The sequence below is a fragment of the Poecilia reticulata genome, chromosome 9 (genome assembly GCF_904066995.2).
Source record: "Poecilia reticulata chromosome 9, P_reticulata-male-v2, whole genome shotgun sequence".
NCBI lineage: Eukaryota > Metazoa > Chordata > Actinopteri > Cyprinodontiformes > Poeciliidae > Poecilia > Poecilia reticulata.
The window spans coordinates 34,656,622-34,707,683 of record NC_088838.1 but is presented as its reverse complement, the minus strand read 5'-3'; the positions used below and the strand labels follow the sequence as shown (position 1 = coordinate 34,707,683).

Genomic DNA, 51,062 nt, shown 5'->3' with positions numbered 1-51,062 from the left:
GGCTGTATCCATCATGGATGTCCACAGTTTTTCCAACCCTCAGAAACATGTCCTTTGAGAAAGTACCATTCGAACAAATTCATGCAGCCACGATTGAAAAATCTAGGATTCAGCAAACCGTTTATGGTGTTCGAGTTGAGATTCTGTGGGAACATGATTGGAATGAGATGAAGAAGTCTCATCCTGGGGTGATCAGATTCCTGAAAAAATTTGTAGCCCCAGAACCTTTGTCCCCTCGAAAAGCTCTGTATGGTGTCCGAACATGTGCTGTCAAGCTGAGGTACACAGCAGGGCCGGGTGAGTCTGTGCATTATGTGGATTTCACGTCTCTCTACCCATATGTAAATTCAGCATTTGAATATCCGCTAGGCCACCCGACCATCATTTACAAAGATTTTGATGATCCCAACACAACTACTTTGGGTTAATCAGAGCCACCGTTTATCCCCCGCGGGGTTTGTTTTTTCCTGTTCTGCCCTTCAAGACATCTCAGAGTAAGCTAGTTTTCACTCTTTGTCACACATTTGCAGAAACTAACAACCAAACAGGTTCCTGCACCCATGAGGACGAGGAGCGGGCTCTGACAGGTGTTTGGGTGAGTGTGGAGTTTCAAAAGGCATTGCAGTGTGGGTATCGTGTTGGAAAAATCCCTGCGGTCTGGCATTTTGAGAGAAGCAGTAACACAATCTTCAAAGGTTACATTCACACCTTTCTGAAGGGGAAACAGGAAGCCAGCGGGTATCCATCTGAAGCGGTGGATCAGGAGAGCAAGTTGAAATATGTGAGAGATTATGAACTCAATCAAGGTATCCGACTGGATTTAAACAAAATTGAGGTGAATCCTGCTAAAAGACAAGTAGCTAAATTATGTCTTAACAGCTTCTGGGGCAAGTTCGCACAAAGAAATGATCTCTCGCAGACCACATTTGTGAGTGATCCTGATGAGTTCTTTAAGTTCTTATTCTCAGGTAAATACGAAGTGAAGTACTTCCACTTTCTCAGTCCTGAAACCTGTCTGATGCAGTGGATTTACTGCAAACGCTGCATCACTCCTCCCAACAAGCTAAATAATGTTTTCATAGCTTTGTTTACGACAGCTTACACTCGTTTAAAAGTTTTCAACTGTCTGGAGCGAGTGCAGCAAAAAATTCTCTACATAGATACGGACAGTTTGATCAATGTGGTGAAAGATGGTGAGAATACTCTAGAACTCGGGAATTACCTCGGAGATTTAACTGATGAGCTGGGGGAGACACAATTCAGGAATTTGTGACAGCAGGACCCAAAAGCTATGCGTATCTAACAAAGCAACTAAATTAAGTAGTGATCCGAGTGAAAGGGATTACTTAAACGCACGATTGCAGTGAGAGAGTCAATTTTGACAAAATCAGAGAACTGGTGGGAGGGTACTTAAATGGTTTCCGAGACGGTGTTATTGAGGTACCTCAGCGCACCATCAAACGTGATAAAAAGGGGTTCTTCTTAAAAAATGCGACATTTCTGAAAAGGTTTAAGGTTGTATATGACAAAAGAAGGCGTTTTTCAGATGGTTCAACTCTACCTATTATTATTATTACAGTTTAAGATAAAAAATGTCTTATTCAGGTGATGTTCAGGAAATTTATTTTGATCCTAGATTCAAATTACCTTTCTCATGTATGATTGTAGGAGCGAGCGGATGTGGAAAATCATACTTTGTAGGAAAAATGTTGCAAAATATTGATCATGTCATGAATGCTGTACCTGACAATATTATCTGGATTTTTACTTCTTTTGAACCATTGTATGGTGAATTGCAAAAACTGAATAAAAATATTAAATTTGTGGAAGGACTGCCTGATTCTTTCGAGGATGAAGATTTGTTTCCATCGAATCAAAGTCACTTGGTCATTTTGGACGATGTCATTTTCCAGGCTTCTAACCACCCTGAAGTAGCCAAATTGTTCACGCAATATTGGCATCATAGAAATATGTCTGTTCTATATCTCACACAGAATGTATTTCAGCAGGGAAAATACAGTCTCACCATTAGTCTAAACAGTAATTATTTGGTGCTCTTTAAGAACCCTAGAGATAAATTACAGGTGGATATATTAGCACGTCAAATCTTCCCATCAGCAAAAGCAAGTTTCCTGGAGAGTTTTGAAGATGCAACTAAAGAAGCTCATGGGTATTTAATCGTAGATCTTACTCCTAGCTGCCCAGAACCTTACAGATTGAGAACGGGATTACTACCTCACGAATGGCCGACTGTCTATGTACCTAAAACAAAGTAAGTCAGAATGTTTGCGCAGATAAAAAGGAATGCTCCCTTACTCAGAGCTCTTTACCAAGCCACTCCTCAGAAGCGTAAAGATATTTTAGCACATTGCTCACCAGATTTTCTTAAAACTTTATGTGAGATAGCTTTGAACATTCTGAAAGGAAATATTAAACTAACACCTTCTCAACACCAGAAATTGAAAAAGCAGCGAAAAATCATCAGACTGTTGGCCGATAAAAGAACCGGATTAAAACGTAAACAGTTGGCTCTCAAAAGTCAAGGAGGAGGGTTTATTCTACCCATCCTAGCTGCTCTTACTCCCCTGATTGGGAACTTGGTGGGTGGAATCTTGACCAGATAAAAAAAAGCAATGGCTCTTAGAACATCTCAGAAGATGTTTCTCATCTCACCTCATCAGTTTAAGCGTCTGAACCCCTCAGAGACTAACATCAGAGAAACTGTCGAGGAGGATCTGGATTCTCGAATGAGAGCAATATTGAATGAAACAGGGTTGACTTCATATGAGAAAATTAAGAGATATGATGCTTTGCTACAGAGATATCTATCTTTAATCAAGCAAGGTCAGTTAGAAGAGCCTCAGTTATCTGTAACTGTGCAGCATGCTAAGGACGATCCTGTGCTGGTGCCTGAACCCAGAAACCATGAAGATGATTCTGTTCATAAACCAACTGAATTGGAAGAAACTGCAAATGAAGTTTTGAAAGCATTTTCTGAAAAAGATTGAAAAAATGCTGAATACATTTTGAAAAAGTTGTCCAAGAGTAACAGTGGATGGACACCCAGAGCAGAATTTGTTTATAAAGGAAATGTCACCAAGGGATCCCATTTGACTGATTTACTCAAAAACCTTCTGGTATCATTTAAAAGAAAAGCTCACATTTAAAAGAAAAGCTCAAAGCCTCCAGCCTGCAGGATGGACTGATTTCATCACTACTCTACATGAACTAAATATTCCAGTATCTTCTCTGAATAACCCACAAGCCCGTGAGCAGTATCTGCTTATCAAGATGGAGGGTGTGAAAATCCCTTCAAGAAAAGTAAAAAGGCATGTTGTGTTGTCCCCTAAATTCGATTTCGAAGATGAGATCAAAAACAGACAAAGTACGTGTAAAAGAATAAAACCATCACGCTGGATTACTTATACTCCATAAACTTTGACAACAAATCCTTTTTTTGCAATAAAATGTTTTATTTAAGAATTTTTCAGGTGTACAGTCTCTTTTTTGAATACATAAATAACAATAGAAAATCACAATTTGTAGCAATCTTTAAACATTTGCATAGAACATGTTCCGTGGTTAAAAGAACAATACTTTCGTTTTTTTACACAACGTTGATATTTTTTCACAAAATCTGAAACCATCACATCATTTTTTATCACATCACCGGGGTATGAATCAAGTACTTCTTGCAATGATAAACCGCAAGCTCTTTTACACAGGTAATACACACAATGATGACCGCAAACAACAGACAGTGTCTCTAAGTTGATTATTATGATACATTATTTTTGAAGACCTGTCTTTCAAAAACTTTACGATGCTCTCTTTCAAAATCTGGGGGTAATCCGTACGAGTCGAAAAATGTCCTTCCAAAGTCAGAGCCAACCAGTGTTCTCCGGGCATGTGAGCGGGATGCATGTTCACAATAAAATATGCGGGTCCTGTGTACTTATATGAGAGTAAAGACAGTTCATCGCATGCCCAGACTCGGCAAAATAGTTTTCCCCATCAGATGATGTAGGAGACTCTCCAGTTGATGATTATTCATAATTAATAATAATCCACCAAGACCTGCCTTTTTGAATTGATCTCTAGGATGGAGTCGTAGCAGGCATAGACAATGAGCGTAGTTGTGTGCGGTAATGGGACTCTGAACCGGATCTCCAACCTTAAATTACCATTAGAAATGGGTGATAAAGCATCTGTGTCCTCACTTGGATTCAGGTTAAACACAAACAATAAGTATTCGTTATTAAATTCACTACGGTCGAAGCTTAGAAGATGGTCTTTTAAATGACGGCCTGTTGCAGAGAATATGTTGTAAAATTCTCTGACCGATGTACCCTTGTTGAATTGGGGCTGGAAAGCTTTGCCGGGAATTTGTCTACCCTCCTGGCACAATGCTAGGTATTCTGCATTCATGTGTTTAAAATTGAAAGGTGATAGGTCTCTTCTTCCTGTGAAGGCTTCATGGTGAACCATTCCTAAAACTATATACTTTGGTATAGCACCCAAAAATAGGTTTTCCTGAGTATATATCCTCGAGTTTTCTGGCATAGAATATGTTTTAACGTTAACTCTGGAAAGTGGGTACAAGGCATTTTCCCGCATTAAAGCAGAAGCATGACCTAAACGAACCGCGGGAGAAACTGAGACTTTTAATAAAAAGAGAAGCGCCTAAAATTGTCAGTTGAAAGGCTGAGTCACGGGCTCCCATCAGGCAAAATGCATCACTGGCTTGTGTTAATTTAATTCTCAAATCCACTGAATTAAGCAGCGCTCTCTCACAGAAAAATAAATCAGCATGAAGTGCCCCTAACAGGTGAACTTCTCCGGATTTGGCGGTGATTGAAAGCGGCCCTTTTATTTGATCCCGCGTTTGGACTATCGATTATGACAGTAGAGTCTATGGCACCCGCTGTGTCTTTGTAAAAAAGACCTGCGGTAAATTGACTGTTTAGCGTATCTTCAGAAAAGTTTAGTAGAATTTCAATCATTGCCCTGTAAGGGTGGGTGGAGCTTGATTGAGATATCAATCGATCTCCCAGTGTGATGTCACATTGTGAAAATATTGTGTTACGTGGATAATTAATATAGCCCACAGCCGCGTCATTAGCCAGGTTACTACCATCTGCATTGGTGATCTTGATGCGTAGATGAAGCAGAGTGTCATTTAAGTCCAGATATTTCTCACCTCCGGGGATCACAAACTCAATAGGCCCGCCTCTAGTAAGAGCCGACACCGGTAAAATTTCAGTGTAAACCTTATCCTCTATAGATAGCTGGGTCATAGGGGCTGAAAACAAATCCAACTCCACTAGGGTGCATTCGGACGATTTGTGGTGCAAAAAAGCCATGTTTTTCAGTGAATTAGCTTTTAGTGAAATATATCCTTGCTAGGAGCAGACTTCCTTCCCTTAGCCTTGCTTCTCCCGTTTTATTTCTTTAGCTTTAGAGTCCTACGTATTTGTGAGTTCCGCACCCGCACCCGCTCCCCCGGTGGGTCCTTCCTTGCCCTTCTTGATAGAACCATAATTCCTGATCCTTCCTGGCTGGAACCAGATATTTTATTCATTGCTCTACCAATGACATCCATGGCAATATTGGTGGCTGCTTTTTTTAAGTGAGGTTTAGCCAGGGAAAACCCTGATTTTAGTAGAGGTGACACAATCCGGAATAATCTTGAAAATATTGACCCGATTCCACGATCATACATGGTCGCAGATCCATAAAAAGCAGGTAAGGCCCCGCCTACTTGGTTACGATAATAATGAATGAACCAGTGAGGATCATCTCTCGGATTTATCAGAGTCATGTTACCGTAGTTTTATACAGTTCTACTGAGGTAAAAATAGTCTCTTCCACACTACAGCGGTGAGCTCATATGAATAATAACCTTGTCATCAACCGATTTTATACAGATGTATATGTCCAGAGTTCATTCAGCTATCATCTCAGGCTTCGTTGTGACCTCACAGGTCGAAAATGCAATTTCACAATTGTCTTTCCATAGGTAAATTTTACTGGAACGTTCTGGTCTGATTTCAGTTCGATTTGAATAGATTTGATATGTTTCAGAGGCACAGGAAGATAGTCGGGAGGATTAAAATTCTGAGTGATTATGTCTCCGAATTTACCTTCTACTTCGACCATACGCAGCAGGGGGGCATAAGCATCTCCCACTATTTGCTGCTCGACCACATCGCTGTAACAATAAATGTGGTAGAATCCTGCCAACTGCATAAGGAGGGTTGTCATGTTTATAAAAAGTAGTCCATTCCCCTGGTTCCATGCCAAAAATGTAAGCAATCGGAGCGTGAAAATGCAATTGATATTCAGAATCTGCTTCTGTAAAGAATAATCTATTTTCGATAAGATGCATATGAAAAGAAATACAGATTCTTATCGCACTAGGATGAGACTCAATCTTGTTTTTTAGCTGTATTATTGTCTCATAGTGTCTCATAGGATGTGACATTCCGTTAATTAATTTTTTCTTTCCCGATCTTCCTCCATTCAAAGAATGCGAAATCTTTTGGAACATTATGCCAAGTGTGTGGATAAGAAATCTCTGTTAAAGCAACCTGCCATGCTCCTTCTAAATTAATATGCTGTGCTAAATTAACCCAAAAACTCGAAATTGTATTATCTTTGAAAACGCTTAGACCAGCGTTTGATGGTAAGGTAATGTAGAACCCTTCATCCTCTACCGTGCGCTCCATGGTGCTGTTTTGTGTAAGATGTATTGCTGGCTCCCTTTATATATCTCAAAGGTCATCCTCTCTAACCCAGCTGTTAAATTTCTCAGGCCAATTTTTCCAGTGCACAAAGACCTGTTTAACCCCTCTAACGGTGCGACGACCTAATATTTTTTCCACTTGGTACATTTTATATTTACACAATTTCACTTTCTGAAGCTCCTCTTCATAGAAAGAGCCCTGTATAGGTTCATCATCCAAGTCTTTGAGTCTGTATACAGGAGGAGATCGAAGTATGGTTTCAACCACGGTAAAAACTTCATCCGTAAAACTCTATTCATATTTTTGATCAAAAACGCTGCGTAATTACATATACGAACCAGATGCCCGGTCATAAGTTTAGGTTTGGAATTTTTGCGATGTGTGCTTGAGGATGTACCGTACAGGTTCTGAAAGATTTGAAAGGCATTTTTTGAATTCACTTCCATAGGGCTAGTTTTGATACTTGTATGATACCCATAGTTGTAACTTTTCCCCAAGTCTTGCACAACATCAATGTAACGACGGGTGTTATTAGCTGTGAAATATCGCCACATTCTTGTTTTTAACGTGCGGTTAAACCTCTCAATGACAGATGCTTTTGATTTGCTCGCAGTGGAAAAATGCTCAATACCGTGCTTCTTCATTAAAGCTTTAAATTTTTGTTAAAAATTTCTTTACCCGCATCTGTTTGCAATTTTTTAGGAATCTGACTGTCTTTGAAAATTGATTCAAAGGCTTTTACCACCTGGTCAGCAGTCTTCCTCTTTAAAACTCGTACGTACGCTCTTTTAGAAAATATGTCAATGACTGTCAATAAGTAATTATAACCGTCATTTTCCTTGACCAAGGCTTGCATATCACAAAGGTCTGCTTGAAACTGTTTTAGAGGCCCCGTGACAAAAACTCTGTTTCTCGGAAAATTTACGCGTGCAGGTTTATGCAGAGTATAGGTGTCTCGTTCTGATAAAAAAAATCTTGTACTTTTTCCACCTTAACCTTCTTTCCTGATTCATCCTGCAGAGCTCTTTTCAGCCTAGCTATTCCTCCTAAACTACCGGGGTGTGATGGAGTGTAGTAAACCTTTTTCATTAACCTTCTCTCTGCCATCCTTCTGTCACCTGCTTTGGTGATCGGTTGTTAAATAATGAGAAAACATGATTGTGGTACAAAGATTTTATTCCTCCTCTAATAGTAAGAAATCACAATCAGTACATTTATTTACTAGAAATGACAATTAAATGTTAACCACTAATACGTATATGAAGATATATTTAACTAACTAATCACACAAATAATATTGTAACTAAAACTTTTTTTTAATAGTTAAAAAAACAATTCAAACAGTAAAGGGTAATTATTAAAATGCTTAAACATGCAAAATAAGATGATTCGAGTCAACACAGAAGGGAGATTACTTTTCATTCATAGCGTAACACTCTGAAACAGAACGAAGTTGAATGAGGTTTTCATCACAGTTCATGTCCTGATACATGTCAGTAATTGCGGTCTGGATTCCGTATGTTGATTTCAGTTCGTGTAAAACAGTCTCTGCAATCATCTTCACTTTTGCTTCCTCAGCCTGTATGCGACGCAGCCTCAGGAGATTCTGGACAGCAGGTATGAATCGTGGAGTCAGGAGACGCTGTGTGATGCGATGAAAGTTGAGATGGTAATAATCTTCCTCCGGTATTTCCAGGCATTGATGCTGCCTCTGGCTTGGGTGATCTGTTATGCAGCCGTAGCAGGTTTCCTTGACATACTTGATGCAAATTAAGCTGAATAGATGCAGTAAGGCTGTTTTTACTGTAGCAATTAGGGTACTTGGTATCCATCCGTCAATTTCATCTTCTTGCAGGGAGTTGGTAGGAGCAGGATCTCCAGGGTCCTTTACAGTCAGAGGTTGGGGATCCTGCTACCAGGAGCTGGTAGCAGGATCCCCAGAGTCCTCAGCAGCCAGAGGTTGGGAGTAGCTGGTAGCAGGATCTCCAGAGTCCTCTGCAGCTGGTGCTGGAGGTTGGGAGTAGCTAGGAGCAGGATCTCCAGAGTCCTCTGCTGCTGCTGTTGGAGGGATACCCTCTTCAGCTAGGGTACTTGGTATCAGAAAACTTGAAGGAGAGAGTGCTGGAGACGATTCCGATGAGGAGTAGTGTAAAAGAGAAGAAGGCGGATGATACGGATCCGTGTAGTAGTAGCTTCCAGGAGACGGAGGACAGAAGAGGCTCTCTGTCGAATAACTGGGCTCGCCCCAGTAGGGCCCCCATACTCCATAGCTTCTTGCTTCTTCCATTCTAAAGGTTTGGTGTCAGAGTCCCTGCAACTCTCGCATTATATAGGGTAGTGGGCGGGGTCTCTGGAAAAGGATCCGCCTTACAGGCTGGACAGGAAATGTCAGAGTTTTTTTCACTGACAAAATATCAAGCCAGCAGCGAGATTTTTGTAACAGTTCGGAAATTCGATCCCCGACTTCCACCATTTTTTCAGACCAAGCATCAAATGGGACAGCCAGCATAGTTCTGAATACACCACAATCTAGATTAAATGCCTCCAGCACAAACAGGTCTGGGGAATTCATGCTGTCTCCCTTCTGTCTGCTTGCCCGTAAGGACCAACGGCCAGACTCAGTAGTTTTCGATTCCCACACTGCACTGAAGAGAATCTCTCCCCTTCCAATTTCAGTATCGGTCGGAAAACACCGCTTTCTGGTTTTCTTTGCAGATCGAGGGTCGAGCTAATCTTCTCTTGTATTTTGCTTCAAGGCCGATTCAATGTTTTCATTGGTCGCGAAGAATTGCTAGCCTATTGCTAGCACTGCCCAGTCATTATAGGTGAGGCTGCATGTATTTGTTATTGGTGCAAGCTCCTCATCCTTGTCCAGCTGGTACAGGTAAAGTTCTCCGGACTCATAACGGAAAACATAACCACATGAGCCCCAAAGACCCTGAGGTTTTAAACATCAGTCTTCCTTGAAGGACTGGAGCACCGGCATCTGCACACGAGTTAGAAAAAATGTTGATCTTTTGGGGGCACCCGCTCCAAGACTTGAGTTGTCGTAGATGGAAATTGGTGTCTCGCATAAAAGAGAGGTCCCGCTTCTCAATATTTCTCTTTTATCCACAGTTTCTGAGGTAGATGGATCAGGCGATGAAGGCGAGCTTGCCGGTGTGTCCATCACCGGACCCAAATCCGGTCTCACTGCTATCGGGATCTCATATACAATTGTAGGTTCTTCTTCATCAAGCAGGTGTTTATTTGTTAACGGGGTTGACGCCATCATCTTAGCAAATGTTCTCGGGCTAGGTAACTCCGAATCCGCATCAGATGTTGCAGAGGAGACAGGTTCTTTATTCTCAACAGCAGGATGAACTCGTTTAGCTCCATACATTCATTGTAAAGTTCTTGAACAACTCTTAGCAGTAGAGTGCTTGATTTTTTCAACAGTATTTATAACAGAAACCCCTAAAAAGACCAAACCCTCTGTCTCTGATTCTATTGGGTAATTCAAAGAGTTTGGGAGGAGATAATGATGAACAGATGGTCACAGAGAGGTCAAGAGGTCACAAACGTCCCATCATATGATATTTATGACATATGCTGTGGGGGGGGTCAAGAGGTCACAAAGTTCCCATTATATGATATATATGACATATGTTTGGGGGGGTATCAGGTTACCGGATGTGGGGGGGGGGCAGGGGTTGATATCAATTAATCCATCAAACTCAGATTAAAATTTGACAGAAGGGTGTCTATATATCTCTCTGCTGCCAATATGAAGCAAACTATCTTAAAATCTAGATATTATCCATAAGTATATGTTCATCCTTTATGTTGCCAGACTGTAGTGGAAACAAACAAACAAACAAAACATAAAGGATCAGGGTCCTTACAGTCCAATCAGGAAGTTTAAAAAGGGAATCTTGTGTTATTTGCAAAAAATTTTTAGAAAATCTTTATCTGTGCATGTTTAATATATATATATATATATATATATATATATATATATATATATATATATATATATATATATATATATATATATATATTTTTTTTTTTTTAAACTAACTCATGATTGGTTGTCTGATCATCCTTCACAGGCTGCATGTTGTGTTTTATTGCTCTAAATATAATTTTGAAACCATGTTGTCAATGTTTACAGAAGAACTAAAAAATGATAAAAGGCGCCTTCAACACCAGCAATTCAACAGGAAGGAGGAGAGAAACAGATTAAAGTAAAAACAAAAACAGTTATTTGCTAATACAAACAGAGCCAATGCTCCAGTACTGTAAATCTAGTCAGACGTTTCTCATAGTATAAATCTAAGTGTAGTGAAGTTGTTTTGTTATTTTGTATTTGTCAACACTAGATTACTCATGAAGTCAAACTCTAATAATTATCTCTGCTTGTTGTCTTATCAGTTCAATCAACACGTAGAAAAAGATAATAAATTTAAATATTCAGATATTTTCATTTTCCACCACCAGAGGGCGCTGTTGCTTTAGATTTATTCGTCACGGCATTAAAACATTCAGCTAGTGACGCATTAAACATGATCAATATTATTATTATTCAGAAGAGTAACACCCATCTGTCAAACTGTGAGGTTTAACTTTTTATTTATGTTTTTATTTATTTTCAGCTTGTTGCTCCATCTTGAGATGTAGATTCAAATTCTGGTCGTAATGTTGGAAAGATGAACATCCTTTTACTCATCTGATGACTTTTTCATGAATGGACCTGATTTAAAATAATTCAGGTTTTTATTCATAGTTAATGTCTAAATTTATTTTATTTTATTAAGAACTGATAATGACTGAATGATTTTATGATCCAGCTTGGTACAAATAAAGCTGACATTTTGTTTCTCTGCTGTTTCCTCATCAGAAACTGATCAGATGATCCAGGAACTTTAAATATTTAAAAAAATCAAGTTTCACCAGAGATTCTACTTCAGAGAGGATCAAAAAGATTCTTCATTAGGGACCAATCATCTGATAATCATGTGGCAGGAAATAAAACCTTTAAAAAACTGATTATTTTGTCAGTTTCTGGATGTTCATTGATGCATTATTGAATTAAAATGATTTAACAGCAGCTCTGCTCCTCTAATAATTCTCCCTCTGACTGAAAACAAGCCAGTTGTTCTGGTTACATCCAGTGTTTCCATCTCTGAATATTTTACTGTTTTTTATCAACCGTCTGAAAATATTAACAGGAAGAGATGAAGGTTTCAGTCACTGCACTGTAAAACGTGTTTGAGTTAAAACAAAACAATTTCCTTGCTGACTTTAGTTGCATTTTATGGCAGCAGGTTTAATATTCAAGTTGAACCACCTTCAAATGTTTTACAGTGTAGCAGAGTTTACTTTATCTTAACAGTAAACGTCTACAGCAGCTTTTCTTCCATCATCAATAAAGAATTAAAACCCCAACATGAATCTCTTCCTGTTCTAATCTTCATCCACATCAGACCTGCTGAGTCTGACAGTCAGAGACTCTCAGGGTTTAATTTAAATGAAATCTGGTCTGCAATGATTTCACTGAACACTGAGTATGATTTTAACATGAGGTTTGATTGTAAATACATTTTTAATTGTGTGTTTATGAAAGCACTAAACGTTTCCATGTGTTTGATCTGCATCCTGTTCATGTTGGTTCAGTTTTATGCCTGCAGCTTCTCTGATGAAGGGAAACTTTGTTTCTGCAGGAATGAGGAAGATCATGTCAGAAACACCCAGAGCAGGAATTTTACTGGAACATCCTGCAGTCGAACTTCAGCAGAGGAGCAGAAACAGTCAGAGAGGAAGGAGAAGATTTTATTTAGCTAGACTTAGATTTTAAGACACTTTAGTAGAATCAATATAAGCTTTACTTTTACTTTATTCCTGAAACTGCAGTCCAACATCAACAGGTGAGTCAAGAAAAATGTTTTTTTCTCAAAATATATATGGTTCTAGAAGTTCTTGAGAGCATGATCTATTTTATTTAAATGTATTTTAAATCATTTTAAAAGTCACTTCCTTTATTAAAATAGTTTCCAGAGTTATGAGAGTCACTCCGACAGACGCAGCTCTAGAAAAACAACATAGAAGTTTTCAGCTCTGTTACATTTACTGATTTATTCTTGTTAGAAGTTTTCTTTGTTTTTCTGGTTAAAATTTTCCTTTTTATGAATTATTTATCTTTCTGGTTTTGGATGCTGTTTATCTGTTTTCTTACTTTCAGGCAGTTATAGTGATGCATAACCAGAGGTTGGTGTTACATTTACTAGAGGAGCTTTTGGAAAATAACTAGCAGTGGTTTTATCAAACTGTAGTTTTTACATGAGTTCAATATATCTGATTAGACCTGAACTGGATTCATGTGAATCACAGAATCCTGATCAGGTTGAAGTTATTTTCTCTTTCTGATGATTTAACCCAGAGTTTCTCCCCCCTGGTCCTCAGCCCCCCTGCTCTGCATGTTCTAGATGAGCCTCTGTTCCAGAACATCTGATTCAAATGATTTCATGACCATCAGGAGCTGCAGACGCCTGTTAATCACCCAGAGATACAATCCAGGTGTGTAGCAGAAAGGAAACACCTAAAACATGCAGGACAGGGAGCCTGAGGACCAAAGAGGAGAAACTCTGATTTAAAACCTGTTGACAGGTTTAGTTTCTCATGCAGTTGAAGCTCTGGTTGTTTTTCTTCCTTAAAGTTCCTGTTGATCTGGTTTCTGAACCAACTGACATTTAATCTTCATCTCTAAATATGAAGCCAAACGTCTTTCAGAGCCAACTGGTTCCTGCCAGCTGAACATTGTGGAGGAGCTGGTTGAACCATTCTTAGATGGTTTAACTCAAAGCTGTTGACAGGTTTAGTTTCTCATGCAGTTGAAGCTCTGGTTGATTTTCTAACGTTTCTTCCTTAAAGTTCCTGTTGATCTGGTTTCTGAACCAACTGACATTTAATCTTCATCTCTAAACATGAAGCCAAACGTCTTTCAGAGCAGAGCTAACTAAGATGAAGTTGAGGAAAAAATACGGCACATTTAAAAATAGGTAAAAGTAGGTCTGATGCTACATTGTGAAAAATAAAAAGGACTAATGGAAGTAAAATCTTCTTTTTAAAAGAACCTATGAATGTTGTGACTTTATAGACCAAAAATGTTACAAGAAATTCATCAGGAACTCTGACATCAGTTTTCTTTCCCTCTAGTCTGGGAAGAAAACGTTTGTTTAAAAATCATATCTAAAGAAAAATAATAACCAAATATCTTTCTATTCCACTCCCACAAAAAACTGGATATTAATTTCATAACATGAAGTTTTACCTGTAATAAGTTTCTACAAAAGAAATTCAAAATAAATATCAATTCCTCTGCGTTTTGTACTGAGATTTAAGACGATACTTTGTTTTCAGCTGCAGCTTCATTAGAAAGATCTTCAAAACTGGATATTGTCCAAGAAATGTTTAATACAGTTAGTGACTAATCTTTATTTCTTTATTTCATCTCAGTTTATCACATACATTTTTTTGTTACTAATGTGTGAATTGTCACACTACTGAACTGAATTGTGGGTAATATGCTTTGTCAAAGTGTTTGTCAACATGGTCCACAGTTCGACATGAGCTGTTTTGGATTCTGACACCTGGATTGCCGATTGGCAACAAACTGTTAGTAGCATTACCGCCACTTACTGGTACGGAGTGTGGTTCGAGCAAAACCCACGTCTTAGGGAAACTGACAAACCTATCTTAGAATTTGACTAAAGTGTTTAATTAACATTGTATTTTTAACATAGATTACCAGTGTTGGTGTTATAACATTTTTGATTATTCTCTGTAGATTTTGATTAATTCCCTAAAAGATTTATTATGGAAAGTATTTTTCCTTTCAGTTTATATTGTCTTAAATGTTGGTTCTCTAAGATGCAAATACAAGTAAAATCTCTTGCCTAGGAAAAAAACTCTATTGTACAATAATTTTACGGTATTTTACTGCCAGTCGTCAGTCTAGATTGTGACAACAGAAGAAGACATCAGTTTAACAATATTCTACTGTATTTTCTATGTTACTGCTGGAATCCTGCTGTAAATTTACAGCCATTTCTAAAAGTGTGGATTAGACGTTGGTATTTCAGTCACTAGTAACCAATCTGGTCAACATTGGTTACTTGACTAGAACTGGATGATTGATTGATGGTTGAACATTTCTCAACAACCACCATCAGTGTGTGTAATGTGACCAGCAGGTGGAGATATTTCTAAAAAAGTAACAAGACACACCAGAACACAGATTTAACAGTGTACAATACTTTATTAAACAATTATCTAAAAGTTCTTTTTAAAACACTTCTTTTAAAATCCAAGGCATCGGGCTCACTACTTGGTCGCCGGAACCAAAGAAAAAGGGAACACACAAGATGAGGTTGTTCCAAGAAAACAAGCAAACCATGCAAATGCAACAAAATAAAGCAAGAAAAAAAGAACATGCAACACAAAAGAATGATGGAACAAGTTGTCGTCGTCTCTCCAAGTGCCCTTCTATGGGGGCCAGAGGAGTAATGCCCCGCCCACCAGCCTGCCCAATCCACAACAGGCTCAGCGGAGAGCGGCCAGAACAAACAGTGATAAGACAAAGCAGCAGAGCGTCCAAAGCACTGCAGCTCCCAACACTCAGTTGCCCAGGGATGGAGACACAGCCTACACCAGGAGGGAGCAGATCAGCAGGCGAGGACTAGGCAGAAGCCACACACCACCACAACCTCCAGCCGCGGCCGGCAACGCCAGCAGAGCCGCAGATATCAGACGAGCAAATCAAACACCGCCAACATGTAGCCGCCAATTGTGCAGACAGTGGAGGAAACAAGGGCACACACACACACCTCGCAGCGACTTACCCAGCTTTAAAGGCATCTGCCCCGCCCACCAATCAGTGGCGCGCCTCTCGCCACACCCGACGCAAAGCGTGGGGGAGGGTGAAACACCATCCCACCACAGTAAGAATGGATGAAGGGCTGGTTACAGAGTAAAGTGTTTTTCTAGTCCTCTGACTTGATAAAGTGTTATACAAGTACAGGTTGTTTACCATTTTGAAAGCCAAAAAGGTTTTTTTCTCTCTAATTTTTTACCGTCTCTCCTCTGACAGGGAGCTGATTTTCTGGTCCAGTTTCTGGTCGGGTCGGTCCCACGAGACAGAGACGCATCATGGCTGCTGCAAAACCTGGTGAGTTTAATTAAACCTCATGAATTATTAGGCTGCTGTTTGAAGCAAGGCTAAATATGGATTTATATTTATCGTGTTCATGTAGACACATTTTTATTACTGTGGGCTGATGCAGACCAGACATTATTTAAAAGTTCCTGTTTAGCAGGAAAATATTTCATTTTATTTTAGTTACAGACAGGAAAGTGTTGGAAGACCTAAACTTATTTTCAATGACCTTCACTTGTTTCGTCTTTTTTCCAAAAATATGCAAATCAAGTACAGCAGACAATAATAACAAAAATCTTCTATACACATCAGGATGGAGGTGTGAGAAAAACTATCTTAACAGGTAAGAACAGGGGACAGAAAACTGACAATCATCAGAGCGGAGGGTGGGGGTGGTTGTTGCAACATAATTACTCTAATAACGGAAATTTACAAGAAAATAATAGTACAGGAGCATGCTGGGACTGAGATCCCAGCCAAACCAGGAGACTGACAGGTATGTATTCTCCATAGCAAATTCAGTTAAAGATAGTTTTTTCAATGAAAGCCCAGTGGTTGCATCATTGCTTGAAATGCGGTAGCATAAACTACAAAACCAAAGGAAACATGGCGTCTCTTACAGAGCTAACAGATACCTGACAATTGATACCAGGCTGATAACCTGGCCTGGGATCTAATCACAGCAGAAGTTGTAAAGAAAGAGACTATTTCTCGAGGATCTTCAGGAAGAACAATATTTCTCAAAAGCTGCTGGTGTCCTTCTGTCGGTGTTCTGTTGAAAGCATCACCTGCCATTGTTTCTGCGTGTCGTTCTCCAGCTGCACAGCAGCACAGAGGAAAACTCTGCAGAGAATTACAACATCTGCCCAGAAGACCATTGGCTGCTCTCTGCCTTCTCTTGAAGATGTTCACAGGTCCTGCTGCCTCAGGAAAGCCAAGAACATTTTAGAAGACTCCTCACACCCTGGTCACAATTTGTTCCAACTTCTTCCATCTGGCTAAAGATACAGGAGCATTAAAGCAAAGACAAACAGACTGAAGAACAGTTTATACCTGTTGCCATAAGAGCATGAAATACCCTCTAGTGCTATTATTACTCAACTCAACTATAATGACAAGGCATATAATTATAATTATAAAATAAAATATTTTGGACCTCCATACTTGAAGGAATTATTATATGAATTATTCCCACAATGCTCTGCATTAATCTACTATGAGTTTCTTCTAAATATTCAATTTTCCCTCATTTTAAAAAGATCCACTACAAGTGCTCTTCTGGGTATCTAAATATTTTTTCAAAAAAAAGAAAGAAATGTGTATATATATATATATATATATATATATATATATATATATATATATATATATATATATATATATATATATACAGTGGGGCAAAAAAGTATTTAGTCAGCCACCAATTGTGCAAGTTCTCCCACTTAAAAAGGTGAGAGGCCTGTAATTTTCATCATATTTGTACCTCAACTATGAGACAAAGGGAGAAAAAAAATCCAGAAAATCACATTTTCTGATTTTTAAAGAATTTATTGGCAAAATATGGTGGAAAACAAGTATTTGGTCAATAACAAAAGTTCATCTCAATACTTTGCTATATACCCTTTGTTGGCAATGATGGAGATCGAACGTTTTCTGTAAGTCTTCACAAGGTTCTCCTTTAAATAAAAACATTAAAAAATAAACTGTTAGTCAACTGTTTTTAGAACAGTTTTCATTACTCGATTGTTTGAAAATCTTAAATTTCCACTGTTTTAAACCTGATTATTTGGGAGCATCCTGCAAGTTTTATGTATTTGGATAAACAAATAATGTGCGTCGGCTCGCAGCGCGCAACCGGGAAGGAGACCCACACCGTTAATCTGTGCAGCGGGACAATTGAATTGATGGTTTGACATAATTAAAAAATGATCTAAAAGAAGTAAACGGCCATCGGAGTTTGCCCCAGCGCCACGGTTTTGGGTTTTTGGATCACTTTACACCCAGGAAACGCCGCCCGGAGCAGGAGGACGTCACCGGGAAGGAAGAAGGACGCCCCAGAGATCCAGACTTTTTCTTTCATGGATTTTTGGTGGTACCACTAATTTTTTTCCTAATCCTTTTTGAGGGATTTCGACATTTTGGATTTTTCCTTTTTGATCAGGACTTTGGAATTAAATGGGGACATACTTTTGGAACTTAGTTTTTTGGAGGATAAGGAATTTTTTTTGTCGACAATATTTTGTTTGAAAGGAAACGGAAATTTAATTGTTTTTCGTCACAAACTTGGTGATTTATGTCTATACTATAAACACGTCATTACCATATAATTTTATTTAATCAGCAACATAGAATCATGATGTCATGTTTTTAGAAATACTCCGAACCCACATGCAGCAAAACACTCAGGAGAAAACTGAAGATCAAGGGAAAACTATGAACTGGAGGCTGGGCAGAAACGTCGGGGCTGGGGGGCAGGAGCCAGAATGATGTCAGTTCGGGGAGCTGAGGGAGAGAGAGACCGACTCGATGGTGCTCGTCGGGGAAACCCGGATCCAGCTGAGGGGCTTGGTTGGTCCTGGACTCGATCCGGCTCTCAGACTTGATCGAACCGCGAAGGTCAACACTCTGGCGAGGAAGTGTTGTTAGGCGGCTCCTCTTAAGCTCCTGGTAATGATCGGATGACCTGCAGGTGCGTGGTGACACACCCGCGGGGTGGGGCGTCAGAAGGGAGCTGGGGAAACCCCCTCTGGTGGTAGCTGGCGGTGGCGCAGGGACCGAGGACAACAACACATGGCGTAAATCATCATACACGTAGTATATGACTCGTAGTAAAATGACTGTATTCTTGTATTTGAAAATAAGAATCTCTTATCCTGGCCACTGATCTCTGCTGTCGTTTATCTTTTCACTGTCAAACTTCTCCATCTCTCCTCTAGATAGATATATTTCAAAACATCCACACTTGTATCCTTTGGTTAATTTTTTTGTTGTTTTTTTCTTCTGCTACATTTACAACAGTGCTGTGGCTATTTCTACTGGCTTCAACAGGCAGGCTGTTGATTAGTTTGAACACTGCTGCCACCTAGTGACCGGAGGTTTGTTTATCAGTTAACATGAACAAAGACAATTATAAAGTCCTGCTTCTCGCGGCCCCCTGACACTTCGCCACGCGCCAAACTATTTGAGAAGTTCTGCTTTAATGGCATCTGAGCCTGGACATGTCCATCATGTCCAAACACACGGTGTCCAAAAGCTTAAGAGCCAAAACTGTGTCAGGTAGTCCCATGATGTATTTTTTCATGCACTGGAAAAGCTGCTTGACATTAATTATACAGTCCGCCATCAACATGTTAACTTCTTTCTACACAGACTAAAATAAACATTTGGCCTTGATTTAAATGAGACACAAAGTGATTTGTGATCAGTTTGTTATGAGTTTTTCCAGCATGTTGTTCATCTGCTTCTCTGTAAGATTGTTTCAACATTTGATTTTTCTCTCTATTGTGTGCAGATCACATTAAGATTCTAATACTTGGAGAAAGCACAAAGAAAAAGACTGATCTTGTTAAACAGGTGATCGGAGATCAAGAGTTTCACACCCAGAAACCTTTCTCCCAATGTGCAACCTTCCTTGGAAAGTGGAAAGGAAAGCCAGTAACAATGGTGACATCCCCTGACCTTTACGATATGACCGACAAAAGAATGAGAGCAGTGGAAACGAGATCTAGGGATCTCTGTTCTCCTGGACCAAATGTTCTGCTGCTGCTGGTGAATCCTTCAAATTTCCCTGATGAGCGAAGAAAGAAACTGGATTCCATGTTGGAGCTGTTTGATTTTGATGCTCTCAAACGCTCAGTGGTCATCAAAACTCAAGAGAGTCGACAGTATTATCCCGTCACTGAACAGCTTATTAGTGACTGTGAAGGAAGATGCTATGAGATGTTTACAGCTGACAATAAAAAGTTAATGAATAAAGTAGAGAATATTATGAAGAAAAACTCATCAGAACCGCCAGGGGCAAAGGGAGAAAGTTTCTCTGAAGGTAAGAATGAAAGTTTTTATAAAGCTAAATCATTAGTATGTGAACACATGAAGCAAAGATAATACTCAGGTAAACACAACCGTTACAAATTCTAAATAAATCTGTTCTACATTCTAACAGATTCTAATTTTTCACACTTCTGATGATCAAGCGTGTTGAATAATTGAGATACAAGAAAATGTTTCTGATTATTTCTTTTTTCAGTGATCCGTACGAATCACCATCTGACTGCAAAACATGATTAAAACATAATTAGCTTAAAGTTTAGTTTCAACAAAACAAAATAAGACAACATTTACAGCTCAAAATGTTAAATCTTAATTGCTTTGCTAAACTAAGTATTATATTTGGAGTGTTACAAGCAAAGTGAAAAAGATGACATATTCTCTTGCTGGGTTAGAATATAATTATAATTTATTCTTAGGATAGAAAACATTTAGACATCATTTAGACATGTGTTTCTATGAATTTCTATTAATTTTTTGTAATTATTCTCGTAATAGAGGGAAAAAATCTTCTCGCCCTTTAACACAGAAATGGTTCAACTACAGAGAAAACTTCAGACTTTAATTTTATCATTCTGTCCCAGAGCTGAACTAAATGTCCGGTTCGCTTCAGGCAGTATGAGTCGGTCCCACTGAGTCGGTACCACCTGGTACCACCTGCTCTCTGTTTGCTTTGCTTCTCCTTAATGTTTCTACCAGGCGGGTTAAAGCCGCTGCTGATGGGATCTGGGCTGGAGGTGAGCGGCTGTAAATAGAAGTTACTGCAGAACCTCAAGTGTTAAAGGAAGATTCGGCCCATTTGGAGCTCACAGAATATCACATAAACATCAGTGAAAAATACTGTATCAACAATTTGAACTGCAGCAAAAACCAAACATGCCACAATTAAATAAATCAAAATGTCCTAAAAGCATCGGAGGAATAGCATAGAGGCTACTGGGGGATTCCAAGTCGATTCCAGGTAGATTCCAGGTAGATTCCAGGTAGATTCCAGCAGAGATGCAGCAGTTATTCATACAGGGCCGTCCCAAGTTAGAATAGGGCCTTCGACAGAACCAAAGACCCCTGGGCCCTCCTATAAGAACCTCAGCATCATTAACATGTTTAAATGTAGATTTAGAGAAGTCCATGTGACATGGAGACCAGGTTAACTGACTGAGTTTAAAATCAATCACTGATTATTGGTTATTATATACTGTGATGTATTTGTGAACAAACCAGCTCAAACACAAAGACTACACCATATTGTAGCCATGGTAACACAACAATGAAACTATAAAGATGATTCTTTAAACTTTAACAAAATAGACTTAATACCTCAATCCTAAATGTACTATTTATGTATTTATTTATGTATTTATTTTTCTCTGCTGAATGCGTTAAATAAAATTTTATTCTCTATAAATTAATGCTACAAGTTTAGATTTATGGTCTGTGTTATAATTAAATCATTTATAGGGGCCCCTGAATGTTTGGAGGCCCCTGAATGTCTGGAGGGCCCCTGACTGTGGATAAAACTGGTTGTGTTCAATATGATGACATTGTTCTGACTTATCCATATATACTGATCAGATAATTGATTAGTCTCCCCGTCGGAGAAATTTGTCTTGGAAGCAGGACAAGCCTGCAAAACAACAATAAGAGCAATACATCAAAAAACACAATAGCCATAAATGAATAAAAGTAAAAATACATAAAAACACAAATGTCAGATCGGCATAACCATCTCCTTTCCATTCACATGAATTACGTCATCTATATGCTGTTCTTCATCCTCTGGGCCTCCTTTTACTCTGGTAATCAGAGACATGACCACCTAAAGAAAACATCCAGGTCTGATGAAAGTCTCACCAAACTCTGTAGGAGAATCTGTTCTGGTTTTTAAAATGTAATTAACTTTTCAACATGAATCCAAACTGGATGGCAGCATCATACTCAAGTTAAATATGAAGAAGGATTTCATTGATCATTATCTCTGAGTCCACCCAAACATCAACAAAAGCTGAATCCCTCAGAATGAGCAGAGAAAACCAGAGTCCAGACTAAAGTCCTAGAGAAAACGATCAAATACAGAGAATGGAAAACAAAAGATGGAGAAAAAAGGAGTTTGGGATTTTTAACCTGGTAAAGATGCTGACAGACTCCAACCAAATAAGATTGAATGTTGAATCAGAATCAAAAGTCGACAAAGTTGAGAAGTTTGGACATCATTTATTAACCAGATAAACCAGAAACATAAGAGGAAGTGGAAAAACCTGCTGGGATGTTTGGTCAGTTCTTGATGTTCTGGTTGATTAAGATATAAAAATCTAAACATGAAACACATTTTCAAAACGTCAAAGCAATAAAATATAAATAGTAAACTTGTTTACTGTCCCTTCAGGACATATCAGAACTGTTCTCAGCTTCTCGTTAGAAAAATTAATGACTTTATGAGACAAATGTTATAACTTATTTAAACTTGGTTCATTTTTAATCCAATCAAATAATCCATCCATCCATCCATTTTCTTTACACCTTGTCCCTCAGTGGGGTCAGGAGCTGCTGCTGCCTCTCCAGCTAACGTACCGGGTGAGAGGCGGGGTCACCTGGACAGGTCGCCAGTCTGTTGCAGGGCAACACGGAGACACACAACCACACACAACCACTCACACCTAGGGACAATTTAGACAGACCAAATGACCTGACAGTCATGTTTTTGGACTGTGGGAGGAAACCGGAGTACCTGGAGAAAACCCACTTTTGGTTACAGTGTTTGCAAGTGATGCTTTTAACACAGTTCTTGCTTAAATGTCCTGTATTCAAGCAACCAAAACACAAATCTTTGTCTTTTAGAAAGTAGTTTTTCCCTGTGTGACCTCTTTCCTAATTGTTGACATTGTTCCAATACATGACCATCCTGTGTACAATACAGACAGTGCAGCCTGTATTGTACACAGGATATTGTACACAACTGTGCAGCCCTCAATCAAATAATCATATTATTAAATGGTTCTCTGTGTATAATTATTATCTTTGATGTAATTTCTCAGATCGTCTCCGGATGGTTCTGATTGGGAAAACTGGTGCTGGGAAGAGCGCATCAGGAAACACCATCCTGGGAAGAAAAGCGTTTAAATCTGAAGCTTCTCCTCAGTCAGTCACTAAAACCTGTCAGAAAGCTGACAGTGAGGTAGACGGTCGCCATGTTGCTGTTGTTGACACTCCTGGTCTGTTTGACACCAACATGACCTCAGATCAGGTCAATGAAGAGTTAAAGTCATGTCTCAGTCTGGTGGATCCAGGTCCTCATGTCTTCCTGCTGGTTTTACCGATCGGCAGATTAACTGAAGGAGACAGAGAGACACTGAGAATGATTGAGAAGGTTTTGGGAAACAATTATAAAAAGTTTACGGTTGTGCTTTTTTCTAGAGGAGACGCACTGGAATATGATGAGGCGTCCATTGAAGATTATACTGAAGATGAATGTGATGAAGCCTGTAAGGATCTGATCAGAGACTGTGGAGGAAGAATCCATGTGTTTAATAACTATAAAATAAAGAATCGTTCACAGGTCACTGAGCTGATCGAAATGATCGACATCATGGTGAAGGAGAATGAAGGCTGCTACACCAGGGAGATGTTACCTGTAACCTGAAACCAAAATAAAATCTGGTTTCAAGCTTTTCTGTTTGTGCAGAAAAATTTGACCAATAAAGTTTATCCTGAATGTGATTAAAGCGTTAAAATTAGGAGAGGAAACGACTGTTGAGAACAAAAGAGGCTCTGAGACAAAAGAAACTCTGAATCCCAGAATGCAAAGCGATGACCCAATAAATTGTTCCTGAAAAATGAATATTAATCCTGACCTATGATGTTCCTGCATCATATTTTTGTAGTTATGGGTTTTCACTTCTATTCTTGTTTGCTCTCTTATTTTTAATCTTTAAATGATTTATTTTCCTAAATGTTTTCATCTTTACTTTGTAGTTCAGTTGAACTTTACGGACCTATTTAGTTTAAAACAGAGAGCATCACTTTTACGCAAGATAAAAACAAATCAATGATAATACTATTATTATTGATTTGATTTGATAATATTAATACTATGTTCCAGTATTTGTCAAGAACTTTTCTTTCTGAGGTTCTATAAAAACAGCAGGTTCACATTCACAACTGCTGAGCAGCGAATTCATCAGATGAGGATTCAGAAATTTATAGATGAATTATTAAAGGATTTTTGTTAGTTGATGATCTTGTGTATTCTTTGTTTTTTGTTTCATTTTTTTACGGCTTGCAGCATGAAATGATGTTTAAAACAGAAATTATAACCTGGTACCGTCTTTAAATCCATCATAAACTCTGAACTTTTGATCTTTACAATATAAACAGCAGAGATTTAAACTGGAATCAGGAATATTTTCTTGTTTAGTTTCATAGTTTTAATGTACTTGGTGTTTTGGTTTATTATTTGAAAAATAAAGTTCTTTTCTCTATTAGTGTTCAAGTGTTTTGTATTTGACTCTGATAACATGAAGTGTATTTATAGTTTTTTAATCTCCCTAACAATAAGAAGTATTTTTAATAACAGAGTTTAGACAAATGTTTCTGCTTGGAAGCATGAATAATAATGAAAAACAAAAAATCAAACCAGGCTCAGAGCTGCTGGTTTCTGTCAAACTTAAACAAAAACACAAAATGTTTGCATTTTATTTATCTGTACATGATAAGAGAAATTGAGCCTGGTAAACAATTATTTATGTTTTACTCAATCAAGTGTCAGACTTTATCCTCTTTATTGTTATAACCTTTCCAGTAAAGCAAAGTGAACAATAAATTTGCATAACTGCAAATGTATTTGCAAACCTAAAAGTTTGGAAGAAAACTTTTAGTTTGCCAATAACTGTGAAGCAGACTATAATAAAATATGATTATGATGCAGAACTTAATTTATTATCATCCTTTGTACAGCCAGACTGGAAACAAACTACAACAAACCATGAAGCATAAGGGACCACACAGTCCAAGCAGGAAGTTAAAAAATGGATTCTTGTGTTATTTGGAAAAAAGGTCAATATATATTAGAAAATCTTTATTTGTGCATGTTTAATAAATAATATTTCTCAAAAAACTGACTCTTGCTTAGTTGTCTAATCATCCTTCACAGGCTGCATGTTGATTGTGCCTTATTGCTCTAAATGTTATTTCAAATCAATGCTTATTATCAATGTTTACAAAATATCTAAAAAATTACAAAAGGGACCATGGACTAAGTGTGAGGCATTAAACTAAAAAACATCTCATAACTAATAGCTAATCAGGGCCTGTCAGTGTCAAAGCACTGTCAGACATTCGTCACATAGTAGAAATCTAAATATAATAAAGTTTATTTACTATATTTGTCAACACTAAATTGTCCAATTAGAAAACTGACAACTGTCTTGTTGTCTTACAAATATGTAGAAAAAGAAAAAATAAATTCAAATACTCAGTTGGTTATTTCCTCTCCTTCGGCTGCCACCTTATCGTGGTGGAGGGGTTTGAGTGTCCCAATGATCCTAGGAGCTATGCTGTCTGGGGCTTTATGCCCCTGGTAGGGTCACCCAAGGCAGACAGGTCCTAGGCGAGGAACCAGACAAAGTGCAGCCTGAAGACCCCTTATGATGCACAACAACCTTGGATCTGGTGTTCCCTCGCCCGGACGCGGGTCACCGGGGCCCCACTCTGGAGCCAGGCCTGGAGATGGGGCACGATGGCGAGCGCCTGGTGGCCGGGCTTTTACCCACGGAGCATGGCTGGGCTCAGCCCGAAAAGGAGGCGTGGGTCCCCCTTCCAATGGGCTCACCACCTGTGGGAGGGGCCAAAGGGGTCGGGTGCATTGTGCTATGGGTTGCAGCCGAGGGAGGGGACCCTGGCGGTCTGATCCTCGGCTGCAGAAGCTGGCTCTTGGGACGTGGAACGTTACCTCTCTGGTGGGGAAGGAACCGGAGCTAGTGTGCGAGGCTGGGAGGCCTCACCTCGACACATGGCTCTGGTTCTGGAACCAGTCTCCTTGAGAGGGGCTGGACGTACTTCCACTCTGGAGTTGCCCACGGTGAGAGGCGCCGGGCTGGAGTGGGCATATTTGTTGGACTTCTGTGCTCATCACGGATTGTCCATCGCGAACACCATGTTGAGGCATAAGGGCGTCCATATGTGCACTTGGCACCAGGACGCCCTAGGCCGCAGTTCGATGATTGGCTTTGTCATCGTCTCATCAGATTTGCGGCCGTATGTCTTGGACACTCGGGTGAAGAGAGGTGCGGAGCTGTCCACTGACCACTACCTGGTGACGAGTTGGCTCCGGTGGTGGGGAGGAAGCCGGTCAGACCTGGCAGGCCCAAACGTGTAGTGAGGGTCTGCTGGGAACGTCTGGCGGAGTCCCTGTGAGACGGGGCTTCAACTCTCATCTCCGGCAGAACTTCGAACACGTTCTGGGGGATGTGGGGAACATTGAGTCTGAGTGGACCATGTTCCGTACCTCCATTGCCGAGGCGGCCTATCGGAGCTGCGGCCGCAAGGTTGTTGGTGCCTGTCGCAGCGGCAACCCTCGAACCCGTTGGTGGACACCTTCGGTGAGGGATGCTGTCAAGCTGAAGAAGGAGTCCTATCAGGCCATTTTGGCCTGTGGGACTCCAGAAGCAGCTGCTGGGTACCGGCGGGCGAAGCGGCATGCGGTTCGGGTGGTCGCTGAGGCAAAAACTCGGGCGTGGGAGGAGTTTGGAGAGGCCATGGAGAAAGACTTCCGCACGGCTTCGAGATGATTCTGGTCCACCATCTGGCATCTCAGGAGGGGGAAGCAGTGCAGGATCAACACTGTTTATAGTGGGGATGGTGTGCTGCTGACCTCAACTCGGGACGTTGTGGGCGGAATACTTCGAAGACCTCCTCAATCCCACCAACATGCCTTCTGTTGAGGAAGCTGAGCCTGGGGACTCTGGGTTGGGCTCTGCAGTCTCTGGGGACCAGGTCGCCGAGGTGGTCAAAAAGCTCCTCGGTGGCAGGGCCCCGGGGGTGGATGAGATCCGCCCGGAGTTCCTTAAGGCTCTGGATGTTGTAGGGTTGTGTTGGCTCACACGACTCTGCAATATCGCATGGACATCGGGGGCAGTTCCCCTGGATTGGCAGACTGGGGTGGTGGTCCCCCTGTTTAAAAAGGGGGACCGGAGGGTGTGCTCCAATTACAGGGGGGTCACACTCTTAAGCCTCCCTGGTAAGGTCTATTCAGGGGTCCTGGAGAGGAGGGTCCGTCGGATAGTCGAACCTCGGATTCAGGAAGAGCAGTGTGGTTCTGGTTCTGGTCGTGGAACACTGGACCAGCTCTACACCCTCAGCAGGTTCTGGGAGTTCGCCCAACCAGTCTACATGTGTTTTGTGGACTTCCAGAAGGCGTTCGACCGTGTCCCTCAGGGGATCCTCAGGGGGGTACTCCAGGAGTATGGGGTACCAGGCCCTTTGATATGGGCTGTCAGGTCCCTGTATGACCGGTGTCAGAGTCTGGTCCGCATTGCCGGCAGTAAGTCGGGCTCGTTTCTGGTGAGAGTTGGACTCCGCCAAGGCTGCCCTTTGTCACCGATTCTGTTCATTACTTTTATGCACAGAATTTCTAGGCGCAGCCGAGGTATTGAGGGGATCCGTTTTGGTGGCCTTAGGATCGCATCTCTGCTTTTTGCGGATGATGTGGTCCTGTTGGCTTCATCGGAACGTGATCTGCAGCTCTCACTGGAGCGGTTCGCAGCCGAGTGTGAAGCGGCCGGGATGAGGTTCAGTGCCTCCAAATCCGAGGCCATGGTCTTCAGCTGGAAAAGGGTAGAGTGCCTTCTCCGGGTCAGGGGGGTCGTCCTGCCTCAAGTCTGGGCCTCCCTTCTGAAGCTGCTGCCCCCGCGACCCGACCCCGGATAAGATGAATGGATGGATGGATGGGTGGATGGATGGATGGATGGATGGATGGATGGATGGAGTTGGTTAGTTTTCATTTCCACCACAAGAGGCGCTGTTGTGTTAGATTTATTTAAGGCCACTGCAATAAAACATTCAGTTCAAGACATTAAACATGAGCAACATTAATTACACTTCAGAGCAGTAACACCCAATCTGTCAAACTATGAGGGGTTTAACTTTTAATGTGTGCTTTTTTAAATTTATCTTCAACATGAGGTTCCATCTGAGATGAAGATTCAGATTCTAGTTGCAATGTTGGAAAGTTTCTCCACAGAATCACTGTAAATATTAACCTATAATGTGTTACTGAAATGTCTTATGAACATCTTAATATACATCTGATGACTTTTACTTGAATGGACCAGTCTTAAAATAAATGATTTTATTAAAGTCTGCAGTTTTTCAGGTACTGAGTGATTTTCTGATCCAAGTTGTCACAAATAAAGCTGACCTTTGACCTTCTGCCTCTCTGCTGTTTCCTCATCAGAAACTGATCAGACTATTTATTTTGGACACGTCAGTTTGTTACAGCCGAGCTTCAGATTCAGTCTCACACATAGCAGCACCAGGAGCTTTTAATATTTTTAAAATATCAAATTTAATCAGAGATTTTACTTCAGAGAAAATTAAAAAGTTCTTTATAGGGACCAATCATCTGATCACCATGTGGAAGAAAATAAAACCTTTTTAAAAACTGATATCCTGTTTCTGGATGTTTACTGATGAATCATTAAATTAAATTGATTTAACAGCAGCTCTGCTCCTTTGCTAAGCTGAGCTCACAGTAATTCCTCTGAAAAGAAAAGAACCAGTTGTTCTGGTTGCATTCAGTGTTTCCATCTCTGGATATTTTACTGTCATCTTTCAACTGTCTGAAAATAGTTGAACAGGAAGAGATGAAGGCTTTCAGTCACTGCACTGTAAAACATTTGAGCTGCATTTAGTTGTGTTTACTTTCTTCTAATCTTTAAGTCAAATAAATTTTGTCAGTTTTAGATAAACAGATCCGCAACTGAACTTATGTAGTGCAGCTGTAACAAAATGCTATATAAGGCTTTGTTTACATGGGTGGATGCTACCTAGCCATGCTAACCTTTACCTTCCCGCCAGCAAACTAAAGGATAGTGATGGGCCAGTCGACAGAAACCTCGGCACATGCGCCGAGCAAACAAGATGAAGCCCCGTGTCGATGCGCGTATCACTTTAAGGAAAACCATGTGACCCATACAGTTTGGATGTGACTGTGACAAATTGTACTGATGAGGGACAAACTGTGTCGACACGTTTGTGGGTATTGTTGGGTGGAGAAACTTTGTGTTCTTTTCTTTGAGTTGTTTTTTGGCTGGTATTTAAAAAACGGCATGGATCAACAGAGGAAGAGGAAGTTTTCTCCATGTGGGATCATTTTGTATGGAGAGCCATTTCAGCCAAAATTAAAATAAATAATTGGATTTATTTATTTTTCAGATGATCAATTTCTCTTTTCATTTATCTATTTTCATTATCTATTTTCATTTATCCCTTCATCTATTTACCCATCTTCATTAATCTATTTTTAATTTAACAATTTTCAATTTCCTTTTTCCATTAACCTGATTTTCTATTTCCCAGTTTCATTAATCAATTTCTCATGTATCCCTTTTTTATTTACCTATTTTTCTTTTATCTATTTTAATTTAACATTTGTTTGAACAATTGTTAATTTTCCCATTTTCCAATTTCCCTTATTCATTTAGTATTTCCTTATTTTATTATTTATCACATTCTATTTCCCCGCAAAACTTAGAAAAAATAAATGCAAATGAGGAGAGGCACGTCATCAGGCTACAACTTCCCCAATTGTTTGGTTAGCGTCACACCCATACTTTGCTTCAAGAAAGATGGCGACCTACTAACGGGTTATCAATAAACTGAAGCTCATTAACTTCATTAGAAAATAGTGTTATTACTCCTGACTTTAGTTTTCGTGTGACCGCTCAGACAGAACGTGTTTCAGTTGGCGGCTCTCATGGACTCAGAGCTTCACCGTCGGGAGTTTTTATAGTTTGAACGAAGCGGCCGCTGAAGTTGGCTTACGATTGAAGGTTCAGGACACCTTCGTAGCTACCAGCTGTGATCCAACTATAAGGAGCAACTCTACTGTACATCGTAAGTGAACTGCAATATCCAGTGGCAGCTCTACGGAGCATCGAGCTGAAAGAATGAGAGTGGAGAGTCTTGGAGATCTGCATCAGAGGCCATCTTTCAGACATGCACCGCTGCTGTCCGTCCAGGATCCTCCGGTTGCCCAGACGTTGCACGGTAAGCTACCGCTGATGTTTGTTTTACAACTAGTCATATTTAATCAATAGGGCTCAATTACGATAGTGGAAGGTTTTGAGTTGATCTCGGCAGTAGGTGACAAACTAAACGCCTCCAGGATGTTGAGACCAGCACGTCCTCTGATCCAATACATCTTATTAAGGATAACATCAACAAAACGTGTTCAAATTAATAGCCCAACAAAATTAATAATCGCAGTAATTATTGTTTAAACAAGGTGTGTGCATTTCTGTGCATTTCGGTACCATTACAAAAATAAAAAGGGACTCAAAGACCCTGATGATCAGATCCACATATCTGGGGTCGGGTCGCGGGGGCAGCAGCTTCAGAAGGGAGGCCCAGACTTCCCTCTCCCCAGCCACTTCTTCCAGCTCCTCCGGGGGAATCCCAAGGCGTTCCCAGGCCAGCCGAGAGACGTAATCCTTCCAGCGTGTCCTGGGTCTTCCCCGAGGCCTCCTCCTGGTGGGACGTGCCCGGGACACCTCACCAGGGAGGCGTCCAGGAGGCATCCTTACCAGATGCCCGAGCCACCTCAATTGGCTCCTCTCGACGTGGAGGAGCAGCGGCTCTACTCTGAGTCCCTCCCGGATGACCCAGCTTCTCACCCCATCTTTAAGGGAGAGCCCAGCCACCCTGCGGAGGAAGCCCATTTCGGCCGCTTGTACCCGTGATCTCGTTCTTTCGGTCATGACCCAAAGCTCATGACCATAGATGAGGGTGGGAACGTAGATCGACCGGTAAATCGAGAGCTTCGCTTTTTGGCTCAGCTCTCTCTTCACCACAATGGACCGGTACAGCACCCGCTTCACAGTAGATGCTGCCCCAATCCGCCTGTCGATCTCCGGCTCCCTTCTTCCCTCATTCGTGAACAAGATCCCCAGATACTTAAACTCCTCCACTTGAGGCAGGACGACCCCTCTAACCCGGAGAAGGCACTCTACCATTTTCCGGCTCAAGACCATGGCCTCGGATTTGGAGGCACTGAGTCTCATCTCGGCTGCGAACCGCTCCAGTGAGAGCTGCAGATCACGTTCCGATGAACCCAACAGGATCACATCACCTGCAAAAAGCAGAGATGCGATCCTAAGGCCACCAAAACGGATCCCCTCAACACCTCGGCTGCGCCTAGAAATTCTGTCCATAAAAGTAATGAACAGAATCGGTGACAAAGGGCAGCCTTGGCAGAGTCCAACTCTCACCGGAAACGAGCCCGACTTACTGCCGGCAATGCGGACCAGACTCTGACACCGGTCATACAGGGACCTGACAGCCCGTATCAACGGGCCCGGTACCGCATACTCCTGGAATACCCCCCACATGGCCCCCGAGGGACACGGTCGAACGCCTTCTCCAAGTCCACAAAACACATGTAGACTGGTTGGGCGAACTCCCATGCACCCTCCAGGACCCTGCTGAGGGTGTAGAGCTGGTCCAGTGTTCCACGACCAGGACGAAAACCACACTGCTCTTCCTGAATCCGAGGTTCGACTATCCGACGGACTCTCCTCTCCAGTACCCCTGAATAGACCTAACCAGGGAGGCTTAAGAGTGTGACCCCCCTGTAATTGGAGCACACCCTCCGGTCCCCTGATAGGGATTTTTTGGTATTATCATTTTGTTGTTACTTTAGTTCATATTCAGTTTAAAGTGTTCTCTTCTTTAAACTGTATGTGTGAACTGACCTGGAGGTCACAGCTGCCTGTTATCTTCATGTGAAACAGTTTGACCGAGATTTGAACCGGGCTCAGATCATGGGCCAGATGTTAAATAGTTTTACGACCTTTGCTAGTTGTTTAGGTAAATTGTTTTACGACCTTTGCTGTGTTTAGGTAAAATGTTTTACGACCTTTGCTGTTTTTCCTCTGCTGTCTATCTCGCCTATCCTACCTCTTTGAATTTTGAAAATAAAAGACAAGCTCTACCCAAAGATTTTCAGAATGCTCTGTGAACGGCTCGGAGGAGCTGACAGAGTTTTTTCTCCTTCTGCAGAAGCTTTGTCATGAAATTCATATACGTTGTCTGTGGTTCTTTTATGTAGGTTCTAGGAAAATACCTATCATTTTGGTGCCGAAACCCGGGATCTCTCATACCGACCGCTGTCAGGCAGAGGAAGACGCGCTGAATCCGTGCACGGCCAGAGTCAACTGGACCTGGAAAGAAAGACCCAGGAAGCAAAATTCTTCGCTGGGCCGGCGACACATGTCCGACTTTGTCTGCCAACGGCGGAGTGACGAGATCCAACCGGACATTGCGAAAACTACAGAAACGTAAGTGAATTTTAAAATGTTTCAAACGAATGATACTAAAATAAAGTCGACATAAATAAAGGGTTGGAGTCCCAGTTGCAACTAAAATGCTAAGAATTGAGGTTTGGAATCCCAGTTGCAACTAAATGCTATTAAATTGAGGGTTGGAGTCCCAGTTGACATTGGCACTTGATTCAACTAAATGCTATTAAATTGAGGGTTGGAGTCCCAGTTGACATTGGCACTTGATTCAACTAAATGCTACTAAATTGAGGGTTGGAGTCCCAGTTGACATTGGCACTTGATTCAACTAAATGCTATTAAATTGAGGGTTGGAGTCCCAGTTGACATTGGCACTTGATTCAACTAAATGCTTTTGGGTTGAAGTCCCTGTTGACGTCGTTTCAACTAAACAAAGGAAAGGCTCTTGGAGCCTCCTGTTTTTGGGAGACCCCTTAAGGGTAAGTCCTCAGGCGGATAGGAAGCTTGTCATTGCTGTGTGGTTTTGATTTTTTGATGGGTAAATAAAATGACTGGTGCTGAGTTTTCTGAAAGTACAACTTACAAGGCAAAAACAGATAATGTTGCGCTAAATCATGGAGTCATTGCTGATATTGCTGGTTTGCTACTGCTGTTTTGATGTGTGTGTGTGCATGAAAGGGTAGTGTGAGTGATTGGAGGTTTAAATACCGCTCTGTATTTTACCTCATATAAAACAGTGGAATTAAGCAGCAAACCTCTTGTGGATGCAATAGGCAAGATTCTCCCACTCGAAAGAGTCGAAGCGGGGAATACCACAACAAGGTATTTTAATTGCTGGCCCACTGAAAAGATCTCCAGTTCATAGGACTCCCTAGGAGTCAACGAACCTGGACCAAATTTAAATAAATTCAAATAAATAATATTTTCAAGCTGAAATTGCAAGTGTTTTACATGTGGAAACAAACATTCTTGTAATTCCTCACTTATTGAGGGCCCCGATGGGGATGAAAAGTACATGCTGTCCAGGTTTCCTGGTAGCACTGTACACATGAAAAAATGGAGAAAGAAATACAAAATAGATGGAAAGCTAAAAATTGATCAATGGCAAATAATTGTGGGAATTTTGGAGAGTAGTGTAGAAAGAAAAATAGGAAAAAAAAAGGAGAATGAGCTGAGGTGTGCTAAATTATGGTTAAATGAATCTAAAAACTTAATTATAGAGAAGGAAGAAAATAAAGTAATTCCAAGCACACGGAATGCTGTAGCGATGCAGGGAGTGCAAGCTCCTGCAGCCACCTCTCCCCTTGCTGCTTCAGCAGCTCCGTCTGCTCCAGTATCAGCCGCTGCTGTCCCAGCAGCACGACTGTATCCCTCCCTAGAGGAAGGGACACAAAACTTATATATCTTTAGACCCTGTACCTTAGAAGAGGTCAGGAAAGCTGTGAAAGGATCAGATGTTTTTCACCTGGATAAATTTGGAGGTTTATATACCTCTGCCTTTTCCAACGACCGGACAAAAGGCCGTGGAAGAGACAGAGGCAGAGGAGGTCACGATAGGCGACGACCCCAAAATAACACCCCACAAAATCCACGGTATTCAAAAGGCTGCTGGATTTGTGGCAATATTGGTCACTGGGCAAGAAACTGCCCTTCAAAGAATGTTGCACGGGGCGACAAGAGGGGTGGTGGAGTGAGGAGACCACAAATAGGAGAAATCCTCAGCATAATCAGACTCTACCACACCCCAAAAACACAAACCCCCAGTCCAAATTGATGAAATGCTAGAGACATGTGCATGCAGTTTGGGACACGTTAGGTAAAACCATAAAAGAAATTGAATTCCTGCAAGAAATCAGTGTATGCAAAATAATTTTTAATGTTACTACAAAATTTGGTTTAAACCTCACAAGTGAGAAATAATTTGTTTTAAGAAATACTGGTGTTTGTTTTGTTTTTCTTTTTTGAGCATTCCTACACCTTTAAAGAAAAACCAGTAAAGAGAGGTCTCACTGAAATAAAACATGGGAACAACTTCTTTGTATGCTAAAAGTGTAATCATGACTTTCCTGAAGGAGGAGAAGCAGGAAAAATAAAACTAAATAATAAAATTCTCATCAGAGAACAATGTTTAATGTATAGCGTAATTAGATTATAAAACCAACTTGGTGAAACGATCCTCTGGCTTCTATCTGGAGGGGTCAGCGGTCAGAGTAAGGTACCGACCTGGACATTGTCCAGCCTCGTAACTCTTAGGCCTTGAGAGGAGGGCTGCCCGCTGACTTCACAGTCTGCAGCACTGAGATCAACAAATTTAGAGAAATCCATTGTTCTCTGGTGAGACGTGTCTTAGATGAAGTTAACTTAAACTTACATTCTACATTTTACAAGTTAATGGTGAACATGATGAAAGAGGCTACAGCTTTTAACATGTTTCATGTTTATATGTGTTTGAATAAGGAAATGGTTTATGACTTCTTAAAAAGTTGGATAATAAGTGGCTAAAAGCTATACGATGAAAAGAAAAGAAAGTTATAATTGACTCTTATTTGCTTCTTTCCTTTTCCTCTGTCTGAGCCTCGCTGCGCTGCGTCTGACCTCTGACCTCAGCTCAGATCTGTCCTGCCAATCAGATGACTCCCTCCTTTATCACCAGCTAGTTGATAAAGAAGCGAAAAAGGACAGGACGATTTCTACCAACTGGACACTGAAGGCAATAAAGTGTCCACTGGTCCTAATTCCTTGACATCTGGGAACTGCCATGCAGCAAAACTACTGTATGGAGTCCTGCTAGACGTTTGGAAAAAGAAAGCAAACTGAACTGTTTGCCGCTTGTTTCATTGGTGGACAAAGGGACGGTCTGGACAACTTATAAATAATCCAACATCGGCAAGTTGGACTGACAGGGAGCAGGAGAAGGGGCAGAGGGAGGACCAGCTGCAGTGACGCTAGCAGCAGGAGGGGGAAGCGAGAAGCAAGACAGAAAGGAGAAATGCAGATAAGTTATACACACACCGCTGTGATAAGAGAATGTGCTTACTAATCCTGTTTGCATATAGGAATTGTCAAAAGAACATTTTGAAGGTTTTAAGGTACAATGTTAGATAAAAATCTTTCATTTTGTTCCCATTAACTCAGTCCTTAACAGAAGGACCAATGATTTTCTTAGGGCCCACGAGCCATAGGTTGGGAAACTGTGAAGGAAAAAACTGTAATGGTTAAAAGTTAAGAAATAAAAAAAAAACTGAGTGTGATACGGCTAAATTACACCAACTAAAATTATTAGATTCAAAACTAATAATGATTTGCAAGTGTTTTATTTTCTTTGAAATATATACAAGTTTGGAACTAAATTAAACATCTCTAAGTGTTGAAATTAATTGATATTGCAGTGTTGAAATACTATGAAGTATTTCTTTGCATTTAACTGAAACACTTAACTTAGAGTTTAATTATATAAAGAATCTATAAATTGATTGGGATTGTGTTTGTGTGTTTTATATTGGGATGAATGACAATTATTTTGAGAAGAGAGAAATTTTACTGCTAAATTGAGTAACGGATAAAATTATTGACCATTTAATTTTTTATATAAAAAACTTACATTGTTAACTTGTCTGAAATGCGAGGTTAAGGGAAAGTCTGAGACTTTAAGCAACCTTGTAAACGGCTACTAAAAACTGATGATTGTGATTAAAAGCAACATTTTCTAGACTTCAGTCTAGAACATTTTAATCCAGATTTGATTGATAGTCAATAAATTCAAAAAGAAATGGAAAATTAGAGGATTTGAGGTTTTGGTTTAATTTCAGGATGGTCATTTTTATTTAGGAAGAGTTATGCTTTGATGAATTTGATAACATCTACAGGGAAACCAGTCACCCATGCATCCTTGCTTAAGAATCTTTTGCAGGCCATATATTTACCAGCTGAACTAGCAGTTTGTAAGTGTGCAGCGCACACCACGGAACAGGATGAGGTTTCAAGTGGCAATAGATTAGCTGATAAAGTAGCAAAGGAAGCTGCAGCTGGGAAGCATGGGGGAGACAATTTCTCAATACAGACAGAAGATCCTCAAGTGATAGACAAAGCTGTGTTAAAAGACATGCAAGATAATGCTCCAAACGCAGAAAAACAAATGTGGATAACTAAAGGGGCGACACTGAATGATGATAACATTTTTTCAGTAAATAGAAGCCGGTCCTTCCAAACTCTCTATTTAGAGCGGCAGCGATTTTGACACATGGACATTGTCATGTGTCAACAGGGGGGATGATCTCTATGCTACAACAGCATTTTACCACATATGGATTAAATTCTTACTTAAAAAATTTTTGTACTGCATGTCCAGTTTGTGTCAGAAACAATCCTCAAGGAAACATTAGACCAAGAAGAGGAAGTTTCCCAAAACCCTCATCCATTTCAAACAATGCATATGGACTTTATTGAACTCACACAAAGTGGACCACATAAATATTGTTTGGTGATGATTGATGCTTTTTCTAAATGGGTTGAAATAGTTCCAGGAGAGCATGCAGATGCTTTGACAGTAGCTAAAGCTATATGTAAAACTATTATTCCAACACATGGCATCCCACAAACTATTTATAGTGACAATGGGCCACATTTTGTAAACCAAGTAGTACAAAACATGGCTACTCACTTAGGAATGACATTAAAGAATCACTGTGCCTATCACCCACAGAGTGCAGGGCTTGTGGAAGGAACCAATGGTACTGTGAAAAGCAGATTGAAGAAATGCATGGAAACTACTGGCAAGCCAAGGCCAGACTGTTTAGATTTGGTAAAACTATATATGAGAATTACACCCACACAGGAAGGGTTAACACCATTTGAAATAATTCATGGAAGATCATATAGATTACCTATATTTCCTTCAGATTTACAGAAAGCAGATAAGGAGCAAACTTTGGTAGATTATATGATCAGAATCCTGAAACAGAAAGAGGTGTTAAATGCAAATTTACTGCCGTCTGACTGTTCTCCTCTACAGGAAATAAATAAAACCACCCCCATCCAGCCAGGAAACTGGGTCTACATAAAGGTCATCAAAACCAGCCCATGCTGGGAAGGACCCTTCCAGGTGCTAATGACCACACCAAACAGCCGTAAAGATTGCAGCTGGATACATCTCAGTCCCTGCAAGCTGCAGAGAGTGTTTGAACCCCTAAGTAGGCGGAGGGAGGAAGGCCGGACTTCAAAGGGGGGCTATTTTTAGGGTAGCTCGTCTCAAACCCGGTGAAGAAACGCTTAAGATTCCCCCGTCTTTAGGTTGGGGGTTCTGACATCTCTGTGCGCCGAGCAGCAATGGGGACTCCATATGCCAGATGGATCTTCTATTGCGCTGTGACAGCAGTATGTTTGATGTTTGGAGGAGGACGTGAGCCTGAGTTCCACAAACACGACTACAGCACCAACCTGTGGTGGAAACTAATGAATAGAACCGCGTACGAGGGACATGCTGTGAACTGCTATGTGTGTGCGCAGCTGCCGGTTTCTATTCACAACTCAGGCCTCCGACCAGGTGACATTACTGACAACAAACAGATGTGTCTCTATGTTCTAAGCACCAGACCACGGCGCGTCCCACCCCTACGGGGAGACAGAGCGCGCGAGAAGGACTATTCAGCTGACCTCCGAATGGGAGAGGCTGTGCAAGGGACGTTGCCCTGGAACTTGTGTAACAGAGTTTACACCTACTGCGAACCGACACAGGATTTCATCGACTGCACAGCCTGCAGGGGTCAAAGGATGACTCCACACTGCAAAGTCTGGAAGGACAACCCAGACTGTGACAACATGCTTCAGGAGAGGTGTTTCAACATCACAGATCGGACATTGGACGACAGGAGACAACGCTGTGCAGTACCATAGTGCCAGGAGACTATGGTTCACGGGTGATGGCAGGCTGGTACTTCCTGTACCCGATTGTAATCATCAGGAAAGGACGACACATTCTGGCTGCCCGCTCCAAGCGTGATGCCTGAGGTCAAACGCTGGGGAGGCCTCACAACAGACACTGGAGTTCCATGGGAAATCAGGATTTGGACCGGAGGTGAAAAGTTCATGCAGAGCATGTTCCCAGGAGTTGGATTAGGAGAGGTTCAGGACCACGTTGAAATCAACAGATATGGATTACTGCAACTCATCAACAGCACACACCGGCTGGCAAACGGCTCCATGAGAGGGCTGACTGAACTGAGAAACATGGTTTTGCAAAATCGTGTTGTGCTGGACCTGCTCACAGCCTCTCAGGGAAGTGTTTGTAAAATCATTGGCCCAGCGTGTTCCTGACGAAACAGGAACTGGTGGAACTATTTCTGATGCTCTACATGGCCTGGAGGAACTTAAACATTGTGTAGACGGTGCTACGCAAGGATCACATTTTTCTTTTTTGATTTGTTTTCATGGCTCATGTCTGGTCGATGGTGGACTTTACTGTTAAAGCTCGTGACACCTATTCTGATTGTTTTGGTTCTGTTCTGTCTTTTAAGGGTTGCATTATTCCATACCTTCAAAGTATGATGTTTAAAACAATTAACACATCTGTTGTCAGCTCTCAGCTTGCAAGGGCATCCTATGAGACGAATGCAGATGACTTGTTTTGAGATTCTGACGATTTTCTGAACAATGATGATGTTCTGTAATCAATAAACAGATTAATTCATTTGCTGAATGATTCCTACACCGAAAATGTGAAAACAAGTGGTGTTAGGGATGAGAAAACTGCATTTGATTTGTTGCTGTTTCTTTCTTTTGTTTTTATTCACTTCATTTATTCTTTATATTCATTTCTTGATTGTGTAATTTTTATGTTTAGACTAGGTATAAAAATACTGATACTTATGATCTTGCATTTATTGGTTCTATTTTATTTCTTTTCTTTTCTATGCTTGGCTTTTGACTGCAATTTATACACATGGTAAAATGATAAACAGGGGGGAATGATAGGGATTTTTTGGTATTATCATTTTGTTGTTACTTAATGTTAATCAGTTTAAAGTGTTCTCCTCTTTAAACTGTATGTGTGAACTGACCTAGAAGTCACAGCTGCCTGTTATCTTCATGTGAAACAGTTTGACCGAGATTTGAACCGGGCTCAGATCATGGGACAGATGTTAAATTGTTTTACGACCTTTGCTGTGTTTAGGTAAAATGTTTTACGACCTCAGCTGTTTCCTCTGCTGTCTTATCTTGCCTTTCCTCCCTCTTTGAAGTTTGATAATAAAAGACAAGCTGTATCCAAAGATTGGCAGAACGCTCTGTGAACAGCTCTGAGAAGCAGTTGACAGAGTCTTCTCCTTTTGCTGCAGAAGCTTTGTCATAAAATTCATATACGTTGTCTGTGGTTCTTTTATGTAGGTTCTAGGAAAATACCTATCAACTACTATTTTCTAAAGAAGTTAATGAGCTTCAGCTTATTGATAACCCTTTAGTAGGTCGCCATTTTTCTTGAAGCAAAGTATGGGTGTGACGCTAACCAACCAATTGGGGAAGTTGTAGCCTGATGACGTGCCTCTCCTCATTTGCATTTATTTTTCCAAGTTTTGCGGGGAAATAGAATGTGATAAATAAGAAAATAAGGAAATACTAAATGAATAAGGGGAATTGGGAAATGGGAAAAGTAACTATTTTTCAAACAAATGTTAAATGAAAAATAGATAAAAGAAAAATGGGTAAATAAAAGGGATATATGAGAAATTGATTAATGAAACTGGGAAATAGAAAATCAGGTTAATGGAAAAAGGAAATTGAAAAATTGTTAAATTAAAAAATAGATTAATGAAAGATGGGTAGATAGATAAAGTGATAAATGAAAAGTGGACAAATGAAAAATAGATAAATGAAAATAGATAAATGATAAAGAGAAATTGAGAAATTGATAATCTGGAAAATAAATAAATGAAAAAAATTGGGTTAATAAATGAAACAAATTGGGTTAATGAAAAAGGGAAATTGAAAAGTGGTTAAATGAAAAATAGATTAATGAAAAATGGGTAAATGGATAAATGAAAAATAATTTTCTTCATGTTTTGATTTATTTCACTCATTTGTTATTTATTTAATTTTGGATGAAATGGCTCTCCATACATCATCCACCAACTACAATGTTTATAATAAATAAAATAAATATAGCAAATACCTGGAAAATATACATTGTTGTGCTCACATGACCCAGGTTAGTTTAGTCAGATATTTGAAAATATAATATTCTGTGTATATTTTATTCAAATTTTGTGCTTTATCCATAGGACCTGTTTTGTCCCTATTCTCAAGAACCACTGATTTATATTGTAGGTGAAAAATGAAGGATTTGCTCCCAGGTTTTGTCCTACTGTAACTGGAGCTCTTCCACAATGCTGAGGCATCAACGTGCCGACATGAGGGGCATGAACCGGTCAGCACTGCCGTCTTTATTGAATTTGCCTGCAATGACTTTCTACATCCAGCAGATGTCACTGTAAGTGACAGAGCAACACAGTCTCAGCACAGAGTCACACAGTTTGGGAAATGTGCCACTGAGGCCTCATCTGCCCACCATCAGTACAAAAGGACAGATCGGTCCAGATGTTGGAGGTGCAGCAAACGAGAGGCTTCACAGATCAGACCAGTTTGTCACTATTAAAGATGACAAATAATGAAAGCCAGGCTTACCCAGCACAGTTTGACAGAGAAAGAAGCAGATGGAGACAGACGTCACGATGCAAGCAGCCTTGTGACAGGTGGAGATGTGATTATATGCAGAAACTGGCCTTAAAGTGGCAGTGTACCATTTATGCTGCTACATTTATTAACAGAAAACATCTACAGCAGCTTTTCTTCCAGCACCAATCAAGAAATAAAACCCCAACATAAAATCCCTTCCTGTTCTAATCTTCATCCACATCAGACCTGCTGAGTCTGACAGTCAGAGACTCTCAGGTTTTTATTTAGATGAAATCTGATCTGCAATGATTTCACTGAACACTGAGTATGATTTTAACATGAAGCTTTATGGAAGTAAAATTAATGATGTTAATGTTTATGAAAGCAGTAAATGTTTCCATGTGTTTGATCTGCATCCTGTTCATGTTGGTTCAGTTTTATGCCTGCAGCTTCTCTGATGAAGGGAAACTTTGTTTCTGCAGGAATGAGGAAGATCATGTCAGAAACACCCAGAGCAGGAATTTTACTGGAACATCCTGCAGTCGAACTTCAGCAGAGGAGCAGAAACAGTCAGAGAGGAAGGAGAAGATTTGATTTAGCTAGACTTAGGTTTTAAAACACTTTAATAGTCCAGATATGAGTTTTTAACTTTTACTTTATTCCTGAGATTGAAGTCAAACATCAACAGGTGAGTCAAGAAAAATGTTTTTTTTTGTTCTCAAAATATATTTGGTTCAAGAAGCTGTTGAGATTATGATATATTTTATTTAATTGATTTTTTAAATCAAAGCTGTCATTTTAAAAGTCACTGCCTTTATTAAAAGTTTCCAGAGTTTTGAAAGTCACTCCGACAGACGCAGCTCTAGAAAAACAACATAGAAGTTTTCAGCTCTGTTACATTTACTGATTTATTCTTGTTAGAAGTTTTCTTTGTTGTTTTTCTGGTTTAAATTTTGCTTTTTATGAATTATTTATCTTTCTGGTTTTGGATGCTGTTTATCTGTTTTCTTACTTTCAGGCAGTTATAGTGATGCATAACCAGAGGTTGGTGTTACATTTACTAGAGGAGCTTTTGGAAAATAACTAGCAGTGGTTTCATCAAACTGTAGTTTTTACATGAGTTCAATATATCTGATTAGACCTGAACTGGATTCATGTGAATCACAGAATCCTGATCAGATTAAAGTTATTTTATTTTATTCTTAGATGGTTTAACTCAACCTGTTGACAGGTTTAGTTTCTCATGCAGTTGAAGCTCTGGTTGTTTTTCTTCCTTAAAGTTCCTGTTGATCTGGTTTCTGAACCAACTGACATTTAATCTTCATCTCTAAATATGAAGCCAAACGTCTTTCAGAGCCAACTGGTTCCTCCCAGCTGAACATTGTGGAAGAACTGGTTGAACTGGTGATTTCAGCTTCCAGTCACTCAGTGGAAACTAAACTGGTCTCTATTGGTAAATGTTACAGTCAGACTGGAGACACATTAAATCTGATCAAACAGAAATAAATTCCATCATTTAGAACCATAATCATCTATAAAACATGACATTTACATCCAGAATGTCAGAATGTTTATTTTTAATTACCATGAATATTCAGTTATTCACATCTCTTGCAGATTTAGGTTTAAATTAAATTATCGTTTATGTGACCAACATGTTTCTTCTGACTGGAAGTAATATTAATGTTTTGGATCGGCCTAGTTAAAGTCCTGACTTGAATGTGAAAGTGAGGTAAAGATTAGGGTGATTGTGAAGAGGCCTTCCAAGCTCCCAGAGCTGCAGCTCATCACCAAAGATAAAAACCAGAGAAAACATTAGAAACGGTTTGATGACTTTAATACTAAAATAATTTTCTATTGATTATTGAGAAGGTTATGAATAATTATTATTGTTGTGTTTTTACATAAAATGTTAATGGATTTTTTTTGTTTCTGAATGTCAAACTGTACAAACTTCATCTCAACATGTAGCTGTTTTTTTCCCCCTCAGATATTTTACTGTCTCTGATCGGAACCTGAGGTTCTGGTCCAAGTTCTGGTCGGTTCGGTCCAGTGTGGCAGAGTGACATCATGGCTGCTGCAGAACCTGGTGAGATTTTTGATTGCTGTCTAAGTTGAAATGTGGATTAATGTTTATTTGGTTCATATAGAAACATTTTTGTTTCATGTTTTTGGGTTTTTACAGTAATTAGATGAGTTGATGTGGAAAAGATTGTAAAAGTTTCTTTGTTGTAAGAAATTATTCTGTTTTTAAAGCAATATGTTTGTTATTTTATGTGTTTTTAAAAGAGGAAATGATTAAAGGCTCTAAACTCATCAGTGACCTTCATTAGTTTGTTCAGCCAGTTTCCATTTTGGCTTCAGGAAAATGGATCTTTGTAATGGTCCTCCTCTGTTCTGTAAAATTAATCCTCCAAGACAGTTTGAAAAGAAATAAACATTTGATTAATTATTTTTGTTAAAGTTTCACAAGCAGATATTAGTCAATCTGTCTTGTTTTCACATCAATGTTTCCTGGTTTTAGTTTAATTCTCTCCTGTTTTTCTGTGTATCAGTTATTAAACTGATCTGAGTTTCAGATCATCAGTTCTTGGCTCTGTTTGGTTTCTGGAGAAATGTAGATGTTTGAATTATTTTATTTTTATTCACTCAGTTTTCTGAACAAGTTTTTTTTAATCTTTTCAGATCTGCAGCCTGTGAAACGCAGCAACAGCCTGGAACTTATTCCTCCTTCCAGTGAGTTTAACTGATTTACTCTGATGAGAAATAAAGATCAAAGTTATTAAGATTAAAATACTGAAATCACACAAAAAATTAACTCAGACTCTTTGCTGAGAAGATCCAGTAATGTTTATTTCATAATATTCTAAAACAAACATTCAGCATTTTAAACATTATAGTTTGGATCAAATTATCTTAATATTTTTTCTAAAAGCTTGAAGTTTAAATTTATAGAAACTGTAATAAAATATTACTGGATCAATAAATTTAAACTTTTTTTTCTTTGTGATCTAAATGTGTTGAACTATTTTAATTGTTCATTTTATCTCCAGTGTCTGAGCTCAGACTGGTTCTACTGGGAGGAAACTGGTCTGAGAGGAGTTCAGTGGGGAACTTCATACTGGGATGTGATGGATTCACCAGATCATCAGACACCTATCATAAGATTTCTTTTTCACTGAAAAACAAACAAATATCTGTGATCAACACTCCAGATGTTTCGTTCCACACAGCAGAAAAACTGACAGATTTCATTAGAATATGTTCTGAACTCTCTGATCCTGGACCTCATGTCTTCCTGCTGGTTGTTCAGCCTGAAAGTTTCACTGAATATGAGAAAGATAAGATCTACAGAATCCTTCAAGCCTTCAGTGATCAATCATTTGATCATTCATTGGTACTGATCCTGAAGTCCAGGTTGATGTCACGCTTCCTTTTGCCAGATCCTATAAACTCCAATCTAATTAAGGATCTGATCAGAAAATGTAGCTACAGATGTTTAAAGATGGAGGAAACTGAACGTGAGCAGCTGCTGATTCGCTTTGGACAAATTGCTAAAGAAAATAATGAAAACCATGTGAGACATAAAGAGTTTGAAGAAGCAGCAGCGACTTTACCGTCAGACGATCAGGCTCAGAAACGACCAAGATCCAGACCTGCTGCTGGTAAGAACAGGATTCAATCTGATTATATAGCTCTATGTTCAAAGCTTTTAGAGAAATTAAAATATATTTCTCACATCTTTTCCCAGAATCCACTGTAAATTATTTAATTCCAGAAATAAATTGTTAGAAAAATTGTACTTGCTATTGAAGATGAAGAAACGTCTTGTTCTATTTTCTGTCCCACACTTAAGAAAATCTGTTGTAAAAAGAGTTCACTCTAATCCGTCTTTGAGGCCCAGATCCAGTTATTATATCCACCAGATTAAAATCAGAAACATGACATTACAAACCAGGCAAATGATCAATTTAAAATGTTTTTATCTGACAATCTCCAGGTTAAACTTCCTTAGTTTTTAGTCTGAAAAGGTTCAGACAAATTTATTTAAAGTTCAGGACAGAAAACTTCCACATTGAACTGTTACTGTTTCAACAATGATTGTGTTGATTTGTAATAATTTTAATTTGTTTTGTTGCAGTTAAACCCAAAGGAGATCAGACTCCGCCACCTTTAAACCTGGTTCTGTTTGGTCCAAGTGACCCACTGAAGACGTCAGCAGCCAAGGTCATTCTAGGTCAGCCAGATCTTCCTTCAGCCTCCAACTCTTCAGAGTGTGTCAGAAACCAGGGAGAGGCGTTTGGACGTCGGGTTTCTCTGGTGGAGCTGCCTGCCTTGGGTGGAAAAGCTCAGCAGGAAGTGATGGAGGAATCCTTCAGGTGTGTCTCCCTCTGTGACCCTGAGGGTGTCCACGCCTTCATCCTGGTCCTACCTGTGGGTCCCCTCACTGATGAAGACAAGGGAGAGTTACACACCATGCAGGACACATTCAGCTCCAGAGTCAATGACTTCACCATCATCCTCTTCACTACAGACTCAGATCCTGAACATCCAGATGTTGGTAACTTTATAGAGAACAAGGACATCCAGGATCTCCTCCAGATCTGTGGAGGAAGATATTTAGTTCTGGACATCAGAGACAGACGGCAGATTGAAGGACTGATGGAGACGGTGGAGAGAAACGTTTCTGAGAGAGAGAAAGATTCATCTTATACAACTAAAACATTAGCATGGGGCCAAAGAGACGATAAACTGCAGCTACAGAATAAAGGTAAATATTATGTTAATTTAATTAAGATATAAAAGAGTTTTTTTCCAGTTACCTACATAAGTTTAGTTAATTCTGCTTTTCTTTTATTTCTCCTGTTTAATATTAATTTTTCTATAAAAAAGATATCTATTTCCACTATAATATTTGTCTTAATTATTCTTCAGTTTTTTTATTTTACAATCTAACTTGTCTGAGATTCAGAGAAAGTTGAAAGCCATAAAACAATCTCTTTTTCTCTGCCTGACATCAGAAAATCTCAGGATATGACTGAGCTGTAAAACTATCAGCTTTCTGACAGTGAAAAATAATTTTCTCTTTTCTAAATAAGTTTGAGAAAATTATCTATAAAATCTTCACTACAACAGGAATGATTGATCAAATCAGAAGTTTTCATCATAACTTGTTTCTTCAATCCGTTCCCTGTGAGGTTTATGTCTAATAATTTTCTAATTAATCTTTATTTCTAACCCAGATCCTGAGCAGATCCCAGCAGCAGATTGTCTCCGGATCGTTCTGATGGGGAAAACCGGCTGTGGGAAGAGTTCATCAGGAAACACCATCCTGGGAAGGAAACAGTTTGAAGCTAAAGCTTCTCAGCAGTCGATCACTAGAAACTGTCAGAAAGCTCAGACTGTGATCGGAGGTCAGCGGGTCGTTGTGGTCGACACTCCTGGTCTGTTTGACAACACGCTGACCGCTGACCAGGTGGATGAGGAGCTGCTGAAGTGCATCAGCCTGCTGGCCCCGGGGCCACACGTCTTCCTGCTGGTGCTGCAGGTCGGCAGATTCACAGAGGAGGAGAAACAAACTTTGAGACAAATGAAGAAAGTTTTTGGTAAAAACTCTGAAGATTTTACTCTCATTCTGTTCACTGGAGGAGACACACTGAACAATGAGGAGAAAACGATAGAGGAGTACATTAGAGAGGGACGTGATGAATACTTTAAGAAGGTGATCAATGACTGTGGAGGAAGATATCATGTTTTTAATAACTATGATAAACAGAACCGATCACAAACCAATGAACTGATCCAGAAGATCAATAACATGGTGGAGAAGAACAGAGGAAAATGTTTCACCAGCGAGATGCTGCAGGAGGCAGATGCTGCTATTCAGAGAGAGATGAAGAGGATCCTGGAGGAGAAAGAAGAAGAAATGAAGAAACTGAGGGAGGAACTTCAGAAGAAACACGAAGAAGAAACAGAATCACTGAAAAGAAAAATGGAAGAACAGAGAGAAGAGATGGAAAGAGAGAGAAAACAGAGAGAACAATTTAAAGAAATGGAAGAAAACAACAGGAAGGAGCGAGAGCAGAAAGAGAGAGAACAGAGAGAAAGAGAAAAGGAAGAGAAGAAAAGAAAAAAGGAGGAAGAACGACAAAAACATCAGTGGGAAAAAGAACGACAAGATTTAGAGAAAAAGATCAAACAGGAATCAGAAGAAAAGGAAACAATCGACAGAAAACTGGAAGAGATGAGAAAACAGATGGAGGAGAAACGAGACGCCTGGGAGACGGAAAGAAAGGAGTGGTGGGAAAAACGACACCGAGAAGACGAAGAGAGACGAGAAGAACTGAAGAGACTTCATGAGAAATATGAGAAAGAGAGAGAGAAATGTGAAAAGCAGAGGAGAAAAGATGAGAAGAGGAGGAGAGAAGAGGAGCAGGAAGAGAGGAAAGAACTAGAGGAAAAATATCAGAAACAACTGGAGGAAGTAAAGAGGAAGTTTGAGGACGAAGCCAGAAAACAAGCAGAAGAATTTAATGAGTTCAAACAAAAATACAAGAAAAATTTCTGTGTTCTGATGCAAAAACAAGAAGAAACAAGAAAAATGAAGGAAAAACAGCAGAAAGAAAACAGAGAAAACCTTAAAGTGAAACAACTAAACAGATGAAACATGTTTATGATAAATGTGATTAAAATAAATGAATCATAGAAACAAAAAGCAAAAGATTCCAGAAAAATTACAGTGTAATGCATCACAACGTCCTGAAGATCTTTGATTTCAGTAAAGTTGATCAAACTATTTTAGTTTCTTTAGATCTTTACATTTATTTTAATCAAAGTGAATTTTGTTTCAAGTATTGTACTTTATTAAAAATCAATATTCAATAATAAATATTCCAACATTACTGCAGCAGCTGATTAGCAGAAACATCAGTTAAAATAATGTAATATTTCCATTTTATTAATTTTCTTCAATATCATATCAAGAATTCTTCTTTTGTCTTTTAATTTTTGTGGTGGATGTTTTACAATTTCTCTTTTATAAATGTAGCCATTAATTTACAAACATTTTGACATGAAAGTCTATAAATAAATTTTTTTATTGTATACTATTTTCCAACTGTTGTATCAAAAATATAGATGTGAAATTATGAGTGACTTTTATAAAGTTGGGATTAGTATGGTTTTTATTACAGTGATAAAATGTTTTTAATTTTACAATTTTTTACAGGTGAAGTTTTGTCTTCATGTTACATGATGAGTTATTGGGAATCTGAAAAAGTTTTACTGAATGTATTTTCTGGTTGTGTTTGATTCGAAACATGGAATTTTAAAAAATAAAGTTGGTATCAATTGTTACTCAATGTGTCTTTATTAACGGTGTAACAAACACTTATTCATTTACGCAGTTATGGTGAAATAAATAATATTTTATTGATTGGATTTAAAATATAATTGATAACTCATATGTATTACCAATGTAATAAATAAAACAATTACAATAAAAGTCCTGCTTTTACTGGAAAGGTTGGGAAACATTGTAGTTATTATATGGAAACAGCTTTTTTGCTGATTTAGTTTTCTATCTTTGATCAATTTATTATCAACATACATTAAAACATTTCTGTCAAAACTTTATAGATATTATTTCTGACAAAAATATTAAGCTTTGTTAAATTATAAGTTCTCAGTGGTGAGAACAGATGTATGTTTATATTGACAGAGTTTAGTTGTTTGATTAGACATGAATAAACACTAGAGAGTAATTATATGAGAACAAAAGTTAAAAGATTTTATTGCATATTATTGAAATGTATGACAATATAAATCTGGGTGTTTTGGGTAATTTCCTTGTCCCTTGGAGAAGATTTTGGGGGACCCACCAATACTTCCGTGGACTATTCACCCTTCAGTATTAATGTACTGTAGACTGTTTTGTATAATACACATGCAGTATCAGTCTTCTGGAAGATAAGAAGAAAGATGACACACACAAACTTTGCAAATACTGTAGCATTTGTTAAAATATTTGCCTGTTAATTTACCTTTAATCCTAGTTCTTGTGAATTTTGTTCTATATAGTCCATGGACCAGACAATTTGTGTCCATTTCAGGGTGGCAAAGTCTATCAATATTTTTTGAAAAGATACATGTCTCTAGTTAATATTTTTGGTATGATAGCCCTTCCAAAATGGTAGCTGAGTCATAGTTATCATCTCATGAAGTAAACAACCCCTTTGGAAAAATTCTTTTTTGAGACTGTATGTGTGGTTTAGGCTCCTGGTATGAGCATTTGTCAAAGGTCTATAATATAATGTTTGGTATCATCTTAAAGAGGACACTCTTGGCTTTCATTTAAATCAGGGTTTTAGTCTCTCTGACCAACACAGATGACACTAGAGGTCATTAAACCAAAAATAATACACATTTTTCCACACCTTTTGACCAAACTAGATTAATTTATTTTATCCCAGTGGCATCCAGAGACATCAGGGACACAAGAGTCAACAATTAAAAAACTCAACAGACTCTTCTGCAGTGGTCCCCAAACTAAGGCCCGCCTCCACATTTGGTCCGGCCCCCTGAACAAAACCAGAGAGAATTTAGATTTTTTTTCATATAGCATATTTTCCGGACTATAAGCTGCCACTTATTTCCTAAGCTTTGAACCATGTGTCTTTTTAAATAGTTAAATAGTTTAAAATGCGGGATTTAAAACTGGTGACTTGACTGTAATGCACACTGTAGATAAAAACAGAATTGGTAAAAACCACACCTAAAAGGCTCAAAAATCTCATTAAAATTTTTTTAAAACTAGTCAACCGTACACAATCTATAAAAACATGAAAAACACTCTCGGACAAACTGCAAAAAGGACACTCATTTAAAACCCCAGGACTGATGACCGATAAAAACGAGTTGGTAGCGATGGCTCCATGAAGGATCCTCCACTGAAGGTCACCAGTCCTTTACTTTATGGGAGGCTTGTACAAAGTCCTCCACTTTGGTTTTTATCCTCCGAGTTTGTTGCTCCACACACTGATGGGCCTTTTTTGGAGAGCTCTCTTGTTTAATGTCTTTACACAAGATTTGTACAGGACTTTCGGACTAGTTTTGCATAAGTCCATTTTTGACTCTGTAAGGTCCAGCAGGGGGCCACTGTCTTCTTCAAAATCAGACTTCAGGAACACGTCCGGGAACGGGTCAGTCTGGTCAGGCAGGCACTTTTCTTTGACGTATAGCTGTATGAGCCGCCTCTCCCCAATTGTCAGCCGCTCTTTCACCCATTCCAGGAAGTGTCGCACTAATCTGGCGGACCGGACCCCAAGCAGCGAGCCAACCTCCTGGACATTAGAGAGGTCCGGTCCAGCCACCCGCACCAGACACTGAAGGGTCACCGCCCTGGACAACGCTTCAGTAAGGCCCGGCACACTGCTGTCCTGGACGTCCAGTCTTGATCCACACACTAGTGGTTCCACTAAAAGCCAATACAGGGAATCATGCGTTTCTGCCCTTTGCCATTTAAAAAGAGCACAGGATTTAAAAACACCTTGATAAAACTGAGGCAACTTTTTTAACTTTAAAAGACTAAAATCAGTTAAAAACAGAGCAGCATCCAGCCCCAGAAAATTAACACGTCTGAGGATACAGCTGGCCACATCCCTCCACACAGGAGATCCTGTCAAGTGTTTCTGTAGAAACTGTAAACGAAAAGTAGCCGTTCTGCTGGCCAGGTGGACAAGGCCCCGGCCCCCCTCCTTTCTTGGTAAAAACAACACAGACTGTGGCACCCAGTGTAGACCGTTCCAGAAAAAATTTACCATCTCTGACTGTATTTTGACAATAAACCAGATGGTGGATCTAAAACAGAAAGTTTGTGCCACAGTTGCGATAACACCAGGTTGT

At 39.7% G+C, this 51,062-nt stretch overlaps 1 protein-coding gene and 1 long non-coding RNA gene across 2 annotated transcripts; both read left to right on the top strand.

Moving 5' to 3' along the window:
- Nucleotides 1-12,435: 12,435 nt before the first annotated feature.
- On the top strand, nucleotides 12,436-20,217 carry LOC145552924 (uncharacterized). Its single transcript, XR_014089058.1, has 3 exons — nucleotides 12,436-12,652; nucleotides 15,874-15,951; nucleotides 19,451-20,217. It is a non-coding gene; the product is annotated as an uncharacterized LOC145552924 (long non-coding RNA).
- A 24,275-nt stretch (nucleotides 20,218-44,492) lies between these two features.
- LOC103470790 (GTPase IMAP family member 8-like) lies at nucleotides 44,493-48,481 on the top strand. Its single transcript, XM_081610996.1, has 3 exons — nucleotides 44,493-44,824; nucleotides 45,301-45,930; nucleotides 46,403-48,481. Exons 1-3 carry the CDS (start codon nucleotides 44,581-44,583, stop codon nucleotides 47,821-47,823), a joined length of 2,295 nt encoding a protein of 764 aa, XP_081467122.1. The 5' UTR covers nucleotides 44,493-44,580; the 3' UTR covers nucleotides 47,824-48,481.
- The last annotated feature ends 2,581 nt before the right edge of the window (nucleotides 48,482-51,062 follow it).

Bases quoted from the DNA above. Each gene is read 5' to 3' on its own strand.
- LOC103470790 (XM_081610996.1), top strand. From the start codon at position 44,581: ATGTCACGCTTCCTTTTGCCAGATCCTATAAACTCCAATCTAATTAAG. The intron at 44,825-45,300 runs GTAAGAACAGGA...GTTTTGTTGCAG, and splicing joins AAGATCCAGACCTGCTGCTG to TTAAACCCAAAGGAGATCAG. The intron at 45,931-46,402 runs GTAAATATTATG...TTTCTAACCCAG, and splicing joins ACTGCAGCTACAGAATAAAG to ATCCTGAGCAGATCCCAGCA.